This window comes from Poromitra crassiceps (genome assembly GCF_964638095.1).
Source record: "Poromitra crassiceps genome assembly, chromosome: 9".
Lineage (NCBI taxonomy): Eukaryota > Metazoa > Chordata > Actinopteri > Beryciformes > Melamphaidae > Poromitra > Poromitra crassiceps.
In genome coordinates, this window is record NC_139630.1 from 45,734,790 (window position 1) to 45,806,878 (window position 72,089).

At 42.4% G+C, this 72,089-nt stretch overlaps 3 protein-coding genes across 4 annotated transcripts in view; 1 reads left to right on the forward strand and 2 right to left on the reverse strand.

Annotated features, from left to right (window-relative positions):
• The window catches only part of LOC310782097 (glutamate receptor ionotropic, kainate 2), a gene marked incomplete at both ends in the record, with an annotated part of 89,338 nt that extends 87,357 nt beyond the window's left edge, over window positions 1-1,981 (forward strand). For both annotated transcript variants that reach the window (XM_083642776.1, XM_083642777.1), the window contains one exon: window positions 1,817-1,981. In XM_083642776.1, coding sequence (XP_083498902.1) covers window positions 1,817-1,981 — 165 coding nt within the window. The remainder of the gene's footprint in view (window positions 1-1,816) is intronic.
• A 20,666-nt stretch (window positions 1,982-22,647) lies between these two features.
• lin28b (lin-28 homolog B (C. elegans)) lies at window positions 22,648-51,070 on the reverse strand (the record flags this gene model as incomplete). The annotated part of the gene is made up of 4 exons (XM_083643007.1): window positions 22,648-22,960; window positions 33,224-33,411; window positions 48,581-48,771; window positions 51,055-51,070. The coding sequence occupies 4 exons, from the start codon at window positions 51,068-51,070 to the stop codon at window positions 22,648-22,650; spliced, it is 708 nt and encodes a 235-aa protein (XP_083499133.1).
• Window positions 51,071-63,556: 12,486 nt separating this feature from the next.
• The window catches only part of prep (prolyl endopeptidase), a gene marked incomplete at its 5' end in the record, with an annotated part of 9,388 nt that continues 855 nt past the window's right edge, over window positions 63,557-72,089 (reverse strand). Inside the window, 12 exons of the mRNA XM_083642571.1 lie at window positions 63,557-63,884; window positions 65,356-65,512; window positions 65,616-65,747; window positions 66,387-66,618; window positions 67,606-67,709; window positions 68,394-68,591; window positions 69,498-69,689; window positions 69,867-69,972; window positions 70,078-70,199; window positions 70,892-71,101; window positions 71,580-71,710; window positions 72,042-72,089. The exon at window positions 72,042-72,089 is cut by the window's right edge and continues 86 nt beyond it. Of these exons, the coding sequence (XP_083498697.1) occupies window positions 63,590-63,884; window positions 65,356-65,512; window positions 65,616-65,747; window positions 66,387-66,618; window positions 67,606-67,709; window positions 68,394-68,591; window positions 69,498-69,689; window positions 69,867-69,972; window positions 70,078-70,199; window positions 70,892-71,101; window positions 71,580-71,710; window positions 72,042-72,089 (1,927 nt within the window). The 3' untranslated portion in view covers window positions 63,557-63,589. The remainder of the gene's footprint in view (window positions 63,885-65,355; window positions 65,513-65,615; window positions 65,748-66,386; window positions 66,619-67,605; window positions 67,710-68,393; window positions 68,592-69,497; window positions 69,690-69,866; window positions 69,973-70,077; window positions 70,200-70,891; window positions 71,102-71,579; window positions 71,711-72,041) is intronic.

The following is a 72,089-nucleotide window of genomic DNA, read 5'->3' on the forward strand; positions in this document are numbered from 1 at the left end:
TTCCAGCCTGTTTTTATGCAGCTGTCATTGCAGCCTGTTTCCAGCCTGTTTTTATGCAGCTGTCATTGTAGCCTGTTTCCAGACTGTTTTTATGCAGCTGTCATTGTAGCCTGTTTCCAGCCTGTTTTTATGCAGCTGTCATTGTAGCCTGTTTCCAGACTGTTTTTATGCAGCTGTCATTGTAGCCTGTTTCCAGACTGTTTTTATGCAGCTGTCATTGTAGCCTGTTTCCAGACTGTTTTTATGCAGCTGTCATTGCAGCCTGTTTCCAGACTGTTTTTATGCAGCTGTCATTGTAGCCTGTTTCCACACTGTTTTTATGCAGCTGTCATTGCAGCCTGTTTCCAGACTGTTTTTATGCAGCTGTCATTGTAGCCTGTTTCCAGCCTGTTTTTATGCAGCTGTCATTGCAGCCTGTTTCCAGACTGTTTTTATGCAGCTGTCATTGCAGCCTGTTTCCAGACTGTTTTTATGCAGCTGTCATTGTAGCCTGTTTCCACACTGTTTTTATGCAGCTGTCATTGCAGCCTGTTTCCAGACTGTTTTTATGCAGCTGTCATTGCAGCCTGTTTCCAGACTGTTTTTATGCAGCTGTCATTGTAGCCTGTTTCCAGCCTGTTTTTATGCAGCTGTCATTGTAGCCTGTTTCCAGACTGTTTTTATGCAGCTGTCATTGTAGCCTGTTTCCAGACTGTTTTTATGCAGCTGTCATTGTAGCCTGTTTCCAGACTGTTTTTATGCAGCTGTCATTGCAGCCTGTTTCCAGCCTGTTTTTATGCAGCTGTCATTGCAGCCTGTTTCCAGCCTGTTTTTATGCAGCTGTCATTGTAGCCTGTTTCCAGACTGTTTTTATGCAGCTGTCATTGTAGCCTGTTTCCAGCCTGTTTTTATGCAGCTGTCATTGTAGCCTGTTTCCAGACTGTTTTTATGCAGCTGTCATTGTAGCCTGTTTCCAGACTGTTTTTATGCAGCTGTCATTGTAGCCTGTTTCCAGATTGTTTTTATGCAGCTGTCATTGCAGCCTGTTTCCAGACTGTTTTTATGCAGCTGTCATTGTAGCCTGTTTCCACACTGTTTTTATGCAGCTGTCATTGCAGCCTGTTTCCAGACTGTTTTTATGCAGCTGTCATTGTAGCCTGTTTCCAGCCTGTTTTTATGCAGCTGTCATTGCAGCCTGTTTCCAGACTGTTTTTATGCAGCTGTCATTGCAGCCTGTTTCCAGACTGTTTTTATGCAGCTGTCATTGTAGCCTGTTTCCACACTGTTTTTATGCAGCTGTCATTGCAGCCTGTTTCCACACTGTTTTTATGCAGCTGTCATTGCAGCCTGTTTCCACACTGTTTTTATGCAGCTGTGGTCAGGGAGGAATCTCTATCCCTCCAATATTGAATAAAAGATCAAATATCCGCTATATTCAACATTCTACAGTTGTGCAGGTTTGAGCAGTGTGATATACAGCAGTGGTTCTCAACTTGCGGTCCAGGGACCACCAGGGGTCCTTGAGGGAGTACCAGGGGCAAATAAATTGTTAAACCTCACCATCACTTCCTTTAAAAGAAATTAACACAACTAGAGAATGCAGATGAATGACTATTTGATCATAGTTTTACTGGTATCTCTACCTACAATACAGTTAGTCATGGAATTCTGGACAAAATCATATCTAACAATACAAATATTCCCAGATTTAGGTATGAGACAAAGTCTCATTAAATGGTGGTCCATGACTAAATGAGGGCTCCTTGATGTGAAAAGGGTTGTGAATCTCTGGCGTGCTAAACGCTCTGCTCTGCCCCTCTCCCCCCGTCCTCTGCAGCGGTCGTTCTGCAGCGCCATGGTGGACGAGCTGCGGGTGTCTCTGAAGTGCCAGCGCCGACTCAAGCAGAAGCCTCAGCCGCCCGTCATTGCCAAGACGGAGGAGGTCATTAACATGCACACGTTTAACGACAGGAGACTCCCAGGGAAGGAGACCATGGCCTGAGCGCCCAGCCCAACGCACCCTGAGAAAAAAACAACGCCCCTCTCAGCAACACCGGGGTCAAACTCCCGCTGACTTAACCACGGACGTAGGTTAGCGGTAAAAACACTATTCCTTTTGCCCCCACTTCCTTTTGTAGACAGATGTTTCCTGTGGAAATCTAGAGACCATGGCAGTGTCACCTCACTGTGACGATCACTTTGTGAAAGGACTCGTGGGTTGGCTCAGTCTGTGTGTGAACTCAATGGGGACTTGACGAAACATAGGCCTATTCCTCACTCGCAGTGGATTCACACACACACACACACACACACACACACACACACACACACACACCCACACCACACACACACACACACACACACACACACACACACACACACACCACACACATATATACATACACACACTCATCTTACACACTTGACAATTGCGCAGAAGGGGAAACTATTGTGATAGTAACACCTTGAGATAAGTTTGATGTAGTCTCTTCTGTTGATGTCAATACACTTTTTGTCTTTTCTCCATGTGTGTGACCCCATTGGCACCTCCCTTCGATTTTCAATGATTTGAGCAAGTCTCGCGTGGGGAAAGGGAGTGTTAGTCAGTGCCAAATGGTTTACTATGATCTGATGTATAAAAGAGCTATTTAGTTTGGAATCATCAATGCTGACCTTGTACTCATCTTTTTCTTCTGTAACGCCTTTATTGTGCCAAAGTTCTGCTATTGTAAGGAACTCTGCCATGCCTATTAAGTTCAATGCCTCTACAAGCAATGTAAACTGTCGAAATTCCCATTCATGTCCGTCCTTGCACACGGTCTGCCGTTTTCAGTCTGTATCAGTTGTTGTTTAAATGCAGGATTTCTACAAAAAAAAATGTTTTTTTTTTGTACAAGAACAAATTTTGTAGTACTTTGTATCATGGTAGCCCCTCCTGTGGACATCATATGTAGCAGATACCAACTCAGCCCCAAACTCTAAACAACTGGTGGCTATGGGGCTTCAGATTCTGCTGTGTAGGGTTCATCTCTCTCATCTTTCAGAGCTTCAGTCTCGTCTGTCAGTTCCATGCTGCGAGATGACAAGCGTACTTGGTAGGTTACCGTATAGGTTACTTTATCACTGCCCCTGTCTCCGAGTTTAGTCATTCAAGATGTCATTTCCAGGGATTTAAGAGACAGAAACCACACACACACACGCACACACACAGGCCAATGCCACTGATAACATTCACACAAACAAATACACTCTATGAAAAGTGACAGGGAAGACACAGTCCTGAAACTATTTGGTGTTCTACCAGTATTGCTTGTCATTTTCCGCCCAGCTAGACCTAGTGGTACAAGTGTAAATGATTGAATAACTGGAAACATTTATCGGAAAATATTCCAAAAGGCTGTCTTGTTGAAAACAAATATGAGCTCATGGAATTTGTTTGACATTGATGCAAGGTTTTACAAATAATGTCATTAAAAAAAGAGGTCATGATTGTTTATTCTCCTGATATTATTGACAAAACATTTCCATATGATTCTGCTATCGTATGAAACTCCAGGCCATAAACTGGAAGATATACGTAGGTAACTCATTTTCATCACGAGTATTATGCCTTGCAATTCTTTCAAATGTCAGGCTCAGGCTCCTCCAATTGATTCGATATCCGATTTGTAGCATCTCAAGAAATGACTACATTAGGTAATTGCTAAATTGCCAATGGAATTGAGATTGTAATTATGTTGGGCAGCTATATCGTTCCGAAAGGCTTCCCGGCTGTTTGTCCGTCCGTCTGCGCGCCTGGCTTCACACCGCTGTCTGCACGCCAACTGGAACAAATCTCTTTCACGTGGCCACAGAGTTTCCAGGCGGTTGTTATGTCCCTCTGAAATCACAGAAATCCAAGTGACTGAATTCACATTGGTTCGTGGTAGCCTGATCAACCTGACAAAAGTTCATTGTTATTTGCCTCTCATAGCAGCGTCAGACAGCCCTGTGTTTTCTGACAAGCTTTTCTGGGACTAATAATTCCTGCAGACTGAGTTCAGCCTGCCACAACACAAATGCCCCGCCCCCCTGTCTGCCCTCCAGATTGACAGGGAAGGTCAGAGCCTGCGTCAGTACATTCAACAGCCACCGCTTTAGTCTGTCACACTTATTTCCATCATATTAAGACCTCGTCTTCCTCCGCCTAAGTGCTCATTGGAATGGTATCCTCAGATAACATCTTGTTCATTAGTCAATTAATGGGTGAAATTGTGTTGTGGACAGAAAATTGCTTTCTGAATGTGACTTTGGTGTGTCGTAGAGATGATAGGCTAGAGCACTAGTTGCCAAGGAAGGTTTTTTTGTCAAGGACAAAATCTGTTTCTCCGCTCCCTTCCCGATGATTTTAATCATTCTGGTCAGTACAAATACTTTGGGACTTGAATGTTGAAACAGCTGAAACTACACGGCCAAGATTGCAGTTATTTCCCTATGAGTGTACGCTGCATTGCCAATTACATAAAGATAAAGATAATAATGTTTGAAAATATCACTCATCTGAAAACTCACAATTGACACAGATGGGTGTTTGTTGTGGGGCTTGAATTTGAAAAATAATCCTCAGCGTTCCTCTCAACAACAGGATTTCAGAGTGCAGAAGAGTTCACTCAAGTAAAACTGAAAGTCAAAGAGTTCTCATCTGGAAATCATGTCAAAGTAAAACAATTAGATTTTTTTAAGTGCTTGCTACAAAGCTGAAACAAATCACTCATTAGGCAACAAGAATGGTTTTGTGCATGTACCTTCTCCCTCCAATATAAACCAATTACCCATTTCTGGCATGGTTGGTGTAAATCATTTATTGGCTTGTCATCACGAGAGCCAGATCCCTGTGTAATGCTATCAACAAGGCTAGTAGCAATTTGTGCTATAGTATTCAGCCCAGGGGTAGAGCAACCAATCCCTCTGTGCGGCTTCGCGTCTCGCAGACATTTCAGAGCTTCCACAGGTCTAGAAATGAGCCTGTGGCGTTCAGCATGTATAATATGAAATCGTGGAGAAATGCAATAAAAAGGGAATCGGAGGAGCTGGCTGAGCCGGGCAGGCGTTGTTGGTTGAAATGTGATGATTTGGTACGCATTAGGAGCTTTCCCAGCAGTAGCATCTGTCTGCACAGAGATAGCATGGGAAGTGTATTCGTACAGCCATTGGCCAACACAAAGGAATCAAATGGACTTATATACTGGAACTAGATGTATGCATGTGTCTGTGAGAGTGTGTGCTTGCATATGGCCATTCTGCTTGTGTGTGTGTGTGTGTGTGTGTGTGAATGTTAGGCCTACAGCTGTCACCATTTGCCAGCTGTATAGCCTACGTGGGTTTGCACAGCTAGGCGTATATGCTCAGGGGAGGAACCCGGCGTTCGATCGCAAATGAATTCCAATTTGAAGAAGTGATCTTTGTGTCATGCAGCAATTCATTTGGACGTGGCTTTCTCCCCGAGTGTGTGTCCCAGTGGCAGATGTGTTGTGGTGGACGGCAGCAGCTGCAGAATGGAAGCGCCGCGGCTCGCTAAGTGATTCATACCCCACGAGTCTTTCAAATGTTTTCATTTCTATTTGCTTTCCGAGTAACTGGGATGTCGGGCGAGACGCTTTGACAGCTCTGTCTGCAGGATGACACAGCTGGTTAGGGTCGTCTCTTTTTAGGAGATACGGCGAGACAAACTAATGGGGAGTTTGGAGGCCATTGGATCTTCTTTTGGCTTTGCTCACTGAAGTTTATTTAAAGACCCCCCTTGAAGTCAAAAATGTGTTTTTCTTCTTGTTCCTCCAGTCGGATGTTTGAGCTTCACTGTGCAGAGTGATGATGTCTGTGCAGTTTGACACCAGAAGGCTGTTTTCACATTCGTCTGCTGAACGTGGAAAGTTTCTCTCTACTCACTGAAAAGGCGTGGATCGATTATCTCTCCTACAAATCTCATTTGTATTGAACCTGGGTTACATCGTAACCATCCAATTTTCAACAATCATGATTCGTGACATCACAGATATAGTGAAGCCAATCCCTGTCCAGTGTTCAGCAGTTAAAGCCCTTCTTTGTATGCTGTGATTGGCTAGTTCAGATGGCCTTGATTGGTTGCTTTTGAATTTTTAATGAGGCAGAAGGAGGGGAAGTCATTTCAAAGATTTTAACAAGATAATTTAAGTTTTTTTGTGGGAAAGACCATCAGACACAAATTATTATTCAAAGTAGAGTATTTTATATACATCTTGAAACATGACTTTTGGGGTCTTTAAGGAAAATATGACTGTAAGCCTGAGTGTGAGACTAAATAAACACTAGTTAAGATTCAGTTCTGGGCAGCCAGATGACATCAGACAAAGAGTGTTAGACTCATTTTCAGGACTTGTTGTGACTATAGACTTGGACTTGCAGCACTGATGACTCGGACTTGGACTTGAGCATTCATGCATTTGGACTCTGAAGTTGGAGATGAGGACTCAGACTTGTTAATTGATAAATACTATTTTCTGTTTGTTTGTAATAGCCCCTAATAATTTACCATAAGATATTGATAGCTATATTGAAATGATCCTGCAAGGGCAGGCACGTGTGCTCCACCTACATATGGATTCACGCTCACGTTCAGTCACTCAGACTCGAGATATAGCCTACTACAGTATAGTGACTCGACTATTACCCCGCTAGCCAGGCGCTTCTCGCTCATACTGAGCATTAAGCGCCCGGCGAACGTCAACGCATTTCCCATCAAACAATTGTGCCGCTCTCTAGGCAGCCAGGTATAAAAACCAACCCTTACCTGAGCCAAACACGTGAAGTGAAGACGCTATCCGATGCCCAACATCTTCTTATTTTAAATACATATAGTGGCCTTTTCCAAATTGTTGCATAAAATCCACTTTTCTGTCTTTGAAAAACCGAAAATCATTCATCTGGAGCAACCCTTCTTCTTCTTCTTCTATGATCTGGAGCAACCCGGAACAACAACTCAATGTTTACTCACTAATGCCCCCCACACTTCCGAAATGGTATTGCACCTACATTTCTGCATTTGCTTTTCAGCGAGTTGTAGCCTACTTGTAGCTCAGGGAGATTTTCTCTACAAACTAAAACTTGCTGCTTCAAAAATTTGGTCAAAAGCCTCGTGTAAAGAAATCTCAGAAGCCATTGTTGGTTGATGGTTGTCTTTCGTTGTTACTGCTTGGCACAAATGCAGAAATGTAGGTGCAATACCATTTCGGAAGTGTGGGGGGCATTAGTGAGTAAACAGTGTGAGTCGTTGTTCCGGGTTGCTCCAGATCATAGAAGAAGAAGAAGGGTTGCTCCAGATGAATGATTTTCGGGTTTTCAAAGACAGAAAAGTGGATTTTATGCAACAATTTGGTTAAAGGCCACTATATGTATTTAAAAGAAGAGGATGTTGGACATCGGATAGCGTCTTCACTTCACGTGTTTGGCTCAGGTAAGGGTTGGTTACTTTTTATACCTAGACCTGAGAGCGGCACAATTGTTTGATGGGAAATGCGTTGACGTTCGCCGGGCGCTAATGCTCAGTATGAACGAGAAGCGCCCGGCTAGCAGGGTAAACTCGACTACAACACTGCAGACAAATCAATCAAGCCACTCCTTTCTGTCATGCAGAAATCTGTCATGGCGTCTCGTATGCATAATATAATTGAGTGCTGCATGTTGAACCAGACACATCACCTCACAAGAGAAACGTTGTTTTGCTCATAGTTGTCAAATGGCACTCCTGTTCCTCACCAAAACTCCCCTTTAAGATCTCTCTCTCTCTCTCTCTCTCTCTCTCTCTCTCTCTCTCTCTCTCTCTCTCTCTCTCTCTCTCTCTCTCTCTCTCTCCTCAGTCACTCATACTGTTGAGTTCAGCTCTGGAAGAATACATCAGGCATAACTCCCATTGCTTTCATCCTGCCAGCTTTAAAGTAATTTTCCTCCTCTCATCGGCAGCCAAATGGAGACGGGAAGATGTCGATTCTCTCATCTCTTTGTCTGTCCCCTTTGATCTCTTTCAACACACTTTCTCAATGCGCAGAATGCAAATGGAACTTCCGTTTTTCTCTACCTCACTATGGAGCATGGCTGATCATACAAAATTGAGCAGAAATTAGTCGTAATCAGTGTTGGGCAAGTTACTTTCAAAATGTAATATACTACATATTACTAGTTACTTTAATTTGAAAGTAATAAGTTACTTTATAATATTAGGCTACTGTCTGTAGAGTAACTAGTTACTTATTACACTACTTTTGCATTACTTTCACCAAAATAACAGGGCGATGTCATTCTGTTACATCGCTGCACTTGAACCATAAAAAAACACCTTCTTGGTGTAAACCGTCCATAATTCTTTTCTTTTTTTTCTGATTTTTATCCCCCATTAGTGCTAATTTAATTTATTTATGCTGGTTGCTGCTCCACCTCAGTGTTCAAACTACTGGTGATGATGACTTTTTAAGAAATTGCCTGGAAGCTGGGATTGAACCAACAACCTTTGTATAATATACAAAGGTTGTGACACAACATTCACATGTTTATCTGAGTGAGCTATAATCCACTTTCTCTTAAGCTCTTATCATATTTAGTCAACCTCATCCTGATTTTATTTAGTCGAGTTTTCGTCGACTAAGTGTCTAAGTATTTTCATCTCATCTTAGTCAAAGAAAACTGTAACTATTCATTAGAATTTCCAAACTTATTGTAAAGATATATTAATCTGTTATTCTGGAATTGTTTTAAGGTTTGACTGTGCAATACAGACACAGATGTTTAACTTCTTCATCTCTTCTGATTGGATCTCTTCCCAATTCATCCCTCCCTAACATTTTTAGTCTAGTTTTCACCAGTGAAAATAGGTAGTCGACTAACATTTTTCCTCATAGTTTTCGTCTACGAAATCAACACTGCTATGGATGCATGTCTCCACCTAGTGGTGCACTCCTCTTCCAAACTCACACACACTTTTCCACAACTACACCATGTATCTGAAACAATGTTTACTTACTGTCAATCTCATCAAAGTTTTCTGATGACCATCTCCACGTGACTATATCAAAAACATAAACACACAGTGGCGTCTTTCATGCATGCTAGCAAGCGAAACTGATGTCTGTCTGACCACAGACTGTAGAAAGAGACGCAGGATAGCCAAGCGAATGTGATTGGATGAACGTTTTACGCTAGGCCAATCACAGGCAGAGAGGGTGCCTCCAGTGTTTGCCATCATCCGGAAAAAAATATCGCTCACCGGTGGGACATAGCACGTGGGAGGTTCACGCTATTCCAACCAGTTCCCCTCCCTCCGAACAGGCGCCCCTAACGACCAGAGGAGGCACCACATTAGCAACCAGGATATTGCATGTTTTTGGTGAGGGGTTCCTATATGAAGGAAACCCCCAGGGGGCATGGGGAGAACATGCAAACTCCACACAGAAAGGCCCTTTTGATGACCCCACCCGGGCGGTGGGCAGTCGAGGACATGCGGACAGGCACGCATTCCTTCAGCGCTCACAGCGTCACAGGTGAGAATCGAACCCAGGACTTTCTAGCTGTGAGGTGACAGCTCTACCACTGAGCCACCATGCCCCCCACCATCCAGAATTCTAAATGTTATCCTTTTCCTTTGTTATTGTCATCTATAGTGGTTATAAAACACAATTTGATTAGGAAATGTGCCTACAAATGTAACTCAATTTGTAACTTGTGTCACTTGACAAAGTAACTGGTATAATATTACTGAAATCCTATAGTAATTAGTTACTGAATTACTGCTAAAAGTAATATATTACATGTAATATGTTACTTTTTTAACAAGTTACCCCCAACACTGGTCGTAATGACACTCAAAAATAATATGCATACCCCCAAAAACACACTCCTTGGCTGCCATCACTCAAAGTGCATTTAAATGATGACTAAATTATTCCGATGTGCATTTGTAGATATAATAGCCCATCAGTGTGCTGATGCCATGGACATGACGTGCCATTACAGCCAGGCAAAAAAAAATGTTACATCCGGCTGTAAATCAACATAAATCTAGTGTCTGTGTGCGTGTGTGTGTGTGGGGGGGGGGGGGTCAGAAAGTCTCTCAAAACCTTTGATGGTTAAAGAAAATGTAACACTTTAGATTACAGCCCGCAAATTATGCTGTAAGTACGGGGTACAACACCTGTAAGTACGGGGTACAACACCTGTACTTACAGGGTACAAGCCCGCCCTGTTTGGGCGAAAACTCCCAAAAAGTTGGCATATCCCCTAGTAAGCTGATCTAAGAGTCTAAGTCCATGTGTGTGTGTGTGTGTGTGTGTGTGTGTGTGTGTGTGTGTGATGTCCATGTTGCAGTCATGCAGTCTCTCCTCAGCAGCAGGGCTGCGGTGGATCAGAGGGTTGAAGGTTGAGGGAGGCTGTATCAGGTTCCTTCCTTGCAGAGACCTGGGTTAGAATCCAGCCCGTAGTCCTCCCGTCCTTCACCATACATCTGTCAATAAAGCATGAAAATATGACCTATCTATTTTTAATTGAGGATGGGAGACAGAAAATGGCATAAGTTAAATTAAAATAACAAATAAAGTATACATGTGATGAGAGCACGAGTTTACTGTGATGTTAATATTATTACAAAACTATGATTATCTGCACTTTTGTCTTTAGCATTAACCATTTTCAGAGACTTCCCTGAAAGACACAGAGACTGTGTTTTAACAGTTCAGAAAGTCTGACATTTTTTAACAGCTGAAATGTAACATTTTTTAACCTGGCTTTCACGTGGTTGAGAGACAAGACAGAGAGAGACAAAATAGAGAGTTGGCCCAAGATCACACTGTAAAAAGTTTGACTTGTCTGGTTGAACTTTTTACAGCGGGCTCTTCACCAAACTCTGTTTTCTCTCTCTGTTTATCACTCGGTCTATGTCTCTCACCCACAGGGATGCATGGCAATCTGCATGCTTGTGTGTGTCTGTGAGAGAGAGTGAGAGAGTGAGATTTGTGAGATAGGATAGGACGAAGGTTTCAGAGGGCGTACTATGCATGCCTGTGTTGTTGTCTGTGTGTATTGTTGTTGTCTGTGGCGTTAACAGACAGCAGTAGCTGTGATTTATCTTGTAGTCCCCATGCAGTGCCCCTCTATCTCACTGGAAAGGTTAAAGCATACAGCCTGGAGGCGGGACTACAAAGGTCAAACACTCTGTTTAGGGATGAGGGATAGGACGATGGCGAGGGGAGACAGTGTAGAGGAGACGGAGTAATCTGCTACCCTCATCTCCTCTTCCTCCCCCTCCCCAAACCCTCGCCTCCTCTCCTCTCCCATCCCAAAATCCACTCCTCTCTCCCCCTCCTCTCCACCCCTCCCCTCTCCTCTCCCCTCTTTCCTCTCTCCTCACCTCTGCCCTCTCCCCTCCTTTCCCCTCTCCTCCCCCCTCACCTCCTCTGACACCCCAATAACGCACACCGTAGTGGCTTAGCAAAAGGCCCCAGTCGTATTTATCCTTTAGAGAACTATCCTAGGCTATCTCCTCCATCCCCGTCTTCCCTCTTATCGCCCGCGTCCCACACCTCCAATATCCTGCTGCGCTGCCGTAAAAATAGCTGACCTTGACAAAACTATCTCCAGAGATGGTGTTTATGAATAAGGCCGGCCGTATAGGAAAACGATGTGTGTGTGGAGTAACAATAAGGGAAACAGTAAACAAAGACCGTCCATTTAATGTGGCCCTTAAGCCTCATGTGCTTAGAGAGAGACAACTGGTTATATAAGGCCCATTACAGAGAAGCCGTCACAGGGGCGGGGAATAGAGAGAGAGGGCTATGAAGAAACACCAGCGTCTTTGGTGAGTCAGATGTGTCGTGGTGATTAATCTGCTGTGGCTGCCTGTGTCCTTCAGGGGCCTGAGGGGGGAGTGGGAGACAGCGGCACGAGGGTGCCCCCTAGTGGAGGGAAAGGGGAACTGAGAGGAGCCAACCAGGACGCAGGTGGAAGATGTTTGTCCAGCTCCTATCACTTATAGAGTTTCATTGATAAACCAAAGCATTACGAACACAGTTCATTTATATTTCGCTTTTTTAGCATCCCGACATTTAGGGCAACGTGAAAAATCCCTTTTCCTTCACTCTCATCAACCCTTCTCCATCATCATCATCCTAGGATAGAGATGCATAATATTGGAATATCTTTTAAAGCTTATGTCATTTTCCTCACCTCATGCCCTGCAGGGTTAACCTCCTGTTTGAAGCTTCCCCCGCCCACCTATGTGATGTAACACCAATGAGGGCATGCAATTTTGATTGTGTAGTTTCACAGGTAGGGCTCAGCAAAAAAGTATTTTATTTTCACTCATCAGCCATGAAAATATACCCTCTATAGTTAAAGTCTCCCATAATACCTTATGTCCCATCATACCTGAAGTCACCCTCATATATATATAATGATGCAGAGGGGGCATGACAAATCGGTGTACTCCCAGGGAGTGAGACCGGGTTGGAAATACAGCTAGATGTTTATTATGTAGCCTGCATAGTATGGCTCCACCATCTAACAGGCTGGACCAGACTTACAATTTAACAATCTTGGGGCTGAGGGTTCAAATCTCACCTGGAGTGAGTGTTTACCGTATTTGTTAATGATATGATCTTTCACTTTCACTAACAAATGGACAGGTAATAATTAAGTAATGATTCAGTACTCATAAACTACTGAGTATGATGCACCACTTTACAATAATGTACACAAAAAGAGTAACTAATGGTCAGGTAATAAATAAGTAATGATTCAGTATTCATTAACTACTCCGTATAAGAGTAACTAATGACCAGGTAATAATTAAGTAATGATCCAGTACCCATTAACTACCAGCGTTGGGGAAGCTACTTTGAAAGCATAGCTTAGGAAGCTACCAACTACTTCACCATTGAAGTAGTTGAAACTACAGCAAAGCTACCCTGGGAGAAATGTAGTTTAGGAAACTACAATGCTATGCAGAAAAAGTAGTTCAAACTACTTTGTAAAATAAAGCATTAAATTGACAATGTACATGTATGATATATGCAGTGATGGGCAAGCTACTTGGAAAATGTAGTAAGCTAAGCTATCAGTTACTCTTGATTAAATATAGCTAAACTACATTGAAGCTATCCCCAGAGAAATGTAGCAAGCTAAGCTACGAGCAACATGGCAAAAGCAGCTTGCTACATCAAAGCTACTGTTTTTCTCACATATAATCAACTTCATGTCAAAGAACAACTTTCCACCAAACAAATAGGCAGGCAAAAAAAAATCTAATTTTGATTGTTTATTTAAAACACACTGAAACTCTCACTGGCACAATATTCAAAAACAGACAATAAAACCTGAACATCTTCTTCATTTATTGGCTACACAGGCACACTTGACATAATGCAATGTCTCCTCCTGTTTAATCCAAACCGCAGCAGAAATCTCCACTGCGTGCTTTGCTCGTGGATTTTCTCTGGCGAGTAGCTTGTAGCTTTTGCGGGAAGCTACAAACTACTTGGGTCTATAAATAGCTTACCTACTGGAAAAGCTACTTGGTTCAAAAGTAGTGAAGCTACCACCAAGCTACTGAGAAATGTAGTTAAGCTATGTAGCTTCGCTACTTGTAGCAAGCTACTGCCCAACACTGGATATATGAAATAAAATATAATAGCCTACAAAAAAGCCAGCTAAAATATGCCTCTTAATTGAGTTTATTGACACAACAGTATGAAAACTTGGAGAAATCAGATGCTAACACCCACACTGAGAAACAGCTCAGCAGGATGAGCAGCTGTTTCTCTGTCTCTGCGTGAAGGGCTGAGTGTCGGTTCCCGATGGAGGAGAAATGTTGTTCCGCAAACCGGTCTCCCATCTCTTTAACATGGCTGGAAACGCACTGGCTGACAGAGCGCCTCCTACAGACAGTCAGTCCACCCCTCAGTCACTTGTGAATGGCAACAGGCAGAGGAAAGAGTGGAAACCACTGAGAAAACCAGTCTTAAGAGATCTGACCTGGTGGCACAGAGGGTTAGCTTGCTACCCAGCGGTATTGAGCCCTCAATGGCATTTGAGGTCGTGGGTTTGAGTCTCAGTCAGTTTTGAATGGACAGCCAGAGCAAAGAGAAGAAAGTGCCCACAGATTAGATTTATAAATTGACTAAAAGCTCAAATATATCCTTTTTACCTATAGCCAGCCACTTCAAAAGCCATACAGAGAGAAATACAGCATCAGTGGCAGTGCCTTTGTGGTTCTCTGTGTATGTCAGCTGCCTTCAGAGAGAGGTTGTGAGTTCTAACCTGGGATGTGCACAGACTGAACTTTCATCTGTCAATTTGTGAGACAGCAAAGTTATTTGTATTTGAATAAAAGTGGAAATAGGCGTAACAATCATTTTTTAGTTTTTATTGCACTTCTAATTAGAGTAATAATAATAATAATAATAAATAAATAATATGTTTGACTGTGCAGATAATCATAGTTTTTTTAAATAACACTAAATAATAAATTAAGTTAAATTATATTTACACTAAAGTCAGGTGCTTTCATCACATTCTTTGTTATTTTCCTTTAACTTGTGCTTTTTTGTCTTCCATCCATTATTTATAAAAGATATTTTCAGCCATTGTATACTTTTTTGACAGATGTCTGTTGCTTTACAGCTGAAATTGGGTAAGAGAACTGAAATTGGGTGAGAGACATAGAGAGTGATAAGGAGAGAGAGAGAGGTTTTGCTGAATAGCCCACTGTAAAAAGTTAAACCAGACAGGTCAAACTTTTCATAGTGCACTGTGAAAAGTTCAACCAGCCACACCTGAACAATCATACCCAGGTGGTGCTAATTAAGTGTCTTAAAGTGGTAATCCACAACAGCTGCACTGGATTAGGTAATGGAATTGATGAGGGAGAGAAGTCTCCCCTCAGGAAACCTGGGTTACATCATAACCATCCGTTCATCTCTATGCAATCTAAATCCCATAGAGATAGGCACAGTGCTTATCTCTATACCGTCTATTATCCAATAGAGATAAACACAGGGTTATTCTATAAAGTGTGGCCCACTGACTTGAAGATGGATGCATTCTGATTATTTAAACAATCTTTGAGCAACAGTTGTACCAAAACTTTGTGACTTTGTGTTTGTGTATTGTTGTGGAGGAATCTTACACATTGGACCTTGATGTAGTCTGAGTAGTTCAACTACACCAAAATGACCAAAAAGTAGTTTAACTACTTGACTCACTACGCAAATATGAATGCAGTTGAACTACCAGCAAGCTACTACAAAATATAGTTCAACTACATGTAGTTCACTACTCCCCAACAACACTGTTGACTACTCAGTATGATGCATCACTTTACATTAGGGTACACAAAAAGAATAACTAAATGGCCAGGTAATAAGTAAGTAATGATTCTGTACTCCTGCAGTAACAACTCTGGAGCAGCACTTAAGGGGGGGAACGATAAAGGTAAGTGGTGTTAAGTAATAATTAATGAGTCACTCTTTGGAGTGAACAGCTTTGATATACCTACAAAATAAATGATCAGTGTTGGGCAAGTTACTTTCAAAATGTAATATACTACATATTACTAGTTACTTCCATTTTGAAAGTAATAAGTTACTTTACAATATTATTATATTACTGTCTGTGTAGAGTCACTCGTTACTTATTACACTACTTTTGCATTACTTTTACCAAAACAACAACAGCAGCAGAATGACATCGCCGCCACGGAACATCCCGAAAAATTATTTCAACTGCCTTGAAGTCAGTGTAAACAATCCAAAATTCAAAATGTTATTCTTTTCCTTTGTTATTGTCATCTATAGTGGTTATATGCATAAAAACACAGTTTGATTAGGAAATGATTTTTAAATATGTGCTTTGATTTTAAAAAAAGTAACTCAATTTGTAACTTGAGTTACTTGACAAAGTAACAGGTATAATATTACTGAAATCCTATAAGTAATAAGTTATATTACTGAGTTACTGCTAAAAGTAGTATATACTATATATACTATACTATGTATATACTATAGTAGTAATATGTTACTTTTGTAATGAGTTACCCCCAACACTGCTAATGATTAACTACTCTATATATTCACAAACTCACATTTAGGCTACTAATCATTAACCATCTATTCAGGAATTGACGACTAATCAGTAACTAATGATTAACTAATATTCACGAACTGACATTTATTAATCATTAACGAACAATTAACTACGCTACTCATGGAACTGACCGACTAATCAGTAACTAATGATTAACTACTCAGGAGCTGACATTTAGTAATCATTAAGTAATGATTAACTACTCTACTCAGGAACTTAGATACTAATCATTAACTAATGACTACCTACTCATTAATTATGATTAACTAGTGATTGACTAATGACAAATTATTCATTAGCTACTCATTAACCATTAGTTAATGATTAGTTTACTAGTAACTACTACATTATTTATGTACGTTATTGTAAAGTGTTACCACTATTTTAAATGGTTTTAAAATCCGTATACTACATTCTGCTGCCATGAGAAAACACTTGCTTGTATTATCAATTTATTTTGTCTAAATTCAGAATTTTATGATTTAGAAAAATTAATAGTCAAAGAGTCACAATAGACTGTCTGGAAACAAATATTTGTCCATACTTTTTTCCTTTTTCCATACTTTTCCAGACCTGGAAAATACTAATATCAAATTACATACTTTTCCATACTTTTGTAGGAACCCTGTCTATATTACTGTGATCCAAGCTAGCATCAAAGCACTCTCACATAGGAAACCAATGCCAATACATACTTTTATATTGATAATAAGTTTATTTCCAATCAAGTAAAACATTTAAGACATATTTAAAAATCCAATCCAAGATTCACAGAAAAAAGGCAGTACACTTATATTGGGCTAAAATAATGAGTGATATGCACATAAAATAACTTTTTTTTCATCCAAAAGCAATCAGTGCTTGGCTCTCAGCGCACGCCACAGAGAGAGAGACACCACAGAACGTTCCCTCCACTCACGATGTAGAGAATAAAAACAAAGCATACACCAACATGAGAAATGTGAGGTTACTAGTCAATACAAGGAGGTATCTGCACTTTTATGCCTTGGTTGGATTTAGGTCCTCAGAGGTCCAACGTTCCAGTATGATTTCATGTACATAAACACAATGTGAATCATGATAAGAGTTTAGTTTAAAAAAAAAGAGACATAAATGTTCCCCCAAAAAATACATTGTTTCTCCAGTCAAGGCAAAGCACAGAGCAGCCAACAAGGCAGCAATTGAGGTAATGTGAAGTTCAGTCCGTCTGCAGTCATCTCCTGTTTGACCACATGGGGGAGCAGTGAAGAGGGACTACTGTCTGGCATCATGGCATAGTACATCCTGTCTGTCTCCAAAGGCTTTTCATACATTTGTAATGATCATTCACTTTTTTGTCATGTAGTTGTTATAAAATATTCATATGGTTCTTGGACCTTAGAGACGTCTTTGGACCATATGGCTGGTGTGCATGGTTTAATTTTAGACAGTTTATTGCCACTCAAGCAATTTGTTGCATAATATTTGGCCAAATTTACTTAAATCAATGCCAACACTTTTTTATGATCAATGTGTACAGGTTTAAAATGACTTAAACAATTTGTAGTTCATATTAATCCAATTCATTTAGCATTCAGATTAACCCAATTTTACAATATGGCTGTATAGCAAATTTCCACATGCCTTCCAGTTTCAAGTAGCTCTTAGATAAGCCGAGGCAAAAGAACCACGTGACCTGTATCAATAAACCAAGAATTATCCTTTCAGCTCCCACAACCCAACACGTACACTTATCTCGTGAACTTAACAAAATGGATTTAAGCAGAAGCCGTACAGTATAAAAACAAAAATACAGAGTTATGATGTATCTCAGCTTCGCAGCAGATATCATCTTCGTTATCACGGTGTCAACCGAGTGATACAATCTTCTCTAGAATACCTTGAGGTCAATAGACAATTTGTACATGTTATGGTGCATATTTCCAACGACCAGGTTATCTCATTGTTACCAACACTAAGGGGCGGAAATTCACCAACATTGACTCTCCAACTTGGATAAGTTTCAAATGAATGAGCCTTTTGGATTGAGGTTGAACAGATAAGACATCGCTCGAGATTTTTTTTTGTACACTGTGGCAGCAGCCCACCTGTGAGAATACCACCTTCCCTTTTCCAGGCCTGAAGCTCAGAACTGAGGAGCCAGCCTTCTGCTGAGACATCTGCTGCATTCAGGATCACAAATGGCCTTGGGTAATATTTAAACTGAAATCTTATAGGGGAAGTCTTTTGACAATTGTGTTGATTTAGACTCTAGATTTAGATTCCATTCAAAACGGAATGATACAATCTTAATCATACCATTCTACCAATTGCACTATCTGTGTTCCTACATGCAGCAATGACAAATCTCTAAATTCACCATTTGATTATTATTATTACCTTTAAGGAGATCATTTTCTTGTACAATCACTGACGCTGTATGAGAGGTGTTCTTGGCTGAGTCAAATACTGAACGGGACGATAAACAAGAGTTCAATCAGTAGTTACATTGATTGGAAGAAAATATAAAGCTACTAACAATAATATCGCTATCCTTTACTGTGGTCATGTATTTTGTTCATAACTGGCATAAACAGATATACTTAGTTCCATAGGCCCACTGCAATACATAGTGACTCTCTCAGCCGAGTGTTAACTGTAATACTGCGGTCATATCCAAAATCAATCTTTAATCTCATGAGTTAGTTTCCGTTAAAAAAAAAAAAAGTACTGATAACAATATCCATCTTCATAAACATTTTTTTTAGATTGACCTCTATGCAATGTCACTATTAGTACAAAATCTACTAATTTCATGTTAAGTGTTAATAATGCCACTCAAAACTACAAATGTAGTTCACAACAACAAGGGGCATCGTCTCCAGACCCTACAACTTCTGATTATCTGAGGTTGTCAAAATGGCTGACAAAGGCCATTACCATGGAGCCCGAAGAGAGGAAAATATCCATTTGGTAATAGGGTCAGACAAACAAAACATATAGATAGGCACTCCTTGTGCATATGCGTAGTACAATCCTACTCTTGTCCACCTCATGCCCGTCATATCAAGTGGTTACAAAAAAAAAAACATGGTTATGATAAAATACTTACAAACTAAAAACAACAGTCCGTGTCTTTTCAAAATGTGTTCAGAAATGTGTTCAGAAATGTAAAATATTTCATATTCAACATGTCTATAGCTATCCCGACAAACTGAGGTAAATTCACTGGCTGTGTCTGCAGCGTGAGTGATGAGGGTGTACCTACTGGCAGACACTCTTCACCCTGGATGTGTGAGGCGAAACACGCCCATTCTCAAAAACTTGGGTGAAAGCCTTTAAAAGGGGGCTTTGATTGTAAGATATATTTGGAGTCACAAGTGATGAGCCATTTCAAGGGCTGTGATTGGTTGAGAATGCCATGTGACTCTAGTGCGACCAGTGGCAAGTAACAAACTGCATGGAGGGGGTACGGTGTGTGTGGGAGGAGGTCAGGGGTGCGCGGAGGAACAGCGGTGTATGAGGTAGGCTTTTGCTGTAAACAAAAAGGAAGAGTTTTGCAGTAAAAGGAGAGAGAAAAAGTAACTCGTCAAATGTGGGAAATAAGACCAGGGAGTCTGTGGCAACACTTGGGAACTTCACACACAACACCTCAGTACAATAGTGACCTACAGTTAATCATACAAGCTCATCCAAAAAATATACAAAACAAAAAAGAAATGCACAACTATGTATAACTCAAGAGGTAGTTGCTAATATCAGTACATGAATCGGTTACATACGTTCCTTTCAACATTGCTGAGCAGTTTGTTGAGTCAGTCGGTGGATGATTCCCAAAAGAATAAAATACACTTTTTTGGTTAATTCCCTGAGAACAGTTCATCATCCTGAGAGGAATTGTGTGGTAAAAATGTAAAAATACATCATACAAAAAGATGTGATTTCGATTTAGAGATTTGAGCATGGGCGGTGCTCCTTGTGTGGTTTGGTCATTCACTTTTTTTTTCCCTTTTTTCTTTTTTGTACTCTCTGTCATGGTGCATTGTTGAGATTTGATTTTAAACGCACGCACACATTCAAAAAGCTGTACACAAAAATAAAAATAAACGCAGTGTTGCACTTCCCGCAATAAGTCCCTCTTATTCCGGAAGAGCAGGTACAGCAAGCGCTTCAGCAAATCTTTACGTTAAAATGCCTTCAAAAAATAAAGCCAAACTCTTTGGTATAGAAATATACCGCAAAAAGTTGGTTGTCTACTTATAGAGCTTTAAAAACACACGAGCTAGTTTGATATCGTCATACAAAGTCATTTTGATTTGTCAGAACATTAAGATACAACTCCAAAGTGACCCGACTTGAACTTTGTGAGGAGTCAACTTCAGATAAGCTCTTTTCACATTCAATATGGTCAGAGAAGAGTCGTTAGGTCACAAAATAAGCGCCACTAAAGCCATGCTTGGGATTCAAGTTAAACCAAAAGCAGCACTCTCTCTCTCTTTTTCTCGGTGTGTTTGACTCGCTGGTGCTCACGAACATAACGGTAGGCACAGATGGAAGAGGAACAGGCTCATGAACACGGCTGGGACACCTGCGGAGAGGGCGAGTGGGTTACTGGGTAGAATGGGAGGGATGCTGGACAGCGCGGCTGTACCGATTCACGCGAGATCACGATCACACGACAAAACCATCTTGCCGCGCTCCAATCTACTGGTTTGAATCCGAACCACCAGTGGTCCGCACCAATCAGCGTCCATAGGCAGCTACGGGGCGGGCTTTGGTGTGACGCCAGCGAGCGCGAGCATGTGATAAACGTGACGGTTCATCCAATCACCTGCCAGATCTTTTTTTTTTTTTTAAGTGCCTGCCCCTTTGAAACGGTTTGCCCAGCTACTCGTTCCCATTATGTGAAAACAAACCAACTGGCAGCGGCAGGTTACTGTACCGATACTTGTAACGAGTCGGGTTGTCTTGTGCTGTGTCGGCGCCGACTGACCGTTAGAACTGACCAAAGAGAGAGGATGGGGAGTGAAATGAGGGAGGAACAAAGCGAGAGCGGGAATGTGGAATGGAGAGAGAGGTCTAACGGGCGCTTCATCTTAACGCCGGTTTCTGAGCGACAATAAAATATCCCATGCAATAATATACAGGGCTATCCACCTATGTCAGAGCTAACTCCTTATATAATGTATATGCATTACTTAAAGTTCATATAATTTCAGTTATATCTTGTAGCTTTACACATATATTAATGACTTATAGTGTGACTTATAAAGTGTAATGTTATTTTCTGTGTGTTAACTAGCCAAAATGGAAGCCTATATGCTAATAGTCCATAGTGAAATACTGGTCAGTTTATTATCTTGGATCTAAACTATGATCTAGTTGGATAACATGATTTCTTACCTAAGGCATATCTATCTATGATTATAGGAAACAGAGAGGTTAACAGTGTCGACGCCCACAGAACGGCCGCTCTAGTTGTTGTCGTCTGCCACGGTTTGTCTGCCATTCAGCATGCGCCGTGCACACACACGCACACACACCCCTACACACACGCACACACACACACACACACACACCTACACGCACACCTACATGCACACACACCCCCACACATCCCTACACACAGACACGCGCACACACACACACACGCGGACACACACACACACGCACGCACACGCGCACACACACACGCACACACACACCCACACACACACACACACTTTCTCTTTTTCTCGCACAAACACACATGCTCACTCTTTGAAACGTTTAGCAACAATCATCGCATCGGGTCCATTCTTCGTTGCGTAACAGAGGGATGCAGTGGGCGTGAGTATTTCTGTGGCCGTCAAGATTAGACAGAATCTATTTGGAAGCTCAGCTTCTTTAACCCTTTCCCTCTGGAATCCATACACATTTTCCCTGCAAAACAAAATCAATAGGCCAAGCTAACAATCCTTTGATTCTGAATTGTTGTCACCTAGAGGGTCTGGGGCTTCTTCTTCTAGTCCTTCTTACAATGGGCTATGTATGGGCTATGTATGTGCTGAAAAAGATACATTGTGATTTCGGAATGATTAGGCCTACAGAATATACATTTTTGGCCTTAAATCCAGCCAGCCCTACAACTACTGACAACTGCGAGGAAAAAGCATTCAAAATGGCCGACACTTAGGTCTGGGGGGATGGGGGGAACAATCATGAAACTGAGATTCATACCACGTTGTTTCACTCTTGAGCTGCACTGATTGAAACAAGAAACACACAGTCATTCCCTGCAGTCACTTTTCCAGCGGTGGTTGCCATAGCTGCACCAGATGACTGCAAGTCAGTCGGTCACACATTCACGCACGTCCATACCCCGTTGATCGTTGCCATAGCTGCGCTGGTCAAAGGGGGGGGGGGGGGAGGGGTGGAGAAAAGTAAAGAAATTTAAGACCTCCCATTTTTTCACAGGTGTGAGGTAGATGCCGGGGGCTTCAGGTATCCTTGGTTGAGGGGAGACAGGAGGGTCCGGGGTCAGCGGTGAAGGGTGCACCTCTATGGGCTGCTTCAGGATTTCCTCCACCTCTGGGTGCGGGGGCCGCGATGCGTGTGGGGCTCCTCGGGGGAGGAGGAGGAGCCGTCCAGGGGAGATGAGCCCGAGCGCTCCTCCTCCTCGGGGGGGTAGAGGTAGGGCCCGCTCCCCGGGCTGGAGGCCGAGGTAGAGGCGTGTTGGTCCTGAGAGCCTGTGGGGGGCGCCAGCGCCTTGTGGGGACACTGAGCCACCATGTGCGTGATGCTCTGGCAGTAGTGGCATTTCTTTGGCTGAGGGGGCAGGCCACACTCCTTGGCATGGTGATCCAGACCTCCACAGTTATAACAGCTGCAGGACATGAGAGACAAGGGACAAGCAGGGAGGTCAGTGGATGACAATGTGCAAACAAAGCCAAAAAATCAGATTGGAGACATTCGGGCATCTGGATACTAGTGCAGTGGTAGATTCCCTGCCTACCAACACGAGGGTCGCAGGTTCGAGCCCCCGTGTTACCTCCGGCTTGGTCGGGCACAATTGGCCGTGTCTGCGGATGGGAAGCGTATGGGAAGTGTATGTGTCTGATGATCGCTGCGCTACTGCCTCCTCTGGTCGACCTGTTCGGAGGGAGGGGAACTAGGACTAGTTGGAATAGCGTGATCCTCCCACACACGCTACATCCTCCCAGTAAACTCTTCGCTGTCAGGTGAAAAGAAGGTAGTGGCTGGTGGCTGCACATGAATAGGAGGAAGCATGTGCTAGTCTACAACTCTCCCCAGATTGGCAGAGTAGGTGGAGCAATGACCTGGACAGCCGAGCAGGGATTGGGCAAGTATAATTGGGAGAAGACGAGGGGGAAGTCCGAAAAAACTAACCCTAAAATCGAGACATTCATCACAGCTGGAGACATCCTCAACCTTAATTAGTAACTTTGTAAGATTCACATATTCATTTCGTTAGCCCTCCAATGTCATCTCTTACAGTATAGATTACTACAGTACTATGCAATTCATGATCAGATCACAATAGCAGAAATTCTGTTATATAGGACATAGTTTGAGATTTTCAAGATTGGATAAACATCTTAATATATATATATATATAACCTATTAACAAATACAACGATGACATGAATGTATACCAACCAGTCGAATTTTCTATCTTTTTTTCCTGCATCTATTTTTTGCTTTTGCTGAATGTGAAATGTTTTATGGTCACTCCTGATTCTCTGGAAGAAGGTTGGCTTGGTTCAAGCCTTAAAACTCGTTATATAATGATTTTTCAGAATGCCTATGGAGAAAATGAATGGGGAATTCACTTCTGGGGCAAGAAATGTGACATGACTGTTCGGCTCTATTCCTATCATATTGAATTGAACCCAGATTGAACCCCACACTGCTGAGCTGAAAAATCCGCACTAACTAACATTCACCACTAGATGGGAGTATGACACATACAATTGCCCCTGAAAAATCTGGGTGGCACTAATGGTTGTGGCACTCTAAGTGGCAGCCAATATATCTCACTACTATATGGTAAGGGGGAGGGGCCTAGTCTTATTTAATTTGACAGGGTGCTAAAAGGTGCCCAAAAAGCTGGTCAACAGTAAGAAAGTGAAGACAAAGGCAGCAAACATTTCAACCCATCCGGACGCCATCAGTTGTTTTTGCACAGTGCCAAATGTACAGATTCAAGTGTGCGGAAATTCCTTTTATATTTGCACAGTGCCAAATAAAACTGACATTTACTATCTTTACTATCCATTTAATACTCGTTTTTATGGCTTGATGTCATAAACAAGCCACTGTTCAGGGTTGTGCCTTTTTGATTGGTGGTGAATTGAGCAATGTTCCTGGACTGACACACCTGAAGCCACCAGAAGTACCCTAGTCTAACACAGGCACAAGCATGCCAATATAACACGTCACTCTGCTACACGTTGATTGTAACCGAATGACATGGCTCAACAAAGACCTCTTGGAGCTAAGACTGGGCGATATGGACCAAAAATCATATCTTAGTATTTTTAGGCTGAGTGGCGATACACACGATATATATAGTCTCTCTGCATTTCATTATAGGAAGTGGGCTAAATGTTCAGTTGGAAGTAAGTCAAAGCCACATGTGATGTGAGATGTCACAAGCACTTTTCTGGTGAGTTCAGAAAATTACACCACTTTACTGTAATGCAGTTTTTAAAACCAGGAAAAGACAACACTTTGTTATGCCATATCACGATATTACCATACCCAAAATCCAAGATAATATCTAGTCTCAACGATATTGATATAATATCGATATATTGCCCAGCCCTACCAAATGCAGCAGCTGCTCATCATTAGGAAACAAACAATGGTGACTCATGGTACTTGCTATTTTCAGAGGGGGTCCAATTTGACGGTAGCGACCACAATAAATTCAGACCTGAGCACAAATAAGCGCCATTAGCAAACTGCTCCGCTACAGACGAAGAGACATGACATCTTCGGCAGAGGACCAGCTCTGTTTCAGCTCGTCTTAATTGCCTCCTCCCCCTGATTCATCTGCAGGGAGCTTGACAGGTTCTAGCTTCCATCCACTTTACAGCCACACCACACTTGGGAGATGGAATTAATAATGAAATGTATTCGACCTGGGTTCATATTTACTACATATCAAAGCTCATTTATTTGGCATGTTTTAAAAAGAATTGTATATAATCACAGTTAACTTGCTGGTAACTGAATTGCTACCCAGGTAGTGCCTAGGTAATACAGAAGGTTATGCCTAGGTAATACAGCAGGTAGTGCCTAGGTAATACAGCAGGTAGCTTGCCTAGGTAATACAGCAGGCAATAAAGTTGTAGGATGCTATTAGCAACAATAAAGCCTCAAATCCACCTAACATGCTGAGGCTCTCATGTGGCAGTGCTTGTGTAAAGAACAGTATCCAATACAGTGATTCTGCAGCTAATTTGATGTCCTAAAATATAATTATATATTGTGTCATTACGATGATTTTGCTCTTGGCACATCTTGGTGCATGACACTTTGAAAAATCAACGTGACACCATCTGGAGAAAGGGGTAAGTAGGCAACCGTGAAATTGCACAAATCAAGATAAAAGGTCTTTTGCACTTGTAGTAAGTTTAGATTTAAGTTAAGGTGTTGAAGAACACACTCAATATAACAAACAACCGTTTTAGGATCACTAAATACTTTGTTAACAAATTCAGCTTGTTCAGGGCAAACCAAGCTTGTTCAACAACTTTCAGCGCGATTTTCTCTAAATGTTGCTTCTTTTCTGTGAATGTTGCTTTAACAAGTATGAACATTCAAATGAGCATATCTTCTTCAACTCTTTTCAGATTTCAATGTCTGACACGTCATTTGAAAGCTTACAATCTGCACTTTAATTTAAAAAATTGAAAAATGACATTGGGCTACTTGTTTTTACCCAAAACAGGTCCCTGTCACAAATTACTACTTACTTAGTATATTCACTTACTAATTTATTTAGCGATTTTCAAAACTTTGTTGTGAAATGCTTCGTAAACAATAAAGCAAAAATAAATCAAAGCAATCGCATAATTAGAAGTTTATGATTTTATAGTAGTGGTACCGTTTGCATATTTTATTTTATGCATTTGAAATAGCAGATTAAGCAGTAAGTAAATACATTACAAGGTATATATTACAGTATTTCATCTCTAAATTTAGTTGAACTGATTTAAAATTGAGAGCAGCAGATACAGTACATTCCCAGAGCACAAAATGAGACATGGACTAAAAAATGTAATAGAAATTCTCTTTGCAACAATTTCTTGTGTAATCAAGAATCAGCAATAATGAGGCACCACCCTGAGGCACCACCCTGCTGTTGCTCATCAACGTTGCCCAATTAGGCTAGTTGTTATGTGTATCAATTTTTAACGGAGTTTAAGAATAACTTGCTTCAGAGACATTCTGCTTTAGGGTGACAGTGACTGATGAACACTTGAACTAAGGAAGAATACACTACACTTCGTGAACTATTCATGAATATACTTTAATTACAAAACCAAGAGTAGCCTACCGCAGAAATGAGTCCGGAAGACCTGGATGTTAGCACTTACAGACAGTACATGAAAAGGTCAATGGGATTGTTGTATGATGATTTTGGTTAGATGCTTGAAATAAGGTCTGTGATTAACAAAAGTTTATGAAACAGTGAACTCCGTGTTCAGCAAGATGATCCTCACAAATGAGGACCAAACGTAAATGCGTTTTTTTTAAGTCGCTTCAAAAATGGTCCTCATTTGTGAAGATTATCTTGCTGAACACAAACTTTGCTGTTTCATCAACTTTTATTTGTTAACCCCAGGCCTTATTTCATGCATTTAACAGAAATTCCCATACAAAAATCCTGTTGATTTTTACACATAGGAACCAGGAAGTGAAGGGACTTCTGTGTAAGCCTACAAAAATACACAGCCTTCATTGAGATATGATGAAGAAGACCCTGTGGTAGTGTGGGAGTCTGTGTTAGACAAAATGCATTGTTTTCAAAATGGAAGCTTCTTCTTTAATTAATGATTGGCCATGAGCAGTTTGGCTCAATTCAAACACCATGGGAGACGGGAGAGCCATGAATTTGCAGCACATTTTCTTCCCTCCTGAACTGATGAGCACTTGTGAAGGGAACGGGGCGCACAATGGTCGGTTACGTAACAGTGTGACCAGCAGGGGTCAGACCAGCGTAACAGCCACAGGAGCCGCTCGCACTGAGCGCGCTCACAAAGAAAGAGATGACATCACAGGGAAGTACCTGCCCTCTTTAAAACCAATACTGCCTTACTACCACCTTAGTGGAAGGTGGAGACACTTGACCTAACACTGGATCAATTACAGTATCCCAAATAGCCTGAATAATTCAGCTATGTAAAAGAATCAGGGAGCCTTCTCTCTCTCAGGTAGGGTTTCTTCTCTAAGGAAAGGATTTCTTCACACCTTAAACTACTGCATATATGGAAGACGCTACCATCTGTGCGACATGGGCAGCAGGCGGGCTCCTATACATTTGAAGAGTTCCACTTTCTAATGCTATGGAGGCATGCGATGGCTTGGCTTCCTACAACAGACACAGATGCAGTAGCCTATATACTAGCTTCCTACAACAGACACAGATGCAGTAGGATATATACTGGCTTCCTACAACAGACACAGATGCAGTAGGCTATATACTAGCTTCCTACAACAGACACAGATGCAGTAGGATATATACTGGCTTCCTACAACAGACACAGATGCAGTAGGCTATATACTGGCTTTCTACAACAGACAGATTCAGTAGACTACTGGCTTCCTACAACAGACACAGATGCAGTAGGCTATATACTGGCTTTCTACAACAGACACAGATTCAGTAGGATATATACTGGCTTCCTACAACAGACACAGATGCAGTAGGCTATATACTGGCTTCCTACAACACAGATGCAGTAGGCTATATACTGGCTTCCTACAACAGACACGGATGCAGTAGGCTATATACTGGCTTCCTGCAACAGACACAGATGCAGTAGGCTATATACTGGGTAACTGGCTTCCTACAACAGACACGGATGCCGTAGGGCTTATACTGGCTTCCTACAACAGACACAGATGCAGTAGGCTATGGCTTCCTACAACAGACACAGATGCAGTAGGCTATATACTGGCTTCCTACAACAGACACAGATGCAGTAGGCTATGGCTTCCTACAACAGACACAGATGCAGTAGGCTATATACTGGCTTCCTACAACAGACACAGATGCAGTAGGCTATATACTGGCTTCCTGCAACAGACACAGATTCAGTAGGCTATATACTGGCTTCCTGCAACAGACACAGATTCAGTAGGCTATATACTGGCTTCCTGCAACAGACACAGATGCAGTAGGCTATATACTGGCTTCCTACAATAGACACAGATGCAGTAGGCTATATACTGGCTTCCTACAACAGACACAGATTCAGTAGGCTATATACTGGCTTCATGCAACAGACACAGATGCAGTAGGCTATATACTGGCTTCCTACAACAGACACAGATTCAGTAGGCTATATACTGGCTTCCTGCAACAGACACAGATGCAGTAGACTATATACTGGCTTCCTACAACAGACACAGATGTAGTAGGCTATATACTGGCTTCCTACAACAGACACAGATGCAGTAGGCTATATACTGGCTTCCTGCAACAGACACAGATGCAGTAGGCTATATACTGGCTTCCTACAACAGACACAGATGTAGTAGGCTATATACTGGCTTCCTACAACAGACACAGATGCAGTAGGCTATATACTGGCTTCCTACAACAGACACAGATGCAGTAGGCTATATACTGGCTTCCTACAACAGACACAGATTCAGTAGGCTATATACTGGCTTCCTGCAACAGACACAGATGCAGTAGGCTATATACTGGCTTCCTACAACAGACACAGATTCAGTAGGCTCAGCTATATACTGGCTTCCTACAACAGACACAGATTCAGTAGACTATATACTGGCTTCCTACAACAGACACGGATGCAGTAGGCTATATATTGGCTTCCTACAACAGACACGGATGCAGTAGGCTATATATTGGCTTCCTGCAACAGACACAGATGCAGTAGGCTATATACTGGCTTCCTACAACAGACACAGATTCAGTAGGCTATATACTGGCTTCCTGCAACAGACACAGATGCAGTAGGCTATATACTGGCTTCCTACAACAGACACAGATTCAGTAGACTATATACTGGCTTCCTACAACAGACACAGATTCAGTAGGCTCAGCTATATACTGGCTTCCTACAACAGATTCAGTAGACTATATACTGGCTTCCTACAACAGACACAGATTCAGTAGGCTCAGCTATATACTGGCTTCCTACAACAGACACAGATTCAGTAGGCTATATACTGGCTTTCTACAACAGACACAGATTCAGTAGGCTTTATACTGGCTTCCTACAACAGACACAGATTCAGTAGGCTATATACTGGCTTTCTACAACAGACACAGATTCAGTAGGCTATATACTGGCTTTCTACAACAGACACAGATTCAGTAGGCTTTATACTGGCTTCCTACAACAGACACTAGGCTTTATACTGGCTTCCTACAACAGACACAGATTCAGTAGGCTATATACTGGCTTTCTACAACAGACACAGATTCAGTAGGCTATATACTGGCTTCCTACAACAGACACAGATTCAGTAGGCTATATACTGGCTTCCTACAACAGACACAGATTCAGTAGGCTATATACTGGCTTCCTACAACAGACACAGATTCAGTAGGCTTTATACTGGCTTCCTACAACAGACACAGATTCAGTAGGATTTATACTGGCTTCCTACAACAGACACAGATTCAGTAGGCTATATACTGGCTTCCTGCAACAGACACAGATTCAGTAGGCTATATACTGGCTTCCTGCAACAGACACAGATTCAGTAGGCTATATACTGGCTTCCTACAACAGACACAGATTCAGTAGGCTTTATACTGGCTTCCTACAACAGACACAGATTCAGTAGGCTTTATACTGGCTTCCTACAACAGACACAGATTCAGTAGGCTATATACTGGCTTCCTGCAACAGACACAGATTCAGTAGGCTATATACTGGCTTCCTGCAACAGACACAGATTCAGTAGGCTATATACTGGCTTCCTACAACAGACACAGATTCAGTAGGCTATATACTGGCTTCCTGCAACAGACACAGATTCAGTAGGCTATATACTGGCTTCCTGCAACAGACACAGATTCAGTAGGCTATATACTGGCTTCCTGCAACAGACACAGATTCAGTAGACTATATACTGGCTTCCTGCAACAGACACAGATTCAGTAGACTATATACTGGCTTCCTACAACAGACACAGATTCAGTAGGCTATATACTGGCTTCCTACAACAGACACAGATTCAGTAGACTATATACTGGCTTCCTACAACAGACACAGATTCAGTAGGCTATATACTGGCTTCCTACAACAGACACAGATTCAGTAGGCTATATACTGGCGCAGGGTTTGCCAATACAAGATGACAGCAGAAGGACGGGGAACACAGCCTCCTCTAGCTTCAACCATCAGGCGCTTTCGAGGAGCTCCATATGGCTCCTCTGACAGATTTGAGCAAAGCACCCTTCAGGATTTGACTGGGGACAAAGCAATTGATTGAGCTGCCGCTGCATAGTGCATTGAAATGCATATAAGCCCAATCCATGCCTCTGCTAATGCCGTCTCTCATGTAAAAGCTGGCAAATTGACTTGATAGTGTGGCAATGGCAGGCAAAGTGCCCTATTCAATACCTTATTATGGTGCAGAATAACCATGGCAACAGGCATGTACTTGGGCAGATTGAATAGATTGAATCTATAATCTCTGCCCACTCAGAAATAGCTCTCTGCAGTAAGACGTCCATATGACTTACAGCACGTCTCCTATAGCTTCTGCTGGTGTAGCTGTGCTGTGTACTCACAGCTTTCATGGAACATGGTAGACGGCTGATATGTGAATGCATCCTTTAGAAATCTGAAAACACATTTCATGCTTTTTGTTCCCCCCATTCTTAATCTTGTTATTCGTGTGCGTCTGATCCCACCGTGCTTGCAGGGCAGGAATGATACCAAGGGCAAAAGGCTAATGCTAGCATCTATGTAGCCTGCTAAACCAGCGGGTCACGTGAACTCACATTTCATTTCGTTCTTCGTTCCCGTCTGGGCTAAAGCTTTCATGCAGTATTTGCAGTGGGCGGAGCTTGGGCGGGTGTACTTGCCTTGACAGACAACTCCTTCAGCCAACAGCGTTGGATCCAGTCAAACCCACTCAGGAGAACGGCAAAAAACATATTTTCCGCAGAGAAACTCCGCTGTTGCATACTCCTGTACTTGTTTAATTGTTGTTAAATGGTAAATGGCCTGCATTTATATAGCGCTTTTATCCAAAGCACTTTACAGTCAGTAGGTACATTCACCCATTCACACACCGATGGCGGCAGGTTACCACGCAGGGTGCTGGCACACCAACGGGAGCAATTTGGGGTTCAGTGTCTTGCCCAAGGACACTTCAACATGCAGACTGGAGGAGCCGGGAATCGAACCACCAAACTCTTTTATCCAAAGCGATTAGTGGACGACCCGCTCTACCTCCTGAGCTACAGCCGCCCCGCACAGACTGTTATTGAGTCTATTTCTGCAATAACTGCACTTTATGGCTGTTTAAACTCGACGAATGTTGACATTACTCCTTGAGGCGGACAGGCAAGGAGGCGGCCATTATTGTTTTGCTAGTGGCGTTCCTGATTGGCCGGTTTCAATGTCAACTACGAGGCGGGTCGCTGATTGGCTCGTCCGCTTTGCAGTTTCTGCTAAAACCCTCCCTGGGCTTGAGGCCAGACGGTCCCGCAGAACAAAATGAAATGTGAGTTCACGTGACCGGCTGGTTTACCAGCCTAGCATCTGTGCCCCAGAGTGTGGCCATAATGCCCCATCTAAAATTAACTATCCACAAGGCCAGTTTGGCATCCCCTGATCTGAACATGCCCTGATCTGAACTGCCCTGATCTGAACATGCCCTGATCTAAACATGCCCTGATCTGAACATGCCCTGATCTAAACATGCCCTGATCTGAACATGCCCTGATCTGAACTGCCCTGATCTGAACATGCCCTGATCTAAACATGCCCTGATCTGAACATGCCCTGATCTGAACATGCCCTAATCTGAACATGCCCTGATCTGAACATGCCCTGATCTGAACTGCCCTGATCTGAACATGCCCAGATCTGAACTGCACTGATCTGAACTGCAGTTATGCCTTTAGAAGATGCAGATTTCCTCATTCAGTTTCCCAGTGTCTCCGTCGTCACGCTGGACATTAGTGAGAGAACATAGTGAGAGATTTCTCCATCTCCCACAAGGAACATCGGTAAATTGTAAAGTCTGAGGCGTTTAGGGGACACCTGTAATTTGTAGCTACAGAACATAACCTGGGTTACATTTATGTTATCACGTGTTACTGAGCAGACTTTGTAGTCTGAGCTGTCTTACGTGCTAGTAACACACTGCAGCAGTTAATTTTTCTATAAAGTACCACAGGAATGAGACGGGAAGACCTGGATGTTTAATTTCCAGTTCCTACGTGTAAAAGTCAAATGGGATTTTTGTATGGGGATTTTGGTTAAATGCGTGAAATAAGGTCTATGGTTAACAAAAGTTTATGAAATGGTGAAGTTCGTGTTCAGCAAGATAATCTTCACAAATGAGGACCACTTTTATATGATTTTCAAAGCGGAATTTTGATTTAACCGAAATTCCCATACAAAAATCCCATTGATTTTTACACATAGGAACCAGGAAGTGCAGGTTCTTCTGGGTAAGCCTGCAAAAATACATCATCCCTCCGGTCCTCTATTAGGATATTATTTATTTTTTGTTGAGGAGAAATGAGAAATTAAAAAAGGAATGGTTTGAATAACCATTGGTTTTGGCCTTGGTGCCCTACATTTTGGCCGCGTTTCCCAAATAAGTTTGTATGTATCAAAGGCTAAAGTGGTCTTGCCCCAAAAATGACTGTTGTGTGCTTGACGCCGATACCCACCGGTCGCCCTTTGGTTTTCGTTTCTGGAGTGGGACCTTCCCTTTGGGTCGTCTCTCGCTGCCTGCGCAGGGCCCTCCGCCGGGCCCCGTCGCCCGCAGGGACTCCAGGCCCTTGGAGGACTTCTTGTAGGTGAACTCCACCTGCTCGCCCTCCTTCAAGCTGCGGAAGCCCTCCATCACCAATTTACTCTGCGGAGAGAAGAAATAACAGAGAGAAAAAACATTTAAACCTGGCATGCTCTACATGCAGAGAACTCTTGGTGATTTTGGAGTGATTTCTTTAAAAAAAAATCCTTTATAATGTCTAAAATACAAAAAAGCATCTATATCTCAGTCGGGAGAGTCGCCCCTAATTTGTGGGCAGTAAGTACGATTTCAGCTTGTGCCCCTGTTGCATGAAATCACACCTATTTAATTTTCAGTATCAAAGCATTTAGAGGCACCTGTGTCTGTGGAGATAATAAAGATAATAAACCCATCAAGATGTATGACTTCGTTTTAGTTTGAGTTCTTCAAAGAAAACTAGGGGAAATGGCCAAAACGCATATCTTGGATGTTTTAATTAGCTCCAGGACATCCAAAATGACCTTGAATAATAGGGACCCCCTCATTAGGAGCCAATCAAAGTGATTCATAGGGGTTTGGGACCACTGTTATTTCTTTATTAAATAGATAATCGGTCATCTTCAAAGACTTTAAAGACATGTTGGTATCGAGTTGTATTACATCTTGACTGGAAGATTAGGCTATTTTTTATTCCCAGAAGCTGTGACATTCCTATTGGTTACTATGAACTGAGAAAGACTGCATGGTTCACACAAAATAGGCTACAATAGGCAAGTGAATGTTAAGAGCTCCTGTCTCGAACATGCAAGTTGAGTTGAAATACAGTATGCATTTATCTCTGTTAACATCACTGTTCATTTGTAAAAATCAACCATAGGCCAGTGTTTAGGTGCATAATTATGCAAGTCCATACCCATCAGAGCCAATTTAACCCTTTTACGCACAGTCACTGAAAATCAGAAACAGAGAAACAGAAACTGAAAATGTGCACTTGTCCTGCCCTTCATCAACTAGTAGAGCTATCCCGATAAAAAGTGTCCTTCACGATACCGATCCTGATATCTGAACTAGCGTATCGGCTGCGATACCACTGCGTTAAAATATATATATTATTCAATAACAGCTGTATTCTAACCCTGTATGGACGTGATATCATTACTTGCTATCATTGTTGCATGGGGCTGGCTCAGGTTAAACCTTTTGATTTCTGGGAAAATGGACATTCTATCCGGCTGAAACGACTTTTTTTCTGGGCTAATAAATGACGTGGTATCAGTTCGGTGCATATCACATACTCGCCGATACCCCCATCCAGCATTTTAGGCAGTATCGGAGGCATTTCCGATACTGGTATCGGTATCGGAACAACTCTAACAACTAGAACCACACAACATTCAACATCCACTAGCACGTTCATTCATTCCCCCACTGCCACACAGCAAGACGGAGACATCATCATCTCCAACACGGCGAATTTACTCTTACCAACTGCCATGACGGTCACAGCACAGAGGGGCTTATCTCTGAGAGTGCGTCCTTACCTTACTCCCCCTTATCTACTTATCACGGAGGTACCATTTGCTATTCTTTCTGTTGTTGGATGGGGGAGAGGGGGGGTGTCGTACCCATGCAATCATTTCCCCTCGACGCAACCACCATCCATCTTATCTGCATGATCGCTATTATTGATTTGGTTACTACATAACCAGCGTACAATGATTTATGTCTTGTTGATGATGGTACAGAAGGAACGGCGGATAGGTGCTGTATGTATCCGTGACCTTCATGGATGGCACCGGCAGAGGTAAACTCCCCCCACACACACACACATAGTGTGCAGATCAAACACCTACTATACATCCAGGCCTATAAATAACACGCGGGGATCTGTACAGTGAAGGCAGCGCCTGCCTGCCGACAAGACAGATGTGTAGGAGATAGAGGGAGAGAAAGAAGTGACTGGCGATGGGGAAACAAACGCCCTCGAAGAGAGAGGAAGAGAGAAAACGTGTTCGGCACGACTTGTCGTCATAATGTGATGCGCCTACATTTACAGGAAGCAGAAGAGGTGTTTGAGTCTATTTGCAGACACAAAAGAATGGTTAAGAAAACGCGTCCGTCTACTCCAGAGTGAAACGACGAGATGCGAGAATTAATTGCAAACTAAGAATAGAGTTGGCACTCATTGCACTCTGTGACGGAGGGATTTGTGTGCCCACACTGCAATACCACAAAACGTGGAAGGTGGGATAAAATAAGGAGGTAAAAATAAACCAGGGGGAGTTTTCTGATTCATTTGATGCTTCTGAAAAACCAGTTTGATGAGAGTTGGTTGGTAAAGAATGATGTCTCATGATACGTTACATCCCGTTACATGGAGAAACTTATTTGTTATGATCTAATTAGTTTGGAAAAAATTAAACACAAATTAAAAGTGTATTATGATGGAAATAACATGTTTGCATGTGCATCAAGCACTGTACTTTTAAAAATTCAATGCAGATAACATAAGTTACAACAATCCTGAGTTTAGTGCCTAAAATCACTTAGATTATTCAAAGTAAATTCTTAAGACGTGTTAAATCTTCAATAGATTGTATTAAAGTGGAATAGGCCAGGACTATTCTAATGCGTAAATGCCATTGAAGATACAAGAAAAAATAAAGTTTATTGAGGTTTATAATTTCATACTAGAGGTATAGGTCTTCACACTTTAAACTTCTTTCTTCATGAAACCTTCTATAAACAAGGCCTAAACAGACCAAATAAAATCTATTCAAAACTATCTACAAAACTCCTTTAAACTTTAAACATAAAAAGACAAATAATGCAGCTAATTCAACTTATTTCTTTTACTACTATGTGTATTAGATTTTGCTATTGAAAAAAAGCTTTTAAAAGGCAATGAAATACAGAAAACCTTGACAGATTTACATGAATAATTCTTGTTATTTTATTTTGTTGCAGAAAGTTGAAGAGAGAGATCCATGCGGGGAGATTTCTGATCTTAAACATGGATATGATTTAAACAATTTGAAGGTAATCTGTACATGATACTATATTTTTTATATGCATTTCCTACAAATAATAATCAATGCTCAATGGGCACTGAAAAGATATGATACAAATTCAAATAATTCAGCCAAACAGTAAAATATGCTTCACATAACTCCTCACAAATCACACCCTTAATAAAAAAGAAACGGAAAAGAAAAGTTGGATTTTTCCCAGCAATGACTAATTAATTATGCTTATAAATGGAACAACAGTGCCTTGTGCTATAATAAGACAACTAATTTGAAGCTCGTCCAAAGTCTCCCATTATGCGGCAATCTTTTTCAACCACCCCCCTTTACCTTTGCACATTTTACAGTGATAAAAAAAGCATATGTGGAAATATTCCATACAAGCTTTTCCCTGTTAATTCATTCATTCATCCAGGAATGCGTTTGTCGATTCCCTTCCCTCCCTCCAGTTAACGTGGGCGATGGCCCAGGCCGGTGTGTAGTCTAGTCGATAGCTGGTGCAGGGCTCATCCATTTTGGCCGTTTTGGTATTGGATTTGGCTTTGAGGAAAACACCAGGATCTGGGAATGGGAATGAGGGGGAGCAGGGGTTCAGCCCAGCAGATGCCAGAGCGGAAATAAAGCAGGAAGGACAATGGGGCGAGTCACAAACCCAGCTTGTGACTTCAGCGTAATGTAAGGATCAATCTCCAGTGACTGCGTTGCAATAAGATCACAAATATCAAGATTCAAGACTTCATAATGTATCGCTATATCGACCACAATTGCCAGCGCAAGGCATTTACCCACACATATCCATAAATAATACCCATACTGTCCGGTAAAATATGAAAGCCGGCTTTCTATTTTTATTAACCAATCGTTCCATGCAACCTTAAGGGGAATTTCACCGAAAAACAATGTTGATTTATTTTGCACATGATCTCATACATATCCAAAAACTGTAAACAGTTTTGCAGGCATTCATTTAGTTTGACAGTTATTCAGAGTTGATTTGAGTTAAGTTGTGGACCAGTGATGTCATTTGTGCATGAATGACATAACTGGTCCACAACTTAACTCAAATCAACTCTGAATAATTGTCAAACTAAATGAATGCCTGCAAAACTGTGAACAGTTTTTGGATATGTGTGTGCAAAATAAATAGTTTTTTAGGTGAAGTTCTCCTTTAAGCACGCATTCAAATTAATATGCCAATTGATTTGATGTTTCACATCACTAGACCATGCAAATGACTGAAAGGCATTTCCCAGAGCAAGAATCAGTAGATTGCAAATAAGTAGTTAATTAAAAAAAGCATTGTGAATGTCAATAAAGACGAATAATCATTGATTGCTCTGTGGACTGTATGTGAGCCTGTCCTGTTCCTCTCCTGTCTTCAGTGGACAGGCTGCTTGTCTCTCCAGGTCAAAGTTGAGTGGTTTGGCTCTCAGGACCCCCCCCCCCCCCCCCGCTAGCCCCTCAATGCCCACAATGCACCAGTGAGGAAATCACACAACTCCTTTTGTTCTGCAGAAATACAGGAAAACACACAAACACACACACACACACCTCCTGCATGCTACGTGCTATAGGCTACATTAGTCTTGATGGGTTCCGGTGTCGCCTCTTGCCTCTGTGTCTCACGTCTCACATGAGTGTACGTCCCCTTTCCTGCAGCAGCTTGGCCTCTCCGCAATTACGTAATCAAAGCTAACGTGGATTTACATGAGTGTGCGGCAGCCCATGTGGATCTTACATGCCTGTGTGTGTGTGTGCGTGTGTGTGTGTGTGTGTGTGTGTGTGTGTGTGTGTGTGTGTGTGTGTGAGAGAGAGAGTGTGTGAGAGAGAGAGAGAGAGAGAAAATCTGAACCGGTAACCCGAGTCCCCTCCTCTCGAGTGACCTGGCGGGTGTCCTGACCGGTTTCAGTTTACGTACAGAGGTCAGGAAAGGGCACGGCCAGGGAGAGAGAGGAGAGAGGGAGAGAGAGAGAACACAAAATGGAGGAGTGGCCTGGAGCGGGGTGTGGGAGGTGGGTGGGGTGGAGAGGGAGGAGAGTTGGGGAGGAGAAGAGGCGGGGGAGGGGGAGTTGGGGCGGGGGGGGGGGGGGGTCATGGAAATGCCTCCAGCGCATTCTGTTCAGCTCCAATGGAGGAGCACCTCCTGATCAGTGGCTGGACCGGGGAGGGGGGGGCGGAGTGAGGGGGGGCCCAGGAACAAAACCCCCATTTGATCAGGAGCCCCACAGGTCAGTGGTAGAAATCCGGGGGTCAGCGGTATAACCCATCACCCCCCCCCCCCCCAACCCCCCATCACACCCCCCCAACCCCGCCCCCGCCCGCCTAGAGGACCACACCGGCCGCCGCCGCCACCGCCTTGCCCCGCACCACAGATCAGGAGCGCAGCCGCTAAAAACGGAAACGCAAACGGAGCCGGCAGCGAAATGGAGCCTATTCTAAAATGGCCCGACTGACGCGTACGAGCCCTGCGATATGTAACAAATATCTTCCCGTGTGCATTCCGAAGAGTACATGTGTGTGCGAGGCGTGTGTACGCGTGCGTATCGCCGTGCGTGTGTGTGTGTGTGTGTGTGTGTGTGTGTGTAGGAAGGAGCCAGCGATCAATATGGACTCCAACATCCTGGATAGAAATAGCCTTTCCTTTTCATCAGCCAGGCCGTCGTCATCACCAGGCCCGCCAATCAATACAGGAAACTGTAACGTGAGGGGATGGGAGAGCAGAGAGGATACCCACCATCCGCCCTGCCAGCCTCTCCGTGCGGCGACCACCGGCTCATTATGGGATGCTTTCAATCAAGAGGCGGGCCCATGCGGAGCTGCTGTACACCTCTGTGTGTGTATTCAAGAGTGGCCGAGTGTGTGTGCATGGGGAGAGGGGGGTACGGGGGGGGGGGGGGGGGGGGGGGGGAGCGAAGGAGATGGCGTTCGCCATGTGGCGTGGTGCCATTAAGTAGCTTTTTACACACAGGAAATGCTAAGTGGACAAAGCTGGCCCAGATCAGCTCAGATGGACCTAACCCAACAGGACGCATATAAACCAAAGAAGAAAGAGGAGGGGGGAGAGGGAGAGAGAGAGGGGGGGGGGGGGGGGGGGAGAGAGAGAGAGGGGGGGGGGGGAGAAAGAGGGAGAGAGAGAGGGGGGGGAGGGAGAGAGAGGGGGGGGGGGGGGGGAGAGAGAGAGAGAGAGAGAGAGGGCGAGAGAGAGAGAGAGGGGAAGAAGAAACACATGCACACATGAGAACACGCATGCCGGTGCACAAACCACCAACAGAGGCGATCTCATGGCGCTGACACCCCAGCCCTCCTCAACACGTTGTCATTAGCGGCCCTGACCCTTGACCCCCGCCCAACCCCCATCAAACACTTAAGAGCCTTCACGTTTCCCCTGCCTCAAATGAACAACGTCCAAACGCCCCAAACGCCCCCGATTATGACTGGGCCAAATATTTGATCTGGGGAGGAAGCAGTCGATCATCTTGCTACATTTATCAGCTGAAAGGGGAAATGAACGTTGCTGAGGTGACTGTGATAAAACACACGCCTCGCTAATAACCGACCCATTCAAAACACAAACACCCTCACAAAGTAGCATGTCTGCAAACACAAATGCTGTTGTTTTAGTTGATATCCACCATTTGAAAATAAGTGGCAACTATTAGAGAATGATTAATAGCAAGAACATACATTTCTTTTTGAAGAATAATAAGGAAGCGAAGAGATTCATATTTCAGAATGATAAACCTCCAGTAAGAATCTTTTCCTCAAAATGGATATAGACCTTATGAAATAGACCTTTTCAAATATACCGTGGCTGCACTCTTCCTTGTTGGAGCTGAGGTTGTAGAGGCAATATTCTTCTTCTGCCTGGGTTGAATGAAAATCATACATAAACTGAAATGGATTTCAGTGCGGTACATTTATGAAAGGCAAGAAGCAGCAGTTATTTTTCTCTCTGTGTGTATTTTGGCATTGAACTCACAGCAGGATTAGTGCAGCAAATTAGCACTGATATAAATAACTAATGATATGAGAAACAACCTGGAAGTAGGATGAAGGTTATCAACTGATTTGTTTGGTTAGCTGGGTTTCCATCCAAAGATCTCGCAACTTTTAATCAAATTTTTCAGAAAGTAGGCAAAAGAAAATGCGATATTTTGCATGTTTCCACCCACTACCTTGATCCGTAATATCAGGAATGGTGAAGAGGAGGTTCAATTAATTGATGTGATTAAAACATCGCCAGACGCCAGTCAAACCCTCAAACGAATAAATGTGAGGTAAGAGAAAACATCCTAGCCTGATATTCAGACTGAAGTGGAGGAAATCATGTTGTGGGAAGCTTGGTGACTGAGAGCGCACTGCTGTCTGCCTCTGCTAACATGTCTCGCTATGAAAAACATCACATTCATTTAACGGTTCTTGATTATACAGAGGTACATAAAATGTATTACCAGACGCCACTCTTCTGTCAATTCTGGATGTGAGTCACCTGTTATCCCGCTGTCTTCCCCCGTTAAAACTGCATGTTTTTGAATGGAGTTTTGTTAAAGATTCGCTAAAGCTGTTTCCACTGCATTTATCGCGTTTGCTTTTATCAATACACCCTACTTTTCTGCCTCCCTTAAGCGTGAAAACTTTTTTGCGATATTTGGAGGTTTTATAGAATTTTCTGGTGTTTCCACTCAGGATTTTAATGCGCATTTTGAAATTTCACATAAAAACAGGTGGATGGAAACCCAACTAGAGACTCATAGCAAAACCTGGTCTAAACAATTTCTTTCTATCTATTATCTATCTATCTATCTATTTATCTATTCATTCCATTACAATATAGATTAAAAATTCGAAAAAAAGTCACTGTGGATACTCTTTGCATGCCATTCTGATGTCTTGTATGCATGTCTTTTATATATAGCCTATATATTATTATGGCCTTTTAGATGGAAGTGTCTCAATTTCAATCCCACTACTGATGCCTTTCAAACAGTGTTGAAGACCAAAACAATCCCACTACTGATGCCTTTCAAACAGTGTTGAAGACCAAAACGTTTTCCAAAAGAAAGGTCCAAACATATTTTCAAATTTTTCATCTACATGCATTTTCCCATGCTTCTGCTTCACTTGATCCGGCTCAAGCACAATGCCACATAATGTGGTGTCGTGTGTGTGTGTGTGTGTGTGTGTGTGTGTGTGTGTGTGTGTGTGTGTGTGTGTGTGTGTGTGTGTGTGTGTGTGTGTGTGTGTGTGTGTGTGTGTGTGTGTGTGTGTGTGTGTGTGTGTGTGTGTGTGTGCGTTGGTGTATGTGTGCGCTCGATATTATAATGTAATCTATGAATCCATTTTCAATAGTCATTCATATCTTTTGTCTCTTTATGTATGTCACAATAGCGGTCTGTGAAGAGTACCTGATCAAATCTTTCAATTGCATAAAATAAGACTGAAAGAAAAAGCTTAAAGGGATAGTTGTGATTTTTTGATGTGGGGTTGTATGATGTACTTGCTGACAGTCAGTGTACTACATGCAGTAGAATGCAGCCGGCGCGGTCCAGGTTTGGAGGAATGGAGACCAGCCGCATCAGGCAAGTAGAGCTGTCTGCTGAGTGTGAACAGGGTCACGAGCAAAAATTAAAAAAAAACAGCAAGGGGGGGCGAGAGCTTCCATACTGCTCACCTGGTGTAATCCAAGTCTCCGCAAGTAAAGATAAATAGCTCTCTTTTTATTTTATTTTATTTTTATTTGTTTTTAACTGTTGATGTGACATGAATGTGAGAGAAACATCTACCGTAGTTTGTTTTGTTGAGATTAACTGATCAATGTGTGATGTTTGTGTGTCTTGTTCTTTGTGGACCCCAGGAAGAATAGATGTTACTGCGGTAATGACTAATGGGGATCCTAAATAAACAAACAACAATATGCCAAGTTGCCTTGAAAACATGTACCGGTAATTTACGGTACATGTTTTAGCTGAAATACAGCCATGTGCAGCTGGAACCTCCCTAGAACTTCTTCCTTGACAGGGTTGTACATCTTTTCAAGTCAACTTGGCATCTCACGGCTTGTGGAGACTTGGATTACACCAGGTGAGTGGTATGGAAGCATTTTATGGGACCGCGCCGGCTGCATTCTACTGCATGTACTGTAGTACACTGACTGTCAGCAAGTACATCATACAACCCCGCAACAAAAAATCACAACTATCCCTTCAAAGTTCTAGGTGCAGGAAAACAATTTGGGACAGGCATTTTAAGTCATTTCAATAGTCGAGTACTCTCCTTCCATTATGAACAAAAAAACAAAACAAAATCAAACTAACAAAAAAGGGAGGTCTGTGTGGAAAATAAAAGCAGAACCAACGTTGGCTACGGTAAACAGTTAATTTTGTAGGCTATATGCCTGTAAGAATATCTTACAGGTATTGACAGAGCAGGGGTGCGTTTTTGCTTGGAAAAAGTGCTGCCTGGAGAGCTGTTTTTAAGGTGAAGAAGTGGATGGACGTGATAAAGTAACGTAATCTGACGTTAGCTTAGCGCCCGCTAGCATGGCTTAGTAACTCTGTTAATTCGCCCTTTTCACGTCCCACCCAATTCACCCATTTTGTGTCTAAAAAAGGCAGTAAGTAAGACAGGTGCAAGGAAAACATTAATGAGGGTTTCCAACTAACAAACAATTTGGTGATCCAGTGCCGGGGCCCTTGTTAATGTTTAGCTTGCAGCTGTTACTTCCTGCCTTTGAGACACAAAATGGGTAAATTGGATTGGAAGTGAAAAAGGCTAATCAGTTGTTAGCACTTCATTCAAGCAGACAATAGTGTGGAACAAGCAAAGGCTTACAGATATTTCCAATACATGTCGGTATAATCCAGACACTGCTTTATGATCAAATAAATCAAAATATAAAAGTAAATCCACTGATTATAACATCCAGTGTTCTGCCAAAAAGTGATTAACGTTAGCTGCTAAAAAGCGATTGGTAAAGTGATTGTCTGCCAAAAAGTTATTCTTTCTCCATATTTGTGGTTGTTGCTAACGCTATGAAACGACAGTGGACAGTGTAGGAATTTAGCCAGGGGCAACAATTGCCTCCAATATTTTGATAATTTTATTTTAATTAAATTCATTTAATTTCCATCTCTAACAAACTAGCACTTGCAAGCTGGTTGCCACAACTTGCCAGAAGACGACGACGAAGAAGAACACACTCACACAAACAGCGGCAGCACTGTTGTTCACACTACGCTTTAGCAACTTTATGCATTAATTACTATGTTTTAAAGTGCCCCCAAAATTTTGTAATTGCCACCAGTTTTTAGCGAGTGGGGGCAAAAGTCGCCTCCAAAATATTTTTTTAAATTTCCTACACTGACAGTGGACAACTAGTAAACGAGTGCAAAGTTCAGAAAAAGTCTTATTGGACCTGCATTTGCACCGGGGATTTCCCCTTGCATTGTTAAAGTCAAATAGTAACATTATGAACCAGCACTCTTGCCTAAAAAAGGTGCTCTCTTTCAAAGAGACATACTGGATTTGTTGGAATTATGTTTCATGAATGGCTTCATTGCATGTTTCCAATGACTAATAAAATGCAGTTGAGGTTTTTAAAACTAGACGTAAAATAAATGTCAAGAGAGATGCAAACATCCCTGACCATCAATAAAGCAGCATGGACGCTGCAGCCGCTGCCTTTGTGCCCAGGTGAATAGCAGCTTGTTTTTAGCCCCGCTCGGCTACTAGTCCACCACCTTTCCAATTACCAATCATCTCCTCCATATGTGGCCCAGCTCCTCAAAATGAAGTCACGTGACTCGTCTTTCTTCTTCTTTGGTGTTTTTGATGTGCAGAGGGGAAGGGGAGGGGGGATAGTGTGGCCGCAGGAGAGACAAAGGCTGATACTGGCTATCTGGAGGCAGTGATGGGTGGGGCCTGCATGCCAAACGGTGACACGGACCAGAGGTTAATCTCACTAGGGGCCCACTTTAACCTCGCTACACAAAAAACACACACACACTCTCGCATACACGCACACAACCCGCGCGCACGCACACATGCAGACACACACAACCTAAAACATCTTACAAAGGTTCACATGTAGACATCAACAACAACCTGGCAGAAGGCATCGGCGGAAAGTGAAACCTAAAAACCACACACACACACACACACACACACACACACACACACACACACACACACTCTTGAACCCACACTCTTGAGGATTGGGAAGAATAGCAGCAGCAGCAGCAGCAGCAGCAAACTGTTCAACATTTCAAACTGATTACCGACAAAGGGCAAGCAGCCCCCCAGCCCACCCCACCCCCACCCCACCCTCCTGCCTTTTTGTCTTTAAAGAAATTCCTCTTTTTAAAGAATGCCTGAGGAGAGAGCACCCCCCCATGTCCCAGCAGGAACTCTCTCTCACACACACACACACACACACACTCAACTGTGTACGCGCATGCACACAGTTCAGGTAGAAGAGTGTTGACAAATGAGAGATACTAACATTGCTGTTCGTGGTCAAAAGTAGAGTTGTGTATAGAATGACTAATAACTAGAGAGGTATGGAGGAGTTTAATTACACTTTCTCTCTCTCTCTCTCTCTCTCTCTCTCTCTCTCTCTCTCTCTCTCTTGCTCCCTCGCGCACGCACGCACACACACACATGCACCTCCCAAAAGGAAGTGATCAGATAGGCGCTCTGATGAAGAGGCCTCCCAGGAAGAACTCGTGGTCGTGCGGGGACCCTCTCGCTGACTCACACTCTCTCTCTCTCTCTCTCCCCTTCTCCCTCCCTCTCTTGCCTCTTGCTCTTCTACTCGCTTGTCTTTTTCCAACCTCCCTCCCTCTCTCTCTCTCTCTCTCTCTTGCCCTCTCTCCCTCCCTCCCTCTCATGTTTTCCTCCTCTACTACTACTACCACTCCCCACCCACTCTTTCATTCCCCCACTTATTTTTTCCCACATCCCTCCTCTTACTAGGAAAACTCCTCCTCCTCCTCTCTCTCTCTCCCTCCCCTGTCCTCATGCTCCCTCTCTCCCTTCCCCTCTGCTTCCCTTTCCCCTTCGTCGTCCCTCTCCCTCTCTCCTCCATGCATGTGGTCAGTCAGTGTGTTCTGCCCCTCTCCTCCATGCATGTGGTCAGTCAAGTGTTCTGCAAAAGACTAATGATCTGATTCTGCTCCTCTTTTTCACTGCAGCTGACAGCGAAGCCTTGTAGCGTAAATGCAGAAAACATTGCATGACCCTAGTTGGGACTGAGCCAGACTCCATCTCGATCAACAGTCTCTTTCTGTCTATATAATAAATGGTCTCTGAATACAAATGTCGCCGTCACATGTCAACTTTTCAGGAATCAAACCAAAAACATTCTCACATTCAGACTGATGACAAACTGTGCACTTCAGGTGCTCCATCTTGCACACAAGACAAGCCACCTGACTGGGTCTATATGGAGAAGATGTAACTAGGGCTGCAGCTAACGATTATTTTCATCATCGATTGATGAAACAATTTTTCTCGACTAATCGATTCGTCGTTTGGTCTATAAAATGGTGAAAAATGTCAATCACTTTTTCCCCAAAGCCCAAGATGACATCCTCAAATGCCTTCTTTTGTCCTGACCAGCAGTCCATAACCCAAAGACAATGAGTTTAGTGTCACAGAAGATTAAAGAAACCAGAAAATATTCACATTCAAGAAGCTGGAACGAGAGAATTGTAGTATTTTTTTTTCTTCAAAATGTGTCTCAAAAATTAATCGGTTATTTTAAAAAATTGTGATTAACTATATTGACCAACTAAGTGATTAATCTGATCTAACAAAAAGTACAACCTGCAAATAGCAACAATCTGTCCCAACGTCTGTGAGCTGACAGCAGAAAGAGGGAGAGAGAGAGAGAGAATGTGACTGACTGACTGACAGTGTACATACATATACAGTATATATTGTCTACTGTTTGTTTCTGCTTCTAAAACTATGTTTAATCTCGGTTGTAAATGTACAGCAGCACACATTTGGGTGCAGACTATCTGGTGATGTCCAAAAGGCCAATAAACCTGTGATTCAGACATTGTATGCTATACATTTGCATCAAAAGTGCTGGTTCTGGAAAGGATTATTATGAGGAAGATGTGCAGAAACAAAATGCAATTATCTGTGCCCAAGTTGAGAAAAAGTGCCATCCACACCAGGAACTGCGGCAGCGGCAACATCATTTTCACAGTTGCTTCCTCGCTGTAAACAAAATACGGAGCCTACTTCTTTCAGACCACTTGATGGATTTGAGATCAGAAACCTATCATGTCTCCAGCCTCTCTGCTGGAAGAACAGGTTAGAAAATGCAGAGACAGGCAGTTTATTTGACTTGTGCTCAGCTCTTGAGGCTGTTTCCCTGGACTAGGCTTTACCTCTTCCCCTGGCCTGATCCACTTGCTAAGCACACATCTTTTCCCAGCAGGAAGTTCGCAGCACAGTCGCTCCATCAAGCCACAATATGAATGTATTCAATCCAAAACTGTCAACAATGTGCAGCGATATCCACTTTCCTCAGCCTATCCGTATTACGAATTATCCATATTCACTTTTCATCCCACACACGCGCGCACGCACACACACACACACACACACACACACACACACACACACACACACACACACACACTGAAAGGTGGATACACATAACCTTACTATGGTGAAGATAGATGGAGTCAAGGTCAACATATTGTTTCAACATAATCCAGTGTAAAGGCGGTGTTTATCTCCTTTGTACCGTGTTCTCCCTGCAGCGTTTATCTCCTTCTTTGTACCGTGTTGTCCCTGCAGTGTACGCAGCACCATCTCATCATGAAGCATTTTCAGGGCTACATTTGTAAAGAGCGTAATTTATTTCAGAGCCAAGGTTTTTTGACATGTGGCAGAAAACAGCAAGTGGGATGAATGCAAGCATACAACGTAGCAGCCTGGAGAGAGATACAGCAATGACACAAGCCCCACAAGAACGTCACTTCAGTGCTGCAATGAATCTGCCTCACTGGTGCATTTGAGAAAGCAGTCTGAAGGGGTGTAATAGAGTTAACACCATTCTACTTGCAGAATCAGAGTCTAACCCCCTTTAGGCTGATGAGGATAAGGTCACAAATGAATAATAAATTTAGATTTTTTTTGGTAGATATTGGCAGTTGTTTGCCTAATTATGATCGCTCCACATTGTTTACAACTAGGCCTACATATCTGAGCCACAATACACCATATGCACCGCCACCCCAGGAGAGGGGGCTATATGAAATGGTGAAAATGACTCCCCTTATCTTCTGTGCCTCCTCGACTCTTTTAAAGCCACTTCATAGGACTGTAAAAAGGGGCGATTTAACAGCAGAGAGAGAGGAGCTCAAAGAGGGGAGAGGCAGCAACTGCTCGTTGTCTGCTGCCGAATAAAGACACAAAATCAGGCCGCCCAAATGAAGTCGATGATGCACGAATAAATCAACTGCATTTGACACAGAAGAAGAATAAAACAGGCCAGGCTGGTGCTGCACGTCACAAGTGAGCGTTAACTGTGAATGCGGATAGATAGGAGGCTGGTCCAGCCGTCACATTTCAATTGAGCACGCCATGGCTATGCAATGACTGTCAACACTAACAAGTGACACAAACACTGAAGCAGCAACGCCGGTGCCCCCAAATCCAGCTCCTCTGCACAAAATGAACTGTATAGTCATGATGTGTGTGCACTGAACGTTCTATCTTTTTTGCATGCATTTGTTATGAAATATTGACTGCCTGGCTGGACATCAACCCAGGCTGTGCTGCTGTGTGGTGTCCATGAGGCCAAGAGTGAATGGGGCTAGAACTGTGTCATAGCCAGCCACATGCAATCTCTTCCCTCGCCTGCCCAGTGAGGGAGGCGAGGTTAGAGGATGGGGGGACTCATGTGGCTTTAAGGGGAAACCTAACATGTTTTTCAACCCTATGGACAACATTGATACACAGTAACGACGTTTGGCCATGCAAAACATCCAGATGATACAATCACCGCCGATTGGTGCTTGGAAGAAACGGGGGGGGGGGGGGGGGGGGGGGCTGGCATCGACATAGGATTTGAAGTGAAAATGAAATGTAGGCCTATTTGGAAACAAATACAGAAAAACACACAGATCTCATTAATCACGCGTCACGTTTGAAAGCTCCAGTAGTCTGTGGCGAGGCCGATGCTATCACACCATCATTGCAAAGAAGCAGATTCTTCGTCTCTTGTGTTTTTGGCGTCAACTTACTTGGTGGACGAAAACATCCAGAGGCGGGTCGACGGGGCTCCCTTCGCTGCTGGTCATTGAGATAAATCCAAAGCCCATCCGGACATTGAACCACTTGCAGAAGCCCGAGCCCGACAGGAGCTGAGGTCGAGTCCGCTCCTCTTGCTCGGTGGACTTGGCGGGGTCTTCTCCGCCACCTTTACCCGGCCCTCCTACAACAGGGGGGCACACAGTCAGTACATTTGAATGGCTCCAAGTTACACCGCACAAGGATGACTAGCCTATTTCCCTGTGCGCTCATGTTTTTCTTTGCTTCGTTTTACATAAGTTTATTGGGCTCGGTTGCGTAAAACTTCTTCTTGAAGAAGCGCGGGGGGAATCCCCCTCAACTCGCACAGTTATGTGAAGTTCAGGGTCGGTAGAAATTTCCTGTTCTCGTATTTTTCGAGATCAGCCAAGCGACCAGAGGCGCATGGTGGAGTGCTCCAGTGTGCATCAACTCAAACCCTTCCCCACAAAAAAAGTTGTTTGCCTCTCTCTCTCATTCATTCAAAAGCATGCTCAGTCGGTGGAATTTGTGCGGGATTTCTGCCGTGCATCTACTGCACATAGTGGAGTTGTAGGCTATAGGATCCACAAGGCAGGTGTACACATGGTCTATAGCTGTAGCCTCTATACGCTCTAACAATGCACAATCTGAATGCAGCAAAACAGAGTTGCATAGGGGGCTCGTCAGGGGCGGTTCGGTTCGTTTTAAGGTTTATAACATTAATCCCCTTGCACCTTGCCCTCCACCTTGACCACACAGACAAACTAAGAGCAGAAAATAGAAAATAATTGCAGAATAACCTTCGGCCATGTTTCCCCGCGGACCCTCTGCGCCCAAGTTGCAATAGAGAAGCTTCCTCTGCGAAAACGGGCTGCGGTAGTCACCATTAATCCCACATCCTCGATCCCATCGGTCACCAATTGAGCTCGCATGGTACGGCGTGCTTTCTGCCTTTTGATATTTTTGTCATGTCTCTCTCTCTTCCCTTCAATTCCCTTCCTCACACCACACCACCTCTGTAGATCTCTCTCTCTCTCTCCCTCTCCTCTCCTCGCTCTCCCTCTCTCTCTCTCTCCTTCGCTCTCATTCGCTCTCTAGCTGGCTGTGCCCGTTCCCGTCGTGAGAACACGTGACTTTGTCAATTACATGCTTTCTTGCTACTAATTTCTCCTCCCTGCGATTCCAGGGAAGTGGCAGGGGGAATCGGACTCGCAACTATAACGTCATTCCATCCCTGGGCGGTTAGATAAAGCAGGAACGATTCGGGCTAATCTTGCAATGCACACATGACGTGAGGAGGTGAGATTTAGGCTGAGATTGAGCCCATGTTACGGGTCTGATGTGGCTACAATAGGCTCATAGGCTGCTTAGATGAGGTGAGATTAAATGAAAGTTTAATGATTCCCCTGGGGTAACGTTACATCGTCACAGGCAGCACGGGTAGGATCGACTGCAGATCATGCTACAAGCAATTAGAGCTACACAACCTAATGAGGTTAATGCAGCCAATAAATAAACAAATGCAAGGCCGTGCTGGTTGAAAGATTTACATGTAGCTATTATGCAAGCTATTCACATTAGCAGGTGTAGGCTTGCAGGCCTATATACAGGAGTGTGTTCAGTCTGGCCAGGGTGTATTGCAGCTTATTCAGTGGTTCTCAGAGTGGGGTCCGGGGACCCCCAGGGGTCCCCAGCAAAAGCGGAAATCGTTTATTTTCTCTATAATTCCATCCATAAGTAACACAATGACAGAATGTATGACTATTTTGGTCATGGGTTTCATACGCTTTCTGCAATAAAACATCTAAAAGCAAACATCTTATCAGATGGGGAAGCCTGGGACAAAATGTGATTAAATGGGGGTCTGTGGTTTAATTTGTGTCAGTTTAGGTGTCCTTGATGTGGAAAAAAATTTGAGAACCACTGGCTTATGTGATTTACAAGTGGAGATCACATAAATGCAGAAATATGTGTACAAGCCTAACAGTCCAAATTGTGGCTGATGCATATGCATTTCAATTAGTACTTTATAAATAAATAAATACATAAATAAATTATGGAGGGAATAAAGTTGTAGCCTATGTGATGAATGTACTTTAAGTACAAATGAAATCCACAATGGCAACAAAACACAGAGAGGTAGGCCTACATATATTTCCACAACCTTAATTAAACTATTCGCAAACTTTTATCTTCACTTTAACCGTTCCAGACCTATAAAGAATCCTGTTTTTGTTATTATTATTTATTAGTTCATTTAAATGTTCTTCATTACAGTGCTTCATTACCACTGTAGGCAAATAAACAGGCTATGTAGGCTACTCTGTGAAATCAAAATCACTTTTTATGAAGCAAAGTGGGATGATGAGTTATTGGTTTAAATGATCTATAGAAGGCTACCCATATTGTTTAAGTTGTTTATGAGCTCTTGCTTCTGACCAGCTACCTCCCAGCATCACCATAGTGGGCACCAGGGGAGAGCTGAACTCAGAGCTTTGGAATGTGACTGGAAAACCAAGAAAAACAAACTAGGAAAGTGATGTGTTGAGTCTTGTGATCCTCACTTGTCAATATCAAATCAATCCTCAGGCGAGAGTCGCTCGGGAAATGGTAGCTTACACTGATGCAGTGGTAAATTAAATGGCAGCTAAAGTATAACTTATCATCATAAGGCAAACAACAACCAATAGAAACAATACTATTGTATTTTCAGAAAATATTAAATGTATGTATGTATGTCTATGTGTATTTTCCCCTCAAATGTCGGCCCATGTTTCTTTATATACAGTAGCTTACATCTGTTTGATACTACCGTATTTACTATATATGATATGGATTTACATCATAACTATTTATGTCAGCCTAAAAAAAAGGTGTGTAAACTCTATTCCACAAATTAAAAAGTTGGCTAAATTGTGTTTGGGTATAGCTTTAAACCCCACCACACCTCTGACTGCTTCATACACACTATAGCACCTATATAGGGAAGGAACACTCCAGAGAAAGCAAGCATGCTAACAATCCAACCATAAGCTGCAGCTACTCAAGGCCATGTGAGCAGATCGATAGCAAAGCCTGCAAAATAGTATGCCCATTGAGAAACTCCAGGTCTTATCTCACATCTGCCCCGGGACGTTTCCCCAGGGGGGGGGCGGTTACTCTGGGGTATGAGGCGAGAGAGGAAAAACACGTTAGAGGAATGAAACAACAACCCCATCTCCACCCACTAGGCCCGAGAGCCCACCCTCCGGAATTCACAAGCTTATACCCCTACCCCCAACCCAACCCCTGTCCCAGCCCAGCCCCCGCCCCGCAAATGCCTGTTTTTGAAGATGCGTGTAGAGGAGGCCTCCACAGTGGCCCACAGAATTACTGTTTGGGTCACAGGGTTGGATCCCCGGTGTCAGATGTTATCCACTCACTCATATCCTGACAGGACCTTTCTGATCAGGGCAAGTCGGTGGCAATCAGCATAAATGCAGCTCAGCTCTGTATGAAGGCAGGCCAATGACAAAGCATCACTGGGGTATGGGTGGCTTGTGTGGGCCTGCTAGTGAGCAAGACAGGATCAGGGATTTAGTGCACCTAAACTCACTTTACGCATGGTATAAATCTTTATGCTGTGAAATTCACATTATAGATCATTGTAAGTATAATCAAACTGATGGTAATTGTATGAGGATATAGGGTCTGTTAAGTGTGGGGGGGTCCTAATTTAACGATTTTCTGAAAATACAACTTTTTTGCTTAGATGTTGGTTATTTTTGTTTTAATCACCAACTGGAGCTGGAGGCCACTTTTTTTAACTAAGGGCTATACCTCTAGACTGGATGAGATTCTTGAAAATACTATTGAGTATTGTTTACCTCCTGCCAAGAGATCAATCCACTAATGATTATTCGGTTAGTTGTCAACTATTACATAAATCAAACTATTTTGATAATTGTTTGAGTATTTTTTAAGGAAAAAATAGTCATAGCCAGCTTCTTAGATGTGAACATCTGACAATAAACTGAATATCTTTGGGTTGTGGACAAAACAAGACATTTGAGGATGTCATATTGGGCTTTGGGAAACACTGGTCAACATTCTTTTGCCATTTTCTGACATTTTATAGACCAAACTAATCGATTAATCCGGAAAATAATCAATTGATTAATCGACAATGAACATAATAGTTGCAGCCCTACAATCCACCTAAACTCAGTTTTTATTTGTCGAATGGACCACTTTTTGAGGCTGACATAAATCTTTGTGTTGTAAAATTCAAGAACGATACTTAGGTTAGAAAGTATATCAAACTGATGTAGCAAGTAGAAAGCCTAATAATAATAATAATGCTTTCTGAAAATACAACTTTTTGTGTGGTGATTGTATTAATGATCACTAATTTGAGGTCAGAGTTTATCCACCTATAACCACATCAGATTCTTAATTGTAATTATTCAACCTTGTATTTATCTTCTAATTAATTATTTAAAAATGTAAGAGCTGTAAGCTCCTGGAGGTTGATGAAAAATCACTGCAGTGTAACCTGAAGTCAAATAGGCACTAATAATCTGGACAAAAATAGATAATTATATGCGCATTTAACCTCACGAGCACACGGGAATTCCTGAGCTATTTCAATAGCAACTTTCTGAGCAGACTTTGGACTCCCTCACCCCAGCTAACCTCACCCAACCCCCACTCCTCACCATGTAGGCTCCCAGAGGAAATTTGCCTTTACCCTGCATTGCTGTCAATGCAGTTCAAAGGGTTCATTGAGTTCGTCTCTCCCTTTTCTCCTTTCTTTTTTGGTGAGGGGGTGTTTTTTGTCGTTTAGTGCATGCATTCCAGCCACCAATCCCTCACTTTTTTAGGCCTATATCCTCTATCCTTGTAGAGTCAGGAAGTGTAAACATACTGGCAAAACAGGTCTCTCAGAGCTTTTTTCTGAATAGTTGGAGAGTATGGACACTTGAAACGTTTCACATGCAAGAGGTGATTGTTTTCCTCCTTTATTTATTCAATTGAAATTCTAAATGTGTGTGATTATGTTTTAATTTCATCCAAATTCCTGGAGACCTCTGCTTCATTTAGAGAAGGGGAAATGTTAGTTTCTGTATTTTATCTAACTTTTTTCTTAAGATGCAACTTTGTCCTCGTTTCATATGACAAATTTCGTTCAGAAACATTTAGAATCAACGAAAAAAATGAGTAGCAAAACTCGCATAAAAGCTCACATTTGCCATGTGCCTCATGGTGAACCACAAAAGAAACCCAAAGAGGTGAAAGTTTTTCTTTTCCTTTTTCGTTTCATTTCATTTCACGATAATTCAATACATAAATAAAATCATTTTATATTTATGGGAGCGGTTCAGATGCCATTCAATTGAGACTTTCTTTGGCCGACATATTTTCAAGATGAATGTCTTACCACCAGTTAGTCACAGCAGGATCATTTCCACAAAGTTCTCAATGGGCGGAACTAAATCTAACAAGCAATGCGGAACAAAAATCTTGAAACTCACGGTGCCTTTAAACTATTGTGTGCTCCGACAAAAAAAAAAAAACTCCAACACGAGTAAACAGATAACAAATAGTCTGAATGAGATATCGGTGACGTCAGAGAGGGGGAGGCTGGTGAAGAAGCGCCTGTGTCCCCGGTGCGCCAACAACTGCGCGTAATGGCACCAAATATGTTATCCATTCATCATCTTTTGGTTTTATTTTTTCTTTCTTTATTTCTTTAGCCTACTTTATTTTTTCCGGCTGGGCCACGGCAGGTCAGTATTAACTCAATCTCCTTTCTCTTCAACTTTTAATGTTATGCTCAGCTAAACCCATGATGATCTAAAAAACCTACACCCTGTAGATGGACATCCTTAACGAAAAATCATCAAAACATTCCTATAATATTCCTATATGGACTTGAGGTGGTCTATAGCGAGTTTAGGCTTTTATGTCCGTATCTTCGTGTTTCCCCTCATATTATGACTTTTTTTATTGTGATCTAGCTAATATCATAACATTTAGGATTTATATGCTTCTTTTTTTGGTAAGATGCGCGCATTAACTTCATAACTTCACTGAATGTGTTTTAATATGAGAACCGGAACCGTCATTTTGTGAAAAGCCAGTTGTTGCATCAGGTCAATAGTTGAAGCAGGTTATAGCCAGTTTAAAGCCGGCTTTAGACGAGTTTTCTTTGCGACCAAACGTTGATTCTATGTTTTATTTATGACCCCTTAGCTTGAATAACCTAAACAGAAAACGTGCGTAACACACCTAGGCTAAAGAGTCGGATGGTTCACTCACCTGTGGGCGAGGGAGCGGACATCATCATTCAGTTTTCTCCGTGAATGGATGGGATTCGCACAGGCGTGCCAAGCGTCTCTCCCCGGTGTCCCCTTGACAGCAGCAAACGTGGGGAAAAGTAGACGAGTTTAGCCTCTAATCTAGTCCAGCAGCCGGTCTAGCGACGTCCCGGCTTGAAATGTATGTTTCTAGGCTGACTTTAACCTGCTATATCAGCATATGAAGCCAACTGCCCGACTCACTGGATTCAAGGAGATTTTCCATGGATGAATATTTTATAGTGACACTGTAACACAAGCGGAGCAGCGTGCGCGTCAGGCAGATTTGTTTTAATTTAGTCACAATGAGCCAACTGATTGCCGTGAACCTTTGTGGCACAGATCTGAAAGACAATCTCAAGAATAGTCCACAGAGTTTTGGGGTGTTTTGGGTCAAATTAGCTGCACTGTTATATGCATTTATCATGGTGCTCAAAAGGCTGCTCCTGAGATTATAGGCCATGACTTTCTACTTAAAAAATACAGTCATTTTTAAGGAGGCCACGCAGCTGAAGCACTATAAGGCCATTAAATCACTATAGCTCAGAGAGTCAGACTTTCACAGTATTGCTGTATCCAATAGGCTTCAGAGTGAACTCTTCTGAATATGTCAGGGTTTTTAGTTGGCAAGAGGCTCTTCAAGCCATGTGGCATCCTCTCTGGGCAACTCCATTATGTCCCAGCCTCCCCCCACATCTCCCTCTCTGTTGATAGAGATCCATAGTCACATCCCCCACCCAGCCTGTGCTCAGACTCCAACAGCATTATTTCACTATTGGATAATGCTGAATTGTTTCTTTTCTCCCCCCCTCTCAGCCACTCAAGTCATTATGTTACTGCAGACATGGCAGTCACACAGTAGCTAAGGCCCCCTACCTTCAAATAGCCTATATAGAAATGAGGCTATCTTCCCCGCAGCAACCCCCAACCCTGGCCCGCTGATCTGGGATCTGCTGTAGATCCACTCCAGTGTCTTATCCACATGGCGCGGTAGACCTGAACTGGCCCCAGACCAGTGCTATGTGTTGGGAAAAGCAGAATCTAGGGACATTGACACAAATAGCGCCACCCATCGGTTCGCGGGAGACTTTCACCTGCACGATTCAACCCCGTTTCTATGAGCACTGTGAGAAGAAAAGGTTACGGGAGACCTTCAGAGGTTCCTCAGATCCAGGCTGCTCCCAGAGGTGGGAAGTAACTAGCCTACATTTACTCAGGTACTGTTAAGTACAATTTTACTTGTACTTTACTTGAGTATTTCAATGTTATGCTATTTGTAGCCTACTCCATTAGCCTACATTTTAGATAGATAGATAGATTATACTTTTTACTCCATTGCATTTATTTTACAGCTAGTTATGCTAGTTGTTACTTTTCATATCTATATTTTATATACATCTATTTTATATGTAAAACTTTGATCATCGTTATAAAATAACTAAAATAGCATTGTTATAGATTAGACCAAAAAGTATAGCTAAATAGCTTCATGTTGACAACTTTAAAAAAAAATCTTACATGTAGGCCTATAGGCTAGCCTATTTAGGCTAAGCTATGTCAATAAATCAGTAGGTATTAATATTCCAATAATTAATGAAAAATATAACTCTCTAAATGGGGACAGTTTGCATGAGTAGAGCCATACTTTACTTTGATACCATAAGTTTTGCTGCGTATAGCCTACTTATGTAGGCCCACTTGTAAGGTTTTGAATGCAGGACTTTTTTACTTGTAATGGAGTGTCTTTACATTGTTGTAGGGCAGGTTATTGCTATTTCCACCACTGAGGAATAAGCCAAAAGCAGAGCATGCAGGGCTCATTTAGAGCAGTAATCAGGAGCATATACTGTGTTAGTGTGGTGCAGACTGCTCTGGTGCCTCAATGTAAAGTCAACATTCACCCTCAAGGAACAGATCTCTTGAAAAAATTAGGCTGCTACTAATAAATTACATTGTTATCTGAAAGGCATGCACTTTGCCTACACATAAGTGTTTAACATTTGTTAATTTTCTTTTGTTCTAAAAAAATATATTCAAATGATAATTGTATAGAATATACAGAGGGCTTTTCTCTTGCATCTAAGTTTCTAATACCTAAAAGAGGAAATAATCAAATTGTATGAAACAGCAACATGATATAACAAGTTATCACCTGATAGTGTCATTGTGCTATCCTTGTTTTGTTTCAGCTAAATGTGTTAATAATAAATATCTGTTAAACATTTCATATCATAATCAACTTTACTCACTTTTTCTATTGTATGGATTTCAACAATGTTTTCCTTGTCAAATTTTCCCCTTTTTACTTATACATTTGATTGATTATGTACAGTTAACCCAAATATCATGATCAGATATAGATGTAAGGGTATGGATCCAAATGGGCAGTCTGGACACTTGGGATGTATGCCTGTTAAGAAAGTTGTACATTTACCATTATAGTCTGTGAAGCAGACAGTTAAAGATGTAATAGTCAAATCAATGCAGATACAATTGTTGATTGAAAGTACAATTATTTCAATAATAGATAAATAGATATTTAGGTTTAATACAGAAGAGTGAGAAGTGTATAGGCTACCCTTTTGGTATGTCTTTCTCATCCAATTTGTAAGGTTTCAACAAATAGCATAGCTGTCCTCCAATGCTGAATGGAAAGCTATATATGAAAATATACTTCAACTAACTTTTCAAATTAGATTTGTGCGGCCGTTAATGTTACAAAACAACCATGTCATGTAGCCTAAAAATCATTTAGCCTAGGTTAATATACAACAAGCAATTAAGGCATGCAGATTTGACCACAAAAATCTCATGCACACTATGAAATCACAAAGCACCATTGGTGATTTGCTGAGGTGTTTGGATGAATAATAATTTCCAATCACCTCAACCCCACCATAAAAACATTTATTTTCAGCAACAAAAAGCACATCAAAAATTAAGTTGATTAAAAATATCAAAGTTTAGCTTCTCCCTCAGCTGAGAGGGGTTTTTCTTCCCTGCTTCCATTGCTTTATTATCATACCCAATAATGCAAACAATGTTGCTACAGATAAATATTATGAACCCTTTCAGTAATCAGGAGTGAACCTTATAGAGTGATTCCACATTGCTCTGTAAAGGAAAGTTGTATACACCAGATTTCTCTCAAGGCTTTGTCAAATTCAGAACCATTAGCTTGCTGTTGAGGACCCGTCCTTCTTAGAGTGCATTTAGCTGTCTACTGAGCCTGCCAGCTGCCACTGACACCCCCACATCTAAACACACCACAAATGGTTTTATTTGAGCAACTCTTTGAATAAACCAATATTGACTATGTGTGAGCCATGGGACAAGAAATGTAAAAAACAGAAAACATTGAAAACAATGTATATTGCGTTTGTTTGGGCATAATGAGGGGGAAGGCAGATGTTCTATCAATAATAGGCCAGTTATAATGATAATAAAATAATAGTTTAATATTAGGCTATTCCTCCGCCATGCAATGTAGTTCCTCAACGGTTGATAATCAGCGACGTTCCTTAGCGCATGAGTGGCTATTTCCGGTTGGTGCATTAATATTTAAATGAACTATTCACATGTGTGTGCTCATTGGGTATTTCGCAACGGCTTCAAACGTGACTCAGCCAATCAGAAGTGTCGACCGGCACTATATTTCAGGGGGCAGTTTTGTTTTGATAGCCAACAGGCTGAACTAGCCTATAGGCCTATCTATCTATCGGCCATATATGTGCTTTCTTTGCTCGGTTGTCAAATAAAGATGGACGTTTATAGCCTATAATAGGACTTTAGACCTAGTTAGTTTTGAGACCTTTATAGAGTTAGACGTAATTTGTAATAGGCTATGCTATGCAGCGGCTTCGGTGAAGAGAAAGTTACGTATGGCTTACATTGCAAGAGTTGTAGGCTATGAAAATAGTGTATGAAGTTGTATTAATTCTTCATTGTCGACTCATCTATTCTACTGGCTGTAACCAAACGGCAGCCCCTCAGCTGCAGGGCTGCGGCTCCAAAGCGACACCTGCTGGTGGGTCATGTACAGTGGACACACACACACACACACACACACACACACACACACACACACACACACACACTCACACACACACACACACACACACACACACACACACACACACACACACACACACACACACACACACACACACACACACACACAGCTGAGCCAGCCAGCTAGCTGCCTGGAGGAGAACTGAAGAATAACTTAAATGTGATTTAATTAATCGTGTATGAATGAATCCATGGTAGGCAATGTAAAATAAATAGCCTATATCTAAATATATATAGCTCAGGTGTCTCTGAACCCCGGAAAATAGGCCAATGTGAATTGTGTGTGTGTGTGTGTGTGTGTGTGTGTGTGTGTGTGTGTGTGTGTGTGTGTGTGTGTGAATTGCCTGCATGCTCTCGTTTCTTCTTCTAAAGGTGCAAAAACGTTAGGAAAGCAGTCTGTGATGCCAGATGAACGATTCACCACATTCATTAGACACGTTTGCTTTGCATGCAAAACATGCTTTGCAATCCGAATGAATTCACACTGTCTCCTACTAAATATGGTGCACATTGGCTGATAAATCATTAGACGTTATTCAATGTAGGCCAAGTAAAAAAATCCTATTTGCAAAGCCATGTTTTGCAGCAGGGATTTAGATGACTGAGATCAAACTTGTTATGGGCTGTTTCATGTTGATTTGTATACAGCCTTTTTAAAAGAACAGAATAAGTTACTCGTGTTGTGAGCAGTAAGCTACAAGTTGAACTTGCTTGATCATTTCATCATACATTTTGAGGCAATTGCAGAGCACAGCCTGTATTTTAGCTATATAGCCATGCACCTGCAAATGACTCCAAAACAAAAAACACAGAACAACTGTTTGAAAGTTGTTTAAGAGTGTTGCCTATATGCATCTAAAGATTAAAGATGGGAAATGAGTGGATATGTTGCTGTGTATAAATATTTTACCTTGTAAAACTCTGAAAGTTTGTTTAATAATAATAATAATGACAACAAATAAATAAATAAATAAATAAATAAATAAATAAATAAATAAATAAATAAACAAACAAACAAACAAACACAAACAAACAAACAAATAAATAACTTTCTTGGACATGAAAGTTTCTGGTTTCACATGTCTGGACTTTTTAATGTATTAGGATTGATTTTCTGTTTGTTTGGAAAAAATTGAATGAATATGTAGGATCAAACATTTTAACTTCCCTGATAAATATTTCTGGTCTTCAGTTATCCTTTTTTTAAATGAAAAACAAACATTTATGTGTATCCAACTTAGATTGAATCAAGATAGATAGTTTTATTTCCTCTTAAAATGGTCTATAAAGTGCATTTTTTAAAAGTTATTATCAGTTATATTAACATGTTTTCAATATGTGTGTAGTTTCATTTTTAATACAATTGTGAAATAATTCAAGTTTTCAATAACTTTCATTTGAAGCTATATGTCTCATGCATGAAAATACAAGCTGTTGAAGTTCTTAATTTAATCCATTTAAAATGCAAACGAAAGAAATAAATTGTTTCATGTAATTATAATAATCTAAAGATCCTTTATAAGAATGCTCCCTTTTAATTTAAAAACCCTTTCACTGCAAGATTTTATATACATGACACAATACATTTAGCTCAGTATATTGCTTTTAATTAGCAAAGCAGTCTGAATTATTTATCTTGCAGATTTCACTTTCCAATGCTCATGTTGTGTTAGTCCAGTGTTTTAGTTTGTGTTACTGCTGCCAACTTATTTCAGGTATCTTCAAGTGAAAAATATGTTAATGTCAGTGTATCTTTTGTTCACAGAGGGGGAGAAAACCTCATACAAAGAGAGAAATGAGAATGAAATTGTGATTGATGATGAAGAAACAGAAATTACAAAAGGATTCAAACAACTTGAAACTAATTCCTGTTTTGTAATTTGAACACACACTGTAGCATTAAACTAGTAAACAAATGGTGCTATTTATTATTCAATGATTGTTGTTCATTAGGCTAGAAAATGTATTTGGAAGGTAAAAAGTTAGCTGGTTGTTGCTTTATATGTAAAGTAATAAAGGCATCCAACTTGATTGAAAATGTTTGTTTTATTGTTTATATATTTAATCTAGCTAATAAGCCTCCAGTGAATTTCGATTCCATGGCATCATTTTGACACAGAAATACTTTAAAATTGTAGATATTTCACTTTGAAGTTTAACAATTAAAAATCATTCACTGGATTAACCAAATGTGATCATTTCTACCTTGAAAAAACATGACAGATTGACAGTAGAAAACTTGTAAGACAGAACATGCATGTTGAGCTGCAGCCACATGGGGCCTCTCTCTGTCTGTCTGTCAGACCACCCTCATGTTCTTCTGCCTGCTGCTACACGTGCTGCTCATTTACAGAGTGACCTACCGCCCCCTGCTGGATGACCTGGCACACACACACACCACGAGCTACTTTGTTTAGATGCAGAATGAAGAAGGGGAGATGTGTGTTGTTCATGTAATCAATGTTGTATTGAATATTCATGAGGAAAATCAAATCTTGTTTTATTAATGTGTCATGTGTTGCAAAGCACTGGCATATAAAAAATGAAACTACCTTTCAATAAAGTATGGGTACAGTATAGGGGGCAGGGGAGGGGCTCACAACTAACAAGCATGGCCAATCTGTCGCTTTATATCCAAACTCTACAAACATTAGTTTCCCCCCTGAACAAATGAGAATGATAATCTGCTGTTTAAAAAGTTGTTTATTGTAGTTGTGGCATTATTTTTGTTCCCTTTAAAAAGGTAAACAATCAGCACATGTCAAGAGGTAGAAATCAACATCAATCTGAAGGATATGTGGGGATTGACATTTAAACTCACTCTCTCACTCACACACAGAGACACACACACACACAAATGAAAATGTTTTTGCATTTCCCCCCACAAACCGTCATTTTGCAGTATGATCATTTGCACAATACTGTCTACTTAAAGTTCCACATGCTGAAATCATCCGACAGCCTCTGCGATGTCCTCGCATGAAAAATAAATAGTCTGCGTGTCGGAGCACCCATGGGAGACTTACACTCCCCAATGTAGACTTTTCATAATGCTTTTAATTGAACGGTCCTTCACTACTTTGACTTCGTGGCTAGAATGACCGATTGGCTGATTACAGTAACTGTGAAGGTAGCTGCCCCCTTTAGACGGGACTCCCTAAAAACACAGCATTTCATGCCTTACGTCCTGCGTCACAGTGTTGTGTGCCTGATGCGCATTCCCATCGACTGGCATTGGGTCATCTCATCACTTTTTCATGACTTTTACGAATCAAATAAAAATAAAAACACATAAAATGCTGTGTTTTTAGTTGAGTCTGCCCTTTAGACACCCATCTCATTGATGGTGTAGTCATTCTTTATTGGATAAGGACTACAAACATGGAGTACAGCAGAGGGTATGGTTAGCTATAAGTGCTGCATGTTGGCTTGTAGTAGTGTGCAAGTGCAGCAGCAGCGATCCTGATGAGAGTCTGTGTCCTAACGGGGCCACGCAGAGAGAGAGGGAGGGATTGATGAGGGTGGGCAGAAACAGAGAGAGGTGACTGGGTAAACTATGTGAAAAATACAGAGGAAGAGTGGAGCATGTGAAGGAGAACCATACACTGTAAAAAGAGATTGACGGAGTGAGTGTGACATCATGCATTGGCTTGTGGACTCCCGTATCGAAGCCTCTAGTTTGGCATTTTGGCTGCTGCCATCTTGGTTTTTTTTAGCCAGAGGTGATACAGTATATATAGCCAGAGGTGATATATATAGCCAGAGGTATATATATAGCCAGAGGTATATACATAGCCAGAGGTGATATATATAGCCAGAGGTATATATATAGCCAGAGGTATATATATAGCCAGAGGTGATATATATAGCCAGAGGTATATATATAGCCAGAGGTAATATATATAGCCAGAGGTGAGATATATAGCCAGAGGTATATATATAGCCAGAGGTGATATATATAGCCAGAGGTGATATATATAGCCACAGGCATATATTAGTAGCCATATTTGGACGAGAGGGGGTTTCCCAGAGCCGCAATGCTGCCTGCTATATTGGTCCGTGATGGGTAAGCTGCGCAATCACTGGACAGGCAACGTGTCAATCATGCCAAAAACATAGTCTTTTTTTATCTTCTATTTTACTCTAAACGGGTGAGTTATATACAAATTCATCCCACGTACAGTTGTCATGAAAGGTACAATTAATTATAGAGACCTAAACTGTTTTTTGAACCAGGCTGTAAACAAGGGGGTGAATGAGGATTTACTCGCTAGTTTTTGGTACTTCCACATTGGCCTCAACAAAACTGCCCCCTCGAGAAGAACATGCATACCAGGCCACGGTTAAAAGACCGCCGTAGATCGTGTGCCCAGTGTGTTGAAACTGAAAGTTTGAAAAAGGTGTGTGAACTGGCTGGTGTGAAAAGTATCCCGAGGAAGATTTGGGGTAAAAGGACAAGGGAGGAGAGCAGAAAAGAACGGGGGGGGGGGGGGGGGGGGGGGGGGGGGGGGGGGGATACAAAAGAAAGGGACTGGGTGGGTGGGCGCTTGGGCGGGAGGGGGAGAGGTGGGGCTAGTGGACCCAGGAGATGTTGAGGCAGCGGGCGATGAAAGCGTAGGTGTCAGACACCTCCTGGATGACCTTGCTGGTGGGCTTGCCGGCGCCGTGGCCTGACTTGGTGTCCACATGGATGAAGAGCGGGTTGGTCTGCTTGGGGCTGCGGCCCACCACGTGCTGCAGAGTGGCCATGTACTTGAGCGAGTGCAGCGGCACCACGCGGTCGTCGTGGTCACCCGTCAGCAGCAGCAGCGACGGGTACTGCACGCCATCGCCCTCTGGGACGCGCACGTTGTGGAGGGGTGAGTACCTGGCGAGAGGAGGGAGGAGAGGGGAGGGGGGAGAAGAGGAGAGTGAATGTCAACAGGCCGCATGTTGGGACGGTAGAGTGTCTCCTCCTCACCTAGCACAACACTGCCACAAATTCTCAATAGAACATTTAAATATATGTTAGGATTTAGACTAATTCTCCCCAAAATATAAACAAGTGTAGTTCAAATAGAGTGTTTCCCATAGAATGTTTGGCAGCTGTCGGAGTAATTTTGGTTTTGACACCCAGATTCACTCCTGGACCCATAGAGGATCAGTTGCAGTGTTTAGACCGTTTAGGAACGGCTCTTATTTGGATATTTACATCATGGTATATAGACTGTTATTGCAATTTTAAAGTCGAACTGAACCTGTTGGTCACGCGCATCGCAGTCCGTTTCAGACTGAAAACATAACGTCTGAGATCACAGGTTGAGAGACGGGTCATAGTAATATGTCGATGATTTTATTTGACAATTCTGGGGACTGGATTGGGCTTTGGCCAATCCTGGCGTGTTCCGCCTGCAAATCGAGTGGGATTCAGCGTGTTGTGTCGCTCTCCTCGGGAAGAGCCTGCTGACGCGAGGTTAGTGGCTGAGTGGAGCTCAGCGAGCCGCAGGCAGCCAGCTGGCTTCGTGTTGCCGAGCAGAGAGTGCAGCCCGTTGGCTTGGAATCTCCGAGGTGCGACCCCTGACAACCAGCAGGCTCTCAAGCACGCGCCTTTATCACTGCTGTAAATACGATATTCCTGGAATGCGCGTTTTAACGAGCCAGTTACATTTCTTTGCATTCTTAGACATTACCGTTTTTGTTTTTTGTTCATGTTTCATACAATTGGCCAAGTTAGTAGTTAGTTTATGGGACAGGAATTCTGCCAGATGACAGGCACTAGGCGCCATTTTCTCTTTCTTTTGGAAGAGAAAATTATCCTGAAATGAAGATTTGATTGATAGCTGCCATGTCGTGATATGATTGGTTGAAATGGGGTAGAAATTTGATAGTACTAGGTGACGTCAGCAAACTGTAGATTACTCTTATCAATGAAATCTTGAAAAATGAACTTTTGATGTGAAAAAGTGTGAAAAACTAAAGAAATTAGATTTTTGTGATTTTTTTGTCATACATTATTAAATAGGTGCACTGCATACCCAGGTATTTTAACTAAAAGAAAAGAAAAGTCATTTTTAGGTTCAGCTCGACTTTAAGCTTTATTATCTTGGATAGGCTGAGCAATGAGGGCAAATTAAGTGGCATTTTTCAAACTGCGGGGGCAACTGCTGCTGAATAAACTTAAAATAAAATCATGGTAATATTTTGTACAAGAAACAAATCTATTTTCCAAACACCCAAATTATAATACTCAAATGATTCCCAATCGCCACAGCTACAACTAAAGAGGAAACGCTTGGTTGGGCATGTCAGTTCATATGAAGCCTTCACATTAGACACACTGTAAAAGGTTCAGCACGTACTTGATGAGCCAGTCGAATTGCTCTTTGATTGCTGAACAGCCGAAGTCGGTGGTCCAGGCGTGGCCGATGGTGAACTTGTGGAACTTCAGCATGTCCATGACACCCACCTGGGCGACGGCACAGCCAAACAGCTCGGGCCTCTGGTTCACACACGCCGCTGGGAGACAAACACACACCAGCTTATGATTCTGATATATTCTATAGAAAATGGCTCCAGGGTTGTGTAGCATGGGATGTTCCTGGGCCGGTGCTGTACGGACCTACGAGCAGGCCGCCGTTGGAGCCTCCGTTGATGGTGAGCTTGGAAGGGGAGGTGTATCCCTCCTTGATGAGATACTCCGCTGCACACTGGAAGTCTGTGAAGCAGTTCTGCTTGTTGGCCAGCATGCCAGCTAGAGGAAAAAAACACACGGGGAGGTATGAAAATGAGGGGTTTGCACTGTATTATTTTAGACAACGGTGAAAACGTATTATTAAAATAGTTTGTCTTTTTGTGCACTCTGGTTGAGCAAGGGTTGATAACTATCATCAATCATAAATATCTTTTATGCCTCTGTCACTATGAAAGACTTGTTGAGGGCGCCCCCACCTGCTTTCCTTTTGATCACTTTGTGTATTTGAAAACTCCACGCCTGCTGCTAAATACTAGGATTGAAGGAGAGCACACCAGTCATCTGTTTTTTGGGAAACTGATGAACTCATGGAGAATGAAGAGTAAATTCTGAGTGTGTGATGCGGAGTGTGTGCATGTTCACTGAAAGCTGAAATATAATCACACCGTGACGATACATGACAGCTTGTAGCATTCATGTTTACCTTGCTTACCAAGCCAAGGGTTGAGGTTAGAGGACCACAAGCAGACAGACTTGACACAGTTACCTAGTTTTTGTTGTCATTTGTCAGCAATCATATCTGAAGAGAGGAAACACTCACCAGTACTTCTGAAGCAGGTCCAAGAAATGTTCTGATTATGTCGGCATCACTTACTGTATGCATCCTTGTTTATTCTTTTAAGTTTTAAGTGGCCTCACCTTTGTGCCAGGTCTCCCCATACTCCCCTCCTCCTCGGATGTTGGCGACGGCCAGGACGCCCCCCAGGTGCCGGACGAAGATGAGGCGCGACACGCTGAAGCTGGGGGTGATGGAGATGTTGAAGCCCCCGTAGCCGTACAGGAAGGCCGGGTGGGAGCCGTCCATCTTGATGCCCTTCTTGTGGACGATGAACATGGGGATCTCAGTGCCGTCCTTGCTGGGGTAGAAGATCTGGCGGGCGGAGGGAGAGAGACAGACCAGACCGGGGTCGCGATCAGGAAAAGAAAAGGGACTGGAGAAGGGCCAGGGGAGGGCAGGGAAACAGTGATCTCCCATTAGATATGAATGGGAGCTGAGAGTTTAAAAAAATCCTCAGCGAGAGGAAAAGAAACCCTGTCTCCATTGCTGTGACTATTTTCACGTTCACCGACATGAACCTACCCCCCACCCCTCCCCCATCATACGTCACTTTAAAGCCATCTTCTGATTCGTGTGTGACTGCACTTTAGATTTTTTGTGATTTTGTCTTTATGTATTTTTTTGTCTCCTGACTCTTGATGTGGCCGCAACGCTGCATACTTACTGTAAGTATGCAGCGTTGCGGTCACATCAAGAGTGACTAAGTTACACTAAGTCAAATTCTGTAATCTGATTATCTACTGTGGCAATATCTACTGTGGCAATAAAAGTGATTCTGATTTGACCAAGTTGTTTCTGGACTGAATGTCACCAATAGGAGCATAAATGACCGTGACTGACTCACTGTAGGATTATATTGTACTTCCAGAACCCAGAATGCTGTATCATGTCACATGTCATGGGAACATGGAATTTCATAGTGAGAAGGTGCATGAGGGTCTGGAGTCGAAGAACATGATTTCACCAATTCTCAAGCACCACGAGTCACGCATCACTGGACTGAGAGGGATTTATTCTAGTCCACCACACATCTCAGCTGATTTTTCTCCCGACAAACAAAATACCTCTTTAATACATTGGGTCAATACTTGAAAGGCTGGGTCAAGGTTGGGTACTCAAGCAAAGCCAATTTACTCACACCAGTTACAAACAAGTCATTGGAAAAGGTGTAGACTTTCAAATAGCTATAAGCAACAATGATCAGGAACATACAAAACACAGGAAAACAGTATTAGAAATAAACAGAAAATGTGTGTGTATATAAAAACCCTTATAAGTCACACCCCTGATTGTAGTTACCTGGGTGGTCTGGTAGTCGGAGGTATTGAAGCCTTTGACGGTGACCTCTCTGAAGACATGGGGCTGCAGAGGCTCTTTGGTCAGGTCGCAGTGGTAAATGATGGCTGGATGAGAGAAGAGGGAGAATCATCATCTTAGCGTCTGCATTTTTCCATGTGTGGGAAAGGATGTTTTCCTGATCTCCACTCTGTTCTTTTGTTCCCACATAGGACAGAAAGACGACATAATGATCTGGGTTCGAGACACAGAGACGGATGGGAAAACTGTTGTATCGAGTTAAAGGGATTGTCTGAGCCAGTCAATATGTCTGGATTCTGTTCAAGACGCATGCAAACCAGAGAGTATACAAAAACCAGAGAGTAGTGAGCACGGTTGCATGCAGAATGTGAAAAACATGCCATATGGAAATTCTAGCATACTACTTCCACAACATATTGAAGTCCAGCGTTAGTGTCACACTGTTGCCATTTTCTGTGATTAATTTGACCATCGTATAATGTTACACTATTGTCAGTAGTTGTTTTTATACAGCTAAATTTCACATTTTCTTCCCTACACAATTCAGAGAATTTTCGAGAGCAGAATGTTATGGTCAGGTTTCAATGTGAAGTATGCCGATAGTGGTATATAACTGTAGATGGTCTACTAGACAAAACATGTAGCACAGACAGCACCCTGGGATTTCAGTACACATTGGACAAAACATGTAATGTTTAATTAATGATTTCAAATTCAATACTCAAACGGCTCACAAGCGCTGCACCCAGTTCTAGCCGAGTGACCGGTACCTGGTGAGAGGAAGGAGGTGAAGTAGTAGAAGATCTCTGAGTCCCTCTTGCGGCCGGTGAAGCCGACCACGGAGCCCACCTCCAGGTGGAAGGTCCTCAGCTCCTCCCCCGAACTCAGGCGGTACATCTTCAGGACGTTCTTCACGTCGTGGAGGAAACACACAAACAGGTAGCTGGAGTACGTGCAGGTGGCAAACACTGCAGAAGGGTGGAAATTTAAGGGACGATGGGAAAGAGGCAGGGACAGGGAAAGAAGGCAAAAATAGTCAAACGACCCGGGAATGAAGCATCTGACAAAATGCGGGGAGTGAAATATAGTGATAATGCACCCTGGAGCTGTAAACACAGCCAACAAAATAAAGTGAAACATTTAGCATCAACTGACTAACTTACACTAAAAAGCCCAGAGATCTCCAGTAGCTCTAGACCAGTGCTGACCAATTTGGGGCCCGCGGGCCAAGCTCTGTTTGTTTTGGCCCGTTTTCGGGTGTCTGAATGTGGCTGCGGATACTGTGTTCACTCCTGAGATTACATCCCTGCAAATTGTCATGGCAAATTGTTTACAAAAGATGGACAATAAAGCTGATTTTCAAAGTACCTTGAGGATTTTTCAAGTTGTGAATTAAGTCAAATTTCCCTCTTGATTACAAAGGTGGAAAATACAACTGTTTTTAACTGGGTGTTTACTGATTAAATGTTTAAGCTCCCCACAAATGCAGATGTTTTTTTAAATATATATAACCAATTGCAAATTATTACAATTACCAAACAGATAAAAAGTAGATTATTATATTGAAATGTTATTTTAGATTTAGAATGTTAATTTTCTATAAAACACAATACATTTTAATGTAATTCCACATAACGTTTATTTTTGGCCCTCGGCCCTCCACCCAGATTGAGTTTTGGCCCTTCATGGGAAAGAATTTGGACACCCCTGCTCTAGACAGTCTACTTATTTATTGTTTTTATGTTTACTATGGTTTGATGTAGATTATGTCTCACACGCCAACACCCAATTTGTATTCTCAGGTGAAGCTGGAGACAATTTTCCACCTACTCTATTCTATCAATATGGTCGGTGTGCGCGATGCCGCGGCTCACCGATAACGTCCTTGTCATGCTGAGGGATGAGCTCCTTCCAGTTGCTCTGAGCGGGGGAGGCGAAGTCGATGTTGATGAGGCGGTAGCGCGGAGCTTCCAGGTTGGTCTTGAACGTGAACACCGTGTCTTCGTTCGTCACGTACTCGTACTCTGCGTCAAAGTTGTCGATCAGCTTCACCCACGGCAAAAGACCTGGTGATGAGGGGAGTAATTCAGTGAAAGAATAAAGATGCACGGTCGTATTTGGAAGGCACTCCCACAAAGTAATGAACAGGCAAAAATAAAATAACTATTAATACATGATAATAAGGACAACAGTGGGTAAATACAAGCATGAAACGTATAAACAAATAAACAAGCCCAGCATACCTGTGATACCCTGAGGGGTGGTCTCGAGGTCGCAGTACCACAATCTGTTGACCGGATCACAACCTTCTCTGATGGACAGCAGCACATAGCGCCCATCATCTGATACCTAGCACAATTTATTTATTATTATTTTTTTGTTACTAATGTTTTTATGTTTAGGAGCATGCACTGATAAAACAATTGAATTAACAATTATAGGACTTGAGTATACCTCAGCTCCACTCATCCACTTGTCGTGTTCTGGGAACTCGGCGCACAGGCAATCCTGGGACTGAGGAGTCCCCAAAACGTGGAAGTACAGCTTCTGGTGCAGGTTGCAGGAGGTCTCAGTGCCTAAGAGAGAACAGCAACTACACATTTGAGTTTTATTAATGCCCCCTAGTGGTGATTAAAAAAAACGAATCTGTCGTGATGAGGGAAGGAGGAAGATGTAGAGGGCGAGTGTAGATTGTGGAGAAAATATTAATCCTTTTAATTTATTTATTTGATATAAAAGGGAGTAAGTGGGCTCTGTCTCTGTTTTTGGTCACGTTTTTGGTCCCACTGATGATGTCACAATGTCTTAAATCATCAGTGATGTCACTCGAGCAATTGTGATGTCTGCCATGATGTGACTCGGACACTTCATCAGTGATGCGAAGTTGAGAAATTGTGCGCCGCGCATGCCAATAGAGCAGGAGAGGCCACGCAGCAGCCGAGCTGCGGGCGAGCCCACGCAGCTCGTAGGGGTCTCGTCATAGACGCTGGGGTAGCTGGCTGGGGGCGTGGTCAGGGTGGGGTGTGCATGTGAGCAGAGGAAGACAAAACACACATCCATCATGAGAGGAAAATAGAAGTGTGTGTGTGTGAACCTCTTTTTCCCCCATTTCTTCTTCAAAATCTTTACTTAAAAGTCCATGTTTTAAGTATAGATTAATTAATTTCCTCTAATTTGAGGGAACGTTCAGCCTTAAGCTCTCTGGGGATTATTCCACCTCTCTTTTCCACGTATTATGTTTTATTGTAGCGGGGGGTACGCTGCTTACCATCGCTCTTGCCCTCCTGGTCGGGGTAGGAGTTGTAGAAAAGACCCTTCCCGTCGTGGGTCCAGGACATGCAGCTGAACTTGACTCGCTTCAGGCGGTCGTCCAGAGGCACGGCCCCTTCAACCCGCAGGAAGCGGATCTCCACCCAGTCCGAACCACTGGCACTGGTGCCGTACGCCAGGTACTCCCCGTCCTCAGAGAACGCATAACCTTGGAGGAATTAAAGGAACACAAACAGAGCATGAGCAGACAGACCAAGGAAAGTTGCCATTCTTTATTTCGCCATCTGTCAGTGTGGACACTATAAATAGCAGTCTATTTGTGGAGACAAAGGCATCAGATATCAAAGACTCTGCAGTTTAACAATATGAATCACAGTTGCTAGGAATTTGTTGCAGCACACTCACAATAATAACACAGTGCTGTGTCCTTTACAATCGATAATCGAATTAATTTTTGGTCAATCTTACAGCCAGGTGAAATGTATCCCCTCATACAATCCTCTACCACCAACAACAAGGCAAGGCCAGGCAGTTAATACATATGTCCAGAGCAACATAAAAATGCAAAAAGTTTAAAAATAAAATCTATAAGTAGAAACAAAAATGAAATAAATTGCTAGTGATTTGACTTTGAAAGAGCTTGGAATGCCTAACACGTATGTACTGACAACAGACTTTGTTCGTACCTCGCAGGGCAACCGTCCCATCTTCAGAGAAGGTGTTTGGATCCAAGAAGACTCTAGGATCTGCATCCAGGCTCTCCTGCACATACATCACACTCTGGTTCTGGAGGCCTGTGTTGTAGAAGTGAAAATACCTGTGAACGGGGAGGAGAATTCCTTAATTCTTTGAAAACAAGCGACAGTTTATTAAGTTATCAGAAAATGTATACATTTCTTTGAGTGCTGAATCCTGGCAAACTAGATCCCAGGGTTTTGAACAGCCTTGAGACACCTTGTGGCTAAAATGACACCATAGTGACCAGGTAATATTTTGACTCTGGCAGCAACACTCACTAGACAATCAAATGTCCAAGAAACAAAACAAACATATCTCTGTTCCTCTCAGCTTTGTGTCCATGTTCACTTGTATGTGAGGAGAACACAAAGGTCTAAAACCTGGTTGTGTTGCCACACCTCCCGTCTCACCTGCTACCCCTCTTGAAGGGACAGCTGTACTTGGGGTAGTCGTAAAGC